This window comes from Columba livia, chromosome 3, assembly GCF_036013475.1.
Source record: "Columba livia isolate bColLiv1 breed racing homer chromosome 3, bColLiv1.pat.W.v2, whole genome shotgun sequence".
NCBI lineage: Eukaryota > Metazoa > Chordata > Aves > Columbiformes > Columbidae > Columba > Columba livia.
In genome coordinates, this window is record NC_088604.1 from 3,852,932 (window position 1) to 3,924,353 (window position 71,422).

Here is a 71,422-nt window from a genome sequence, read left to right on the forward strand (position 1 = left end):
CTCTGTACTCATTGGCAAAAGATGGCCAGCTCTGAGGGGGAACACAACCACTCTCTGTAGATGAGATTTTCAGCAGAAGTAGAACCTCAAATTGAAAGTAAGATTACAGCACCATAACCTACATGATTATAAAAGGGGAAGCTGTTCAGACTAGAATCTGATTGGAGATAAAACTCTCCCCAAGATTAAGCATATGCAATAAATATCTCCACCCCTGCTATTGGCCCAGAATGCTCTTAGCTGTGAATAGGCCAACCTAGAAAACTCAAGGACCCATATTTCCCCTCCCATTTGCAGACCACTTGTACACCCTGTGGCTCCAGGGGATGACTTTCAACTCACACCAGCTTGAACGAGAGCAATTCAGGACATCATTTGTAGCGGGACGGTATTTTTTAGAGCCCGCCGAGCCTTTGTGGGTAACGGTTCTTGTAAGGTAGACACCGTGCTAACATTAGCACTAAATGAACAGCGTGGTTATACTACCAGCCCTTAATTGCTATAAGTGTAGCAAACCAGTTCGATTTGTCATTCAGCTGTTGTCGACAGGAAACCACTAACAGCAGTCAACTGACGACACCAAGAAGAATTAGGCTTTCTCTTTCTACGTGCTCTAAGGATTAAAACTTATCAAGACGAGCTCATGTTCTTAAGTATGCAGCCTGCAAGGGATTTTTGAGCGCTAGTGGACAGCTAGGATCGAGCAGGATATGATTTAACCTGAACATAAGACTCACCAGGTAAGCACAAACAATTTTCCAGCAACTTTTCTTCATTCTTGCTGCCTGCACTCCATTGAGCGCATCCCCTTACAGCATTTAAAGATTTGTCCCATCTCTGGTTGTTGTCCGTGGACTGGTTGTAATTAAACCCTTAAAGATTGGAAGTAGGATATTCAATGGACCATACTACTGCTGTGGATTGGGGCAGGGTGCATCGCTTTCTTTCCTTCTGATAGTGTCTCAGTGCTGAAATCGGGGCACTCTCTGAGGTAGGACTGATGCTCTAAGTCAGATGCTGACCTGGCAGGTTGTCTCTTTGACACAGATCAACCTCTTTCTCTTAAAAAAACAACCAACCAAACAAAAGACCCATGATGAAAGCCCTTTAAATAGCAAAGGGTGAATGAGCTTCTTCCAGCTGAATTAATTGGGGATGAGAGAGCATTCAAGAGGAGGTAGAAGTTTGGATGCTCAGGCTCTGTTATTACCCTCAACTTATTACTTTGGTTTCCTGAGCCAAGAAAGGGAAAGGCAAGGAAAGCACATCCCAGATACCTGCTTTAAATTGGGGTGAATGAATAATGAAGAGACAAGCTGCAGCATCCCTGTCCTTGTCATCCCCCTCTGTGCTGAGTTTGAACCCATGGGTGCTGTATATGATGCAGAGAACGGTTGAGACTTCAGAAGGGTTCCCTTCTGCCAAGAGGCACACTTAGAGCTCAGGATCTTTGGTTTCTTTTGCCCCACAGATGGGTTGGATGGTGTCCTTGGAGGTAAAATGTTGCTTTCACCAGCACCTCCAGTCAAGCTGGTAAAACCGGTGGCAGGTTAATGGTGGTTGTAGACAAAGCTTCTGGAAAGAAGCTTTTGGAGATCTCCAATAGCATTATATGAAGGATGAACTTAGTGCTTCTCCCTCTGGTCACTTCCCATCCCCACACATGCAAAGTCTGCACTAAGTTAATAACCTTCCTTCTTGGTTAAAATTAGGCCAGGCTCAAATTTCCACAGCACTCTAATTTGGAGCCTGGGTATCTCAGAAGCCACTTTGTCTGCTGCGCGGCTTCTGGGAGGGAAGAGCAGTTGCAGTGTCATGGGGTATTTGCATCTCAGACCTTCTCAGGTGTTTGCTTGAGGCTTTGTGGCCAGTGGTGCCTGGCAAGCCAATGCTGTTCAAGGCACTTCAGTTACCCTACTTGTGAAATTGAGGCATTTCTTGCCTGCCTGCTGTGATATTTAATTGATTATGGATCTTTAAAAGCGTAAAATCAGGACAAGGTGTGTATACCCTCAGCAGCAAGTGTTCCTACTGCATGCAGAGCACTTGCACATGGTCCCTCCTCTGGTACGTGCTGGAGAAGAGAAAGCAGATGGAAATTTAGAAGAAAAAAAGGACAGCTACAGGGCAGCAAAAGCATCCTCATTAATATGCTCCTCTAATCATTCTGTCAAGGTTTAAGTAATTTTTATCAGAAGATACGAAGTCTATAGAGCTCATGATTTCTTGCCTACATTTTGTTTTTTTTTTCCTCCCAGACATCCTGCAGCATTATCATTATACTGATACACAAAAATCTGTGAAAAAATACTTCTGACCCATTCTTGTTTCGTTCTGCCCAAACAGGGCTATTGCTGCACCTTCAGGGTTACAGCTAAAAAGCTGAAGGCTGAATTTTCCGATGGAGGAGAAAAGACTCAAGATATATTAAGCCAAAATTTTGCAAAACTGCTACTTGTTTTTCTTTATCTGCTTTTCTAATGACTTTCTGCGTTCTGCTTAATCAATGTTGGGTGTTCCTTCCTACCCTGAGCTTGCAGCTGAGATGGTGTGCTCCCCAGCCCTTCTTAAATAAGCCCACGATATCCTGGGCTGAGCATCCCACTCCTGTGCTATCTGGGCTGTGTGCCTCTTTCAGACAAGACTACCAGCTCTTTTATTTCTGCTTTGTGACTTTCCTCGTGACTGACCTTTCAACCTTTAATTCTCCATGGCACCTTTATGGGCACATCAAAACCCAAAAATGTCTTGAGGCCATATTTAGGTGCAGACAAGGCTTTTTGTCATCTCAGTCTGGTGTGGAAACAGGTCACCATGGATTTCATGGGGGTCAGGGCACTGTGTTGAGCAGAGTAGAAGCACCTGGGCACAGTGTTACTTCATCATTATTTGTCTTCCTTCCTTCTTTCCTTCCCCTCATTCTTTCCGTTCTCTCTATGTTAAAAAGGAGTTTTCTTGCTGTTCTTCCACGGTTGACAAGACTCTGGAGGCAACCAAGCATTGACTCCACGTGGGTGAGCTCCCCTGTAGTCAATCGTTTCCTGTGGGCCCACAGGGTTCAATCATGGGCAAGAATTTTGCAAGATACCTGAGGCTACATCCTGCTGGAGCACTTGGCAGCCCCAAAGTTTCCATTCATGGCTTCCTTTTATGTGGTGCAAGTCAGCTTTCTCGTTAGGTCTGTACCACACTGCAAGATTAGAAGTAGCTGAGAGGATAAAAGAGGATGCAATTCCTCCTTGGCAGAGGTCTTGGCAACAGATTACAGCCTCAGAGTCCTGTTGCTTGTTGTGGGAGAAGTCTCTGTACTGCTGGACATGACTGCGAAATGCAAAAAGAAGTACATCACCGTACTTAACATGATACACAGGATCATGGTTATTGCTTAAAAATAAATGTTAAGGCGCAACACACGCAACGCAAATGTAAACCAGACCTCCAGTATTTCATGTTGGACAAGCCATTTGCTTCTCACAGGTCAGCTTGTCTTCCATATCAGGGTTAAATCCATGTTAATTCATTTCACTGGCCAGGCAAAAACAATCTCCCCCCCCCCGAAAAAACCCAAACAACAACACCAAAAATCAAACTACAGCAGCTTCTTCTGTTGAAACAAAAAATGGGTTTCTAATTATATTTTCCAAGAAAATGTTGCAACTGAGTGGGAGAACAATGTTTCTGTGGTTTTACAGAGCAATTTTGCCTTTGTTAGTGTTGGTGGGTTCTAATTTGGAAAACATTGTGGGGTTGCCTATTCAAACTTCCAAACCCAATTGTAAACGCCCAAAGGAGAAGGCAACAGCTGAGCAAAGGTGTGGAAAGTGTGATCAATGAGAAATTTTTGCAAGAAGTAATCTTGCTTCATTTTCTGGAACCCATGTGGAGAAGGAAGGAATAAACTTCTTGTCCACCATGGGCAGCACAAGCAGTTGTAGGTGTTTCAGCAAAGGAAATCAGTGCTGATCATTTGGAAATCGCTTTAAGGCTCTGGGAGTTGGAGGGCTGATGGGGAGCAGTGGGAATTTCCATCATTGAAAGCTTTGAAGTGCAAGTTAGGTAGTTTCTCAGATGTAACATAGGTCCACCACATTAATGACCTTTTATTAAATTACATTTCTGCCGTTCTTCAAAATATACGTGGCCTCTGAAGTGAAATGGCTTTTCAAAATCTCTCTCCTGTATTTCGCCCTTTTTATTTATTTATGTATTTATGAAATTATTCTCAAAATTTGACTGGATCTCACTGATGATTTCTGCTCCTTTGGAAACCATGAAATGTGTTATTGATCAAAAAGCAGCGTGCAGGACTCCTCTGGTCCTGTATGGCAAGTGCACAGGAAACAGTCAAAAAGTAGAAAACACATGGTTTACAAATGAATCCTTTGCTACCCTAATGAGGGGAGAAGAGTGAAAAATATTCAGTTGTCCGGGATGTCTGGTCTGCCTTAACAATGACCGAATATGCACCATTTGTGGTGGTTCAAGACTGGTTGAAAAAACTCCTTGTGCCATCTGTTTAAGTGTCCTTATGGCAAAAGAAGCAGTTGACCCAAGTCTCCAGGGTCTGAATTTACTGCATTATGGTGTATCCTTGTACACAGAGGGTCAGAGAGTTTTCTCAGATGCCCGTGCTTCCCCAGGTTATGGTGACCAGTGGTGAAGGACCACCAGGTCACACGAGATGTCTTCTTAAGAAGGTACCCCTCTTCTCCAAGAAACTGTGGAGTGGGAAAGAAAAATCTTGATAAAATGCTGTGCGTAGAGGACCTGCAGAACTTCTTTCAGACCAAATGGTTGCCTCCTTGACACCCAAGCCATGATGGCCCACGTTGATGCGAATAGCTATTAATGATGAATGGCTTGAAACCATGAGAATTTGGGGCAGAACATCTCAAAATATGCGTACGGGAGGATGATGCTTAAGAAGGGGGCTTTGAATAGAGGTTAAATTTGATGTACGGAAAAACCAAGGAGTCACCTGTGATACGTAATGGAAGGAGGGAGAACTAAGGTCGTAGTAAGCAAATGCAGAAATTGATATAAAAGTTTTAACTTGACTTTTATCTCAAGAGTTTTCCCTGTCAGACTCTTACATATTTGGCCTTCACCATTTTAGAAGCACAGGAAGAAGACCGCAGCTGCTTGAGACATTAATATAGCACACTTGTATGGGAAATAATTACTTTTTCCAGTGAAAAGTGCCAGTAGGCATTGTATCTTAGTGACAGAACCTTTCCAAGGGTGTCAATTTCCCATGGAATACTTTATTTTTTCCAGGAGATTATATTGGAAAAGTGAGAAAAAAACATTCTGTGTAAAAGTCTCTGGGTGGGCTGCCAATGAATAACAGCTCTACACAGAAAGGAATTGAGACGATGGGACTCTTTACAAGAGAGATCTTACCTAGGCTGGAAGAAATCCTGATTGTTGAAATGCAGTACTGCATGGGCACCAACTGCTGATATTAGTGACAGTATGGACCCTGACAAAGCAAGAAACCAGAGGAAATATTTCTTTTAGCCTGATGTAATAGAATTAGACCAGATCAAAGATGAGGCAACTTGAGAGTTGATCAACCCCATCACTCCTGTGCCATAAATAATGACTTTCTGCAACAGACCTGGCTGCAAGGTTTGACTTTGTTCTGCCACGTTTCTGTCTCCTTCAATCACCCATAGGGAAGTTTGAATATTCTTTTAATTCTGGAAGTCAAGCTCATCTTATAATTTTGAGTAAGAGAAAATTCTGGTGTTGTTTGTGGGTATTTGGTTGTGTTTGGTTGGTTGGTTTTTGTTTGTTTTTGCTTGTTTGGGGTTTTTGCTTGTTTCTTTAGTTGCATCAAAAGGAAAATTATATTGTGGTAGTGTCTTCTTTGCTGCATGTAGTCAAGATTAGGCATGGTGTGAGCAGTGCAGAGGAACCGGGGTTGGTAGCAGAGAAGAACCAGCACGATCATGTCCAGCATAGGCAGGGTCTTGGGAGCAAGGACCACACGCTCCTCCAGCAAGGTTTTGTGAGGGCCAGTCCTGCCTCGGTGCAGAAAGCTGTGCTAGATGCTTCACCAGTGGCTACTTTCTGCAAGCAGTTGTACTGATTCTGGATGGTGGAAATTCACACTTCTATGAGGTCACCAGAAAGGCGTCTTTTTTAAAAAAATGTTTGTATTTCTCCTCATTATTTCTCTTATTTATAAGTGAGAAGAAGAAAAAGAAAAAATAAAGTCACTTTCTCACTCCAAAAAGGCTTTTCCTAAGTGGGGCCAGACAAAATCTCTTTGTCATCCCAATTAGTAGAATATACTCCAGTTAATCCTCCTGTTACAATCAGCCAAAACCACTGCTGCATTGTCATGCCAGTCCCTCGAGAGAGCCCTACAGTGCCTACAGGATTCAGTAACAAATAATGATAGTGAAACATGGGGGAACCCATCACCACTGTGTGCTCAGGGTGGTCAGTAGCTGGGGCTACAAAAGGCAACTGTGTCTGAATGTCATCCCAAACACAGCAACAACTTTAGGATGGTAAAACAGGGGAAAAGAAACAGCAGAAACCAAACACATGGGCAGTGCAACCTGAGCAATTTAGCTAAACTTTTCTAAGCACAGTCCAGGAGCCAGAATGAGATGGAGAATACAAGGAGTTGGGATGCAGCCATCTAATTTTGAAGGGTGAGAGAATAATACCTGATACTGTCTATTTTACTACCAGAGATGCTGTCTCGGAGAGTTCAGAAAGTCTAAATGCTTCAAAATGGAAGATGGTGGGTTGGTCATAATGCATCAACATCTTCCAGAAGCAATGGTACATTGTGTTTAATAAGCTTTTAATCTGCCAGGGGAATGGAAACAGGAAGGTTCAGATGAAAAACTGAGCTACTCATTCTTAAAAGGGAAGGGAAAAACATGGACAGACCACGGGCAGACCATGAAAACAACATCTGGAGGGAATGAGCTGCCCAGCTTTCATGACAGAGGTATGGAGAAGCAGCCCTGGGGGATAGTTGGAAGAGGAGAGGTGCCTTCATCACTCTGCATGGTTTCAGATCAAAGCTGGAGTCTCCTCTGCATTAGGCCCTTAACAGAAACACTTTTGGTTTGGTGTGAACTGGATAAAATGCAGTAGAAGGGGGTGTTGTTGCAGAAGGTGGCCATGCAGTAGGCCATCGGTGTACGTGTCTGGCTGTGGGGTCATGACTGTGGTCTTTGGGTCATCTGGGGAGGGCTCCCACATTTTCTGATCCATCCCCACATCCCATGGAGTGGTAGGTCCTAGAAGTCTTTCTTAGGGGCTCGCCTAAGAGCCCGTGGGCATTTACCACATGCACTGGACCTCTGGTTGTACATAAACGTCTTACAGGGGGCTGTAAAGGCAGGAGAGACAAGCCAGCTTCAGGTTTGCACACTCATGTAGAGATCTGCAAAAATACTGGAGAACATCTAGGGACTGATGTATGAAAACAGATTGGAAACCACTGTCAGACAGACCCTTCTCGGCTGGGTGAGATTAGAGCCTGAGGTTTCAGGTCAGGGAAGAGGGGGCAGGTAGAGCCCATCTGGAGTGACCCAGGAGATGCGTATGAGAGACTTTCTCTGGTTTTAGTGCCACTTTTCACATGTTTTCTCAGTGATCTCCTGGCTTCTTTCAAAGAACAACCACAGGCCGTCATTTAATGATTTCTGAGTAAGAAAACTGCAAAACGGCACTCACTGCCTGGGCCTCTTGACTCTGTGTCTCATCTCCATGAGATGCCAGCCTGGAGGCAACAGAAGAGGCACAGGGATGGAGGGATGTACCCCAGATGACATGCAGGGGCACAATGAGGATATCTTAGATACCAAAAAAACTCCTTGGGATGCAGCAGGTAGACCACATCATACCTAACCCTTTTTAGTTTTACTTCTTGCTTCTGAGACACTTGAACCATGGTCATCACTGGAAGCATCTTTGCAGCAGCCTGGCTGCAGCTGCTGGGTTTCCCCACTGTCAGCATCAGGAACGTGTCTCAAATCAGAAGCAGATTTCTGTCTGGAGCCACCACGTTATTGCCTTGTTTCCCAGGTTGACTTGGCAGATGCTAGCTTACTTCTAAGCCTTTGCTGCACCTTGTGGTTGCTCCTCCTTCCTACCTCCACGGTGGTTGACAAGCAGCTTTCTAAAAAAGCAGCTTCCCTTTTCATAGGAATAGGAAGTGAAGCTTGTTTAGCGAAGAGTGGTCAGGTACCACAAATGCACTCTCCACCAAAGGATGAGCCCCTGACCTAAAGCTCAAGGTTCTCCAGTTAAACCTGAAGCTGTCCTCTCCTTCTCCAACCCCAACCTGATTGTCTCCATCTGTCTCCTGTCTCCCCTGCCCATAACTGGAGGAGGACTGAGCCAGCAAAATGCAAACCAGTAAGGGAGAAGTCTGACAAATCTACAAGGGCTTCCTCATTTCTGTATCTCCTTGATATGCAAACAGCAGGCCTGAATCTGCAGCACATCTGGCTGAGGGGTGATGGGATGGGTGCCTGTCTTGGTTGTGTTCACAGTCACCTTGTGCTGACCTTCTAGGCTAAGAGGCATGGTGCGATGCACGAGTACTTGCAGACTCCTGTTTATATCCCAGACAACCCTGCAACCCTCCACAGGGTTTTCTTCCTTTGTCAGGAGCACAGAGCAGTTGCAGAGTCAAGGCGGATTTTCACACCATGAATACCATGGGGCTTATCAGGGAGGGCACTTCACAGCCCCACGAGCAGTGCTGGGCATCAATGGAGCTGGGGAAGGGTCTGGACCACAAATACGATGGGGGCGGCTGAGGGACCTGGGGGTTCAGCTGGAGAAGAGTAGCTGAGGGGAGACCTTCTGATCTCTGAACTGCCTGAAAGGAGCTTGGAGCCAGGGGGGGTCAGGCTCTGCTCCCCAGGAACAAGTGCCAGGAGCAGAGGAAATGGCCTCAAGTTGCGCCAGGGGAGGTTGAGGTTGGATCTGGGGAACAATTTCTTCCCCAAATGGCTGTTGGGCATTGGAACAGGCTTCCCAGGGCAGTGGTAGAGTCACCATCCCTGGAGGGGTTTAAAAGATACATAGATGAGGTTCTCAGGGACATAGGTTAGTGGTGACAGTGTGAAGTTAACGACTGGACTCTATGTTCTTGAGGGTTTCTTCCATCCAAAATGATTCTATTATTCCATGATCCTGTCAGGCGTGTGCATCCTGGAGCAGCTGCTCCTAATCTCACACATGCTTGTGTCCTCAGCCAGCTTTGTCTTGCCCTTGTGTCTTGTGGCTGGTAGAGGTCCTCTGCCTTGACCTCAGCTTAGAGCAGCTCCACGAAGCCTTTTCTCCTGTAAACAACCTCACCAGCATGTGGGCGACCTTTAGGTTGTGCATCGCGCTTGGCGGATGTCGGCTTGTGTTTGTCCTTCTCAGTGAGAGCAGCTCAAGTGCAAACTACATGAGGTCATTCCAGCCTCAAGATCACTGAGACCAGGAGTCACTTACCTCCTGCTGCCCTGTACAATGCAAAAACAACGTCATGCAACTACCCACAGAGGTTTACACGGTGGTTTTTGGCGGCCTCATCTCTGCAACAGCTTAAGCAAATACACTGAAAACAATCTGGAGAAGTCAGCTCTTTATGTACGTACAGGAAGCCTCAGGAGTCTGTAGAAACAAATCCTGCTTCTTATACAACATTTATCTCCTAAGACAGAGGAATTTCAGTCTCCTTATTGAACATGCTGAGGCAGAATGAGAAAGTCGCTTCCTCAGAGTCACAGAGTCCGGGTCTCCATTCGTTAGACCACACTGCTACAGTTGAGTAGGTTCATAGAGGGTTGGGGCTTGCTAGAACAAGAATCATTTCATCTGCAGAAGGTCTTTTTTTAATCACAGAAAGGAAAGATCATTGCAAAGCCAGTTTGTTCAGCTGTTTTCTAAAATTTGGTGGTTTGCATAGTGGAAGCACAACCCATTCACAGTCACTGTAGCTGTTTTTAATGACAGCTGTTAATAGCCTGTGGGTTTTGCTGGGGTTTGTGTCTGGATTCTCTTTGGGTTTCTCGCCTTCCTCACTGCTGTGTTCATAGGCCAGGTTGTCTGGGAAATGCAACTCCCACCCCCCTCCAAGATGATCGTTTTTATATTCAAAATAGAGCAAGGAATCCTCAGGGGGAAGAAAAGAGTTAGTTCTGACACAAAGACCTGATTAAAAAAAGAAAGCCCATTAAAAGTGTTTGCAAAATCAGGCTGCTCCTGCAATCTGGGAGTGTAACATTCAAAGCAGTCAGTCCCATGGATTGTGTGGACGTGGTGGGAGCCAGAGGTTTCTAACAGAGAAATCCTGCAAGGGCCCTCAGCCCCATGGAGCATCTGTCATGGGTCGGACAAGTGGTTCGTCCATCTTCGGATCGTGTCTCCAGGAGCAGCTGCATAGGAAGCAGGCAAGTAGGGAACATCTCACCCCCATTCAAGTTCCCCTGAGGGTGGGGAGAAGCCCAGCAGGTTTTTCTCTATCCTCTTCTCCTCTCCCATCCCTTCTTCATGTGATAACCCCAGGCCCTGTTTCTCTTCCCCAAGATCTGTGGGGTAGAGAGATGATGGGGGCACTACCCAGCGGCTGCCAAGATCCAGTCCCAGGGGATGGTTTGCAGGGATGCTGTTCCCTTGGTTTACTGCAAAAGGAGAAGAGGACTAATAAGTCCCAACTATGCACACACTGGTACTCCCATCCTCCCTTTTCCCCCCAGGGCTTGGGGGTATATGAGTGGGGGAAATATGAGCTCTGCATCCAGTAGCTATTTTTGATGTGGCTTTCCAAGCAGCTGGAGGTGTTCAGGTGGGGAACCGGAGATGTATGTCTTTCCCTACAGCTCCATGCCTCATCTGAGGATGGTGGGAGTGAGCATCACTCCCTCTGAGACCCAACTCAAAGAGAGGGTCTCTGATAGCATCATGTGCCTCAGCACCAGCTTCATTGCTCCTCTTGGGACATGGCTAACAGGTCCTACAAAATGCTGTCCTCTTGCTAGGAAAAGGCAGCCTCTGAGATGCAGGGACTCCAGGAATGGGCCTTGTCCAGGGCAGAAATGTGGGTGGCCACACGTAGAGGTGTGTATCCATCTCCCCATGTTCCCAGGGCTGTGAAGGCCAGAATATCTCCACATCCCTAAAGACCACCATGATGCACCTTCAGAACACTGTGAAACAGAGCATCATGGATCCTGGCCAAGTGAACATGGCCTGTGCCCAGTTCCAGAGGACTTAGATGTCAGATAGGACTGGTCTGCAGAGGGAATTGCTCGCTGCTGTGCTCAAGCTCGCCCATAGCCCATCCACAATTCTGGCCCACACTCACGTTGGGCAGCAGATTTGAGTCGAAATTTGAGTTGAAATCTGGGTTGAAATTCTGGTTGAAATTCCAACCACTGCAGAACTTGCCATCGAGCAATACAGTTTCATTATAAGACCTCTCACACCTAGAAGAACCCCAGAGATGCTACAGACACCTAAAGAGATATGCATGCTTCTCCTGGCCCCATTCTCCTCCTTCCCCTCTCCAGTGCACCCCACCTCCTTGTGCTGCAGGACCTCGGGTCCTGCAGAGCCATCCTCAGCAGATGTCCCACAGGGCTGGTGCAGTGTCTGGGATGAGCTCATGAAGGAAGCGTGTTTAAGGGAGGTGGGATATGCAGTCTGCCCTCCTGCTTGTTCCCCATGATGGGAGCCTGAGCCCTGGCTATGATTCCTGGCCCACAGCCTCTTGCAGTTGAGCTGAGCACCTGCCAGGTGCCAGAGGATCTGTTGGAGAGAGTCCAGAGAAGGCCAAAAAAATGATCAGAGGGATGGAACAGCTCTGCTATGAGGGCAGGCTGAGAGAGTTGGGGTTGTTCAGCCTGGAGAAAAGAAGGGTCTGGGAACAACTTATCATGACTTTTCAGTACTTAAAATGGCCCATAAGAAAGATGGGGACAGACTTTTGAGCAGGGCCTGTTGTGATAGGACAAGGGGTGAAGGTTTTAAGCTAAAGGAGAGGAGATTCAAGCTGGACATGAGGAAGAAATTGTTGCCCCTGAGGGTGGTGAGAGCCTGGCCCAGGTTGGGTAGAGAGGTGGTGGATGAACCATCCCTGGAGACATCCCAGGCCAGGCTGGACGGGGCTCTGAGCAACCTGAGCTGGTGAAGATGTCCCTGCTCATGGCAGGGGTGGCACTGGGGGAGCTTTGATGGTCCCTTCACACCCAAACTGTTCCATGATTCTATGATTCTATGATTCTATGATTCTATGATTCTATGATTCTATGATAAGAGTGTGATACCCTATGTAAGCAGCTATTTTTCCTCCAGACAGAAACTTTTATTATTTCCCCCCACCACCCTCACCATCAGCCTTCTCCCTCAGGCTGTCTCAGCTCTTCAGAATGGCCTGAAACAGCCAGATTTTCTGTTTAGTTTGTTTGCATGGACCAGGTTCATCTGCAAAGCGTGACCTAAGAAAGACAGCAAATTCAGGGCAGGTTTAAATTGCAATGGAAATGATAAACTGGCTAGATTTTAATTGCAGTGAGTAAGAGATCCCCAAATAAGCCAGTGGGCTCCAGTCTCATTCCTGCAATGCATACCCCTTGCCAAGGAGTAAATCACAGCGCTCCTGGATTTGTCCTCTAGCTGCCCTGAGCTGGCAGGGGAAAACTGTTGTCAAGACCGATTTGGTCACACTGGCTGTGCTCGAAACTGGGGCCTGCAGCAACACAGCACCAACATCAGCAGGAGAGCCTGGCTGCTCCTGGGGGTTTCCCTTCGTGGTCCCTCAAAGGCCTTTTACATTCACTGGAGTATTTGAAAGAGGTCTTGATGGAAGCACAAATGCAGCCCGGCTTCTTTATCCAGCAAGGACCAGGAACAGATCATAGAATCATAGAATCATTTTCGCTGTAAAAGACCCTCAAGATCATTGAGTCCAACTATTAACCTCACACTGTCACTAACCCATATCCCCGAGAACCTCATCTATGCATCTTTTCAACCCCTCCAGGGATGGTGACTCCAGCACTGCCCTGGGCAGCCTGTTCCAATGCCTGACAACCCTTTCCAGGAAGAAATTGTTCCCCAGATCCAATCCAAACCTCCCTTGGCCCAACTTGGGGTTGTTTCCTCTCAGCCCATCGCTTGTTACTTGGAAAAAGAGATCAATGCCCACCTCGATCCAAGCTCCTTTCAGGCAGTTCAGAGATCAGAAGGTCTCCTCTCAGCTCCTGTTCTCCAGCTGAACCCCCCAGGACCCTCAGTCGCTCCCATCGCACTTGTGCTCCAGCCCCTTCGCCAGCTCCATTCCCTTCTCACAACTCGCTGCAGCACCTCAAGGGCTTTCTTGGTGTGAGATGTCCAAATGTTCCAACACAAGGCTCTGCTCCAGCGGTGCTTTTGCTGCCATTTGGATGAAGTCTTTGTGTTGGAGAGAGGATGTGACTAAATGTCCTAGCACTCCCCCATCTTCAAAGAGGATTGGAGAACATACCCAACAGAAGCAACCCAATAAGGTTAACCTGGAACTTCAGGAGGATCAAGGTCCAATAGAGATGGACACAAGCCTTTGCTAACCACAGGGTTTGGAGACCTGCCTCACACTTGTGTTTGGCCTATTTTGAGTGCCCAGGGTGGGCTAAAACAAAGAGGACAGTGTCAAATCAGTCCTGCTTGTCGTACTTCTCTTGCTGCAGTAGATCAGAAGGTAGGATGGAGGTACCCAGGCTAAAACAGGTTCTGGAAGCATGGGCTTTTTGCCCATCTCATCTTGACGGTAAGCAGTCCTGCACCATGGGCGCACCATCTACTGCGGTTGGCTGGTTTCCGCTACCGGAGCAAGAGAGCTCAAAAGTTGTTTGTGATGTGAATGCAGAAATGTCTTCTGCAACAGAGATGTGGATGACGCAGAGAAACGTCCTTGGGATTGCATGGGTGGGCGTGGGGAAAAAAAAAACAAGACAGAATATAGCAGAAAAGCAGAAGTCTTGGCTCATTATTTGCCTCACCCCCATGAAACTGTGCCATGGAAAATAGGTTAAGATGCGAGAAAGCCAATAGTGTTTCACTGTGAGGGCCGCTCCAAAAAAACCCCCAAGCACAGTGAAACCTCAAAATTAGCCCCCTTTCCGTTCATATTCTAGGGTGGGTCCAACAAAGTTTTTTCATAGTTCACCAAGATTAAATATTTCACTTAATTTTAAAGTTTCAGAATGTCTTTTTAAAGAAAACACACTTTAAAAAGAAATAACATTGAAAACCGTAAAAAAAAAATGCTTTGAAAATGCAGAGATAGAAAAGTATAAAGGGTTTTAAATTCTTAATTTCTCTTTGTGTGTCCTCCTTCTACCATAAAGAATTGCACAAATCAATTCATTTTGGATACAATAATTGATTTATGCCAGATTTGCATTTTTGCATCAGAAAGGAGCAAAAACGTTTGGTAGAGAAAAGATTTCCCCAAGTTCTATACACATCCCAGATGCAGTAAATTCTCTTTTTTCCTCAATAGTAACAGCTCTTCATTACATTTCCTGACCTGGCACCCTTGGATTGCTTTGCAAGACAAAAAAATAGAGAATTACTGAAGATCTTGCTGAGATCAGATACTTAAATGGGAATCAAGATTTGCTGCTGAAGGGTGTTCTAGAGTGTTCTGTTCTTCTGTGACTACTTTCTACTATTGTTGGGGTTTGGTCAAGTTCTTTTTACCTTTATTTTATGTTTTTTTTTTAATGTTTAGAAGTTTTTTTGCTAGGAGGTGGTCAGAAAACAAGTGTGCTGTACTATAAACAGCACTGACCATGTAGAAGGTCTGTCTCAGAGGCAGAAGGTGGAGGTTATGGCCACTGTCCTCTAGAAGGACACAGTGGCCAAAGTCTTGCTGAATACCCCTTCCTGCAAATGGGAGGGCAGAGAGACCTCCTGTGAGGATACACACAGCACTGGGTCTCCAGCTAACATCAGGGGGACTTCCATAGCCAAAAGTTGATGCTCAGTAGGACCAGGCTGTGTGAGGAGGAGCTGCAGCGGTGTAGAAAGTCCTCATGAAAAGGGGGAAAGAACAGAGCAAGAAGCATCATGGCTTTTATTTGGTGAGGAGTGAAGCAAATGTCTGGTTGGTATATTGTACCCTCACTTGGCACTGTAAAGTTAATGGTTGGACTTGATGATCTTGAGGGTCTTTTCGTACCAAAATCATTCTATGATTCTATGATTCTGTGATTCCATCTTCAGAAGATCTCCCCTTGACCTATTGGTGCTGTAGCATCTGTATCTGCATCCAGCTGTCCCTAGCCAAAATGTGACCTCAACTGCCCTCTGAAGGTTACTAAAATTACCTTCTGTTCTCCTACAACAGAGGACACACAGCAGGTTTTGAATATCCTATACAAGCACCCAGTGGGCCTGTGACCTGCCTGTCTGTCCCACACATGTTCAGAGCTGGATGCTACATGGAGCTCAGCCATTCTGGTGTCTGTTGATTCCTTCAGCAAACGCTTGCTTGACTCTCCCAGGAACACTTCAATGTCAATTATTTTAACTCAAAACTTATCAGCAGCTAAGCTGGACTATTTTTTGCTATAAATGTCGAGCACACGGTAAAACTTTGCATTGCGTTTTCTATTTTGTTTAATTTTGATTTCTGGTTGCTTTAAAAAGAGCTTGTTTTATGAATCTTCTTTTTGAACTTGCATAAAGTTGAGGAAATTAGTTTCCCCGCTCTCGGTTATTAAAAATATACAAACATTTTTAGATGTGAAAAACTGTAAATTCACAAATGGAAATTTTCATGCTTTTCTGAGTTATGTTTTCTCCCCACTGCTCTTTTCCACCAGGGGAAGAAAAAAGAATATAAATCTGGGAGAAGTATCAGTTACTTTTCTCAAAATATTTTAGTGAAGCTAATTTCACAAAAGCAATCAGAAGCAGAAATACCATGAAACAATATACATGCAACTCAGCCACATTAAAAAAAAATAAAAATAAAAATAACTTTTTAAAAAATGAGAACTCCATCGACTGTGGGCTGGGAGCTCACCGGCAGCTCTCCACATCTGACAAAATTTTCTACAATGCTGTATTGGGATATTTTTTAGCAACAGCCGACATGAAGGGTGGTCATGTTGGCTGCTGAAGGCTGCAGAGATGACCTGGGAAGCATGAAGGGTGGATGTGGTGGTGACCATGAATACCTAGGGCTGTGCTGATGTCTTTATGTGTGGGTGGGAGTGAGTGACCTTTGTGGCAGACTTTTCGCTGGTTCCATTTCCCACCCGTGCTGGGACATGCTGTTCAGTTCTCTGTGCTGCTTTGCGCCGACATGTCTTCAACACACGTGTGTGGGGAGAAAGCTCAGGTGTGCAAATGTCCGGAAATTTGTTGCTGGTCTCAGCATGGTGCATAAAGTGTTGCAATGTCCCCCTGGACACAGGAGCACTGTGGAGAAATGCACAGGTTAGGGCATGGTCCACACTCCTCTCAAACCCTGTAAGAGCAGTTGGGATGGCCACAAAGCCTCTGATGGGACTTGCTGAGGTTGACCTTCCTCCACACCCTTTCCTACTCCCCCCCATCATTGCTGTCACTGAGAGCAACTCAAAACCCCAAAACGTGCATCCACCATCCTGCAGGAGGTCCATCAATCCTCTTGTAAGATCATCCTGGTGACATGACTGGTCATCAGAGCATATTGCTGAGCTGTGGTATATCTCATATCCCGTAACTCTGACCAAAAGATGGCAATTGCCACGTTTGTATCTCTCATTTGGGAGTAGAGTATATCAAAGATCTCAAGACTCTCCAGTGAGATAGTAACAAAGACCATAGATAGATGTCCAACACATAGGTAGACTTTGTGCCTTTCATGGTTGGTAATGAGTGGTATCTAAAACTGCTCTATCATCCATCCTCGACTTAAAATGATACTTTGAACTTCCCTGGGTGAAAAGGCTACTCCAGCTCTTCTCACTTACCATCCTGACAAATAACACCACTCAGAATCAGAAATCATGGCACAATGGTATTTTCCACCAATTTGCAAGTAGAAGAGCAGGAAAGGCTAACTTAAGATAACAAATTGCGTGCCATTACATGACAACCAGATCTCCTAAGTAAAGCAAACCCTGGTTGCAACCTGGAGGGAAGGCTGCCAAATTAAAATGAACTTGCCACAGGATATGCAGTGGCTGATTCAGTGGGTGAAACTTCTCCGTCAACTGTGTTGTCAGTTCTGAGACCTGGGTACAAATGGATGGGCTCAGAGAAGGTTGGATAGTGAAAAGAATTTAATTGCGGGGAAAAATGCGTGTTGGACTATCCTGAAATATTTCACCAATTCCTTCCATTTTGCTCAGTTTATCAGTGAAAACAGAAATGAGGCAGAAGGGAAAAGATATTTTAAAAAAAAAAAAGAATACCTTAAAATATTGAGGTGGCTCTGTTAAAAGCCTCATTTCAGAGTTCCAGTTTTTAATATATTAGATATGTACTAGAAAGCAAAAAAAAAAGTTGTTTTTAGTGGATTTTTTTTTACTGCAAGTCTGGTTTGCTGGAAACATTTTAAACACATCTGTTGTAATCTGACTATCACAACACAGTGCCAGACTGACATTTGTGGGAACTGACTAAGCACATTAGTCCCTGGACCACCAGTCCCCAGTCCTCCACGTTCATCGCAGACATTGAGGTATTTTGACAAGAAAAGTGGTCAACTTGTCTTTTCTCATCTACAATTTGGGGTTTATTTTTGGTTATTTGTTTGTTTTTTACCTGTAGCTCGCAGCTTTCAGTGCTTTTGGTGTTGGGTCAGACTTTGATGCTGGATGGTGTAGCAACAGCAACAGTATTTCAGTAATGCTGGCTTCAACCGCTCCCTAAATTTTCAGGGGGCTGAGAAGGCTGAATTTGCCATGGTTTGGCCATTTTGGCTACCCAAATCCAGCATTGTTCTAGAATTATTAACCAAAGCTGAAACTACATTTCTGAGCAGATAGTTAAACAAGCCCTCAAGTGCAAGTGTGGAAACCCTAGTGCGGACCAGAGATCAGTCCATGGAAAGGGTTTGATTCATTTGTGTCCAGTGATCTGAGGTGTCTAGGAGATCTGAGACAAGCACATGGGATTGGGAAGCAAAATTCAAAATGTATGGGAGACCTATACCTTGTGAAGGCACATCAAGAGGTGCTGGGACATTGCACATGGACAAATGAGTCAAGCCCCAGGCCAATGTTTTACAGGTTGGATGGATACAAGCTATGCCACATTTGACTCCTTAAGCTTCTTGTGGTCCTCCAAAGTGTGGCATGAGGTCTCATGCCTTTGTGGACAAGCTGAGTGTGTGTCTGTGCTCCTTGAGCATGAGGAATGGAATGAGTAGGGCTTGCTCTTGGTCCAGGGACTATGTGACCCTCCTGAATCCCTGGTAGACCTGAAGATCTCAGCACAGGAATATTCACCATGATCTCCAGCATCCCCTCTTCCCTCCTTTCATCAGTTCGTGCATGCAGCATCACTCAGCACTGGAGCAAGTTTACTCAATGCCAACTAGGGTTTGCTGCATTGGAGAGGGGATGTATCCAAAGCAGTTATTTGTGCTATTTTTTTTCTGGTGACTTATGGTGCCTGTCTGAGCTTCATCTGCAAAGTCTCAAACACCAGATTTGTGTGGGAACAGAAACTATGCAGTTCACAAGGCCCAAGGTTGCAGGAGGACTGTAGACAGAATGATTTTAGACTTTTCTCTCCATTGTCCCATTGTCCTGCATTCTCATCTTCTCTAACTTGTTCCTCATTATTAGAAGATTGTTTTTACCCTCAGTTTCTGCCCCTTTCCCCAAGAGCAGTCTCACTAAACAAGTAATTTCTGGTCCTCCTTCCAGGATGGGGTTGCTCGGGAGCAAAAATCAGCTGACGTCCAATGAGAAACACCCCTCTGGAAGCAACCCAAAACACAAGAGTAAACCTCTTCTCACCTCACCCAAGGTAAGCCTGCAGTTTTGTGTCCTTTTGGGATCCTCTACAACCAGATTAGTGTCCCAAGCGATGCAGGCAATATCTGTGTGTGCCAACAGGAGACTGAGTGCTTCTATTTCCTAAAATCTGGTCATCAATTGGGAAATGTCAAAGGGTAGAAAACAAATATTTATGCCTGGCTTTCCCTCAGAAGCTTCTTTTTATGGGGTGAACTGTTATATCAGACTTTTCTTGCTCTAGGCTTTTTCTCTGCCAAAAAGGATGTCATTTGATCTTTGGGGGTATCTCATGGACATGAAAATTATCAGAGGGCTAGAGTACCTCTGCTATGAAGACAGGCTGAGAGAGCTGGGTTGTTCAGCCTGGAGAAAAGAAGGGTCTGGGGAGTCCTTATTGTGGCCTTTCAGTACTTAAAGGAAAGATGGGAACAGACTTTTGAGCAGGGCCTGTTGCAATAGGACAAGCAGTGATGGTTTTAAACTAAAGGAGGGGAGATTCAAGCTGGACATGAGGAAGAAATGGTTCGTGCTGAGGGTGGTGAGAGCCTGTCCCAGGTTGGGCAGAGAGGTGGTGGATGAACCATCCCTGGAGACATCCCAGGCCAGGCTGGATGGGGCTCTGAGCAACCTGAGCTGGTGAAGCTCATGGCAGGGGTGGCACTGGGGGAGCTTTGAAGGTCCCTTCCAACCCGAACTATTCTATGATAATTGTCTGAGTGGGCTAGGGATGGTGGTGCTCTGAAAGGCTATGGCGTGCTGAGCCTACCATGATTATTTGCATGTGCTCGTCTGGAGAACAGGGCAAGAGACAGTGAGAGAAGGTGCAGAGGCCACTGCCCCGTGTGCCCTGCATCACTTGGTCACAAGAGCTCCAAGCTGATCCCCGTATCTCTTAGACAGGGCTGCTGCCCTCAGCAGTCTGCAACCCAAGCTGATGCTGCTGACTTGGTAACAGCACAAAGATTGGTCAGATTCAGGCTAAGATTCAAAGCTGCAAACCGCAGTGGAAACTTTACCATCGGGGAAGACAACAGGTTCACGAAAGAGGGTCTACAGCTAATGTGGTGCGGTGAGAATCAGGAACCCTGAGCATCTGCTGCTCCCTTTGGATTCATATGGCCCCTCCCTACATGGACACAGATCAGGAAGACATTGGAACAGGATTTAGGAGACCCCAAATGACAGACTCCTTGTTTAAACCTGGGAAATCGCTCTGTCTGTTGCTGTGCAGAGATCGTGAAGTCATTTTCTCATTTCTTGCCCTTGTCAGCACTGCATCCAGCAGCCATCACAAGAGAAACTCTAGGTGGAACTCTCAGATGAAAACTATCTCAGGTCTTGGGTGATGAGAGGGTGGAGGAATTGCCTGTAATTGTTTTTGATGACAGGTGGAGATATTTTTCACTCCTTTAGTTTAATTTCTGAGTTCTCCCATGGTTATGGAGTCCAAATTTGTGACAGAAGACATCAGATTGACCAAGAGGATGTTTTATTCCTAAATTTCCTTCTCTCCAGCTCACTGGAGAGCAGCTGCTATCAGTGTAAATACAGTATCACCAATCACCTTCTGACACTCACTTTTTCTTTTGCCATGGGCACTAAGCTCTGACATGTCAGACGAAGTCCATGTTTCTTTCAATTAAATTAGAAAGGACAGTGGGTGAGCAGCTCTCCCACCCCACACTGTTACCAAGTAGGAATCAAAGAGTGGTGTGAGCTGAAAACAGTAGATGTTTTTAGTTCAGCATCTGTAGTTCACTCCTTTTGTATGTGTATAAAAATACCTGGCAGTGGTCAAACACCCACTACAGTCACTAGGTACTGTGTCACCAAATTACAGAATGGTTGGGGTTGGAAGGGACCTGTGGAGATCATCTGGTCGAACCCGCCTGCTAATGCAGGGTCACCAGAGCAGATCGCACAGGTTGGTCCAGGCGGGTTTGAATGTCTCAGAGGAAGAGACTCCACACCCGCTCTGGGCAGCCTGGGCCAGGCTCTGGCATCTTAAAGTAAAGACGTTTCTCATTGGACTGATAACAGGATTGGCATTTGGAGTTGGGTAGGGGCCAACAGAGTCCACCTGGCCATTGCTGCAGTATTAAGCTCTTAGCCCACAAAAAAGGTGGTTGATCTGACTCCAGCTGCTGGTTAGGAGTGGTTTGTGGTTGGTTGGCCACTTTCATGGCCTGGGCCAAACCAAACTAGAGACCATGTCAACATTTTAAAAGTGTGCCTACATGAGTCGCAGTACCATGCTGATTTTTAATTTGCTAATATAGTCATGGCCTCTGTTTATTGGGCAAAGGATATTTCATGAGCCTTGGGACAATTATGCAAAGAGTATCCTGGGTTTTCTGCCTCAAATAATATTGCAGTTGTAATTTCTCAATGGAGCCATTCATTTCTCATCCCCCATTGATCTGAAATCTGGCACCAGCAAACAAGAGTTAGATAGACCAGGGTCTAAATGAGTGGGTAGCAGATTTGTGCTTTTATTCAGAGGGAAGCCAAGGATTATTCAAGCCGACAGCCACGACAGTTATGAACACATCACGGCAAAATGTTCTAAAACTATCACGACACATATGGAGCCAGATGCAGGGACTACTGACTAACTACAGTGGGGTCTGGACCAAATTCTTACTCATTTGTGGAGCTGAGAGCAGGTCTTCCTGCAAACACAGCGAAGTAATAAATTACTTTTTTTTTTTTATTTCTATTTCTATCAAAGGGCAGAGAATTTATCAACATCCCTCATCTAAACCAAGCCTCTGTACAAGGTAAGATTCTTAGCTGAATTGCTGTTTTCTTCACCTTCCCTTGGGGTTTTGCAAGGTGGTGGTCCCTCAGCAGCAAGTCTTGAGAACAAGTCGTCATGTTGCAGGCGTGCGGTTTCTGTATCTTTAGCATTGCCAGGAGGGGAGTTTATCAGTGTGTTTTGGAAGATTCAGTTTACATCACTAACTGTTTGTAGCTGCCAGTTCCCCCTGCTTATCAAAGAAATTAAAAGGGAAAAGGACTCCTTTTTCACTGGTTGAGCAAAGTGAAATCTGAGACATCAACTGTGTGAGATTTCTCAGTCTGCAGCGTGACAACTTGTGGATGCTGCATCCAGCCGGCTGAAAATTTCAGAGAAAATAGCAGGAATCAGAGAGCCCAGACAGACTACAAAGAGCATGAGAAGAAAGGAAAGAGCATAAAATAAGGATGCACAGGGCCCCTGCGTGGAGACTGTTTGTTGGCTTCATCCACCTCTGCAATTATCTGCAGGTCACAGATGGTGTTTGGTAGATGATTTTATCAGAAAGCCCTCGGCTACCTCTGCCCAGACTCCAAGTGCAATTTCTATATATTTATGTCAAAGAAGTTTCGCAGATTAAGGAGAGAGAGAGGGAGAATTAGAAGAGGGAAAAAATAGGTGAAGCTTGGAAGAAAGCAGTTAGTAACACACAAAGGTTCCTCACATGGGTGAAAGTGTAGGATTAGGGCAGACAGGACATGAGGAAAGGAAAAAGTGGGGTGACAAATAAATGGGATGGATGAAACAGCAGACCTAGGTCTTATGGATGATGAGGGAGGGTCTCTGCTGTGGGGCAAACAGAGGAATTCCTGCAATGTCAAGATGTTCTTCAAAGTCGATGTCATGGAAATCGGGTTTGTGGGAGGTGTAGCTATCCAACCATGTGAATGAGGGTGCATTTCTGTTGAAGCACCGTTTTTCCAGAAGCCATATTTTCTTCTGCAAAATTGTTTTCATGGCACATTTCCAAGTTGCTGTGCTTTCCTACCTCCACAACCGAGCAGACAGTGCCAGTTTTTCACAGGTTTTTATCAACATTCTCACTCTGGTGGGAAGCACAACAGAAATTATCTTCAGGGAGGCAGCTTTTACTTCTGCTTCATGCCAGAAGACAGAAGTGGGAAGATGCTAAAAAACGAGTTAAGTAGCATGTTGACCATTTTCAGCTCTCAAAAATATTTTGGTTTGTCAGATTCAGTTCCAGTTTGGGGGGAATATTCACACTGGCAGTCTGGGGAACTTCTTATTTTTCTGTACCAGTGCCTGAGTTTCCAGAAATGATGTTATGTCTGACTCTGTCCTGTGTATCGAAATGGGCTGATAGGAACCATGCAAGATCTTTGAGATATCTGGGAGATTCTTATGAAAGAAGGCAATTCAAGTGAATTGACAGAGGAAGCACAAAACCCAGACAATTCAATCATATGAAAAAACCAAATACCTGAATTATATCCTGTGGGAGCACTTCAAGCTCAATCAGGCAAAATTATTGACTACGGAAGTATACGGCATGTATTGTAAAATCAAAACCTTTTTCTTACTTTTTTTTTTTTTCTTTTTTTTTTCATTCCTTGCCATTTTTATTTCTAATCTTGGTGTTGTGCAACTTGTTCCACAGTTTCAAGCTTTCTCACTGCTGCCTCATAAATTATTTAGTTATATATTTATTGTTAACAAACCCCTCATTCCTCCTGACTACTTAGCTTAGTTGAAGTCAATACAAGGAGTCTATACATCTGGATTTGACTGTGGTGTTGGCAGCATTGCCAAGCAGTTTTGCACCTGGGGTGGGTTCTTCCATCGTGTGAGTCTCTCTCTCATTTTATCATGGTTCTCCAAGCACTCCTGGTGTCTTTAAGGCTGAGTCTATATCTCTATAGGGTCAAAACTTACCTTCAGTTCTGCACCTCTAAAGCTCCTGGCACAGCAAAGTATCTTCTGATTGAGGAACAGCAACTTCATACAGCTCTTTTCACTTGCTTTTGGCTAACCATAGTATGATTTTCAGGGGTCGGAGTTAAGCACGCTCTGGAAATTGAGGTTTTTTGAGGCATCTCAAGATTGGCATCAAAGCCCTTAGTTGTTTTTATTGTTGTTCCCTGAATACGGATTTGAGTTTGAAAGAAATGCTGTCGGAAACATGGTTTTGAGCTTAACTGGGAAAAGAAGGGGTTGTTTCTACTGAAAACACTGACCTTTCAGTGAGAAATTAAAACTTCTCATCAAAAATGGGCATTGCAAATTAAAAGTAAGAGCGGGGAGGAAGATCAGAGGGAATTGCCTGAAGTATTTAGATTTCCCAAAAACAAAGTCATGAGTTTGGGTCCAACATGATTTTATGAGGAAAGCAGAAGTTATCCACGAAAACATTCACTCTGTCAAAACATAAGGTGGAAAGGTATTTGGCAGAAAGCACTCTTGCCGTTCAAGACTGGATGTCCTAGGAGATATCTCCCACATTGTCAAATCTGGGCACGCTGGCCAGCTGGGAGATGCAGCAGTCCCGGCCCACAGTATTCTGTATCTCCACCGGTGGTATCTAATGATGTTCCTCTCGGTGACAGCAGCAACAAGGCTGGTGCACCACCAGACACCTTGTGTTTTGAAGGCATGCTTTTCTAGCACAGGTTTACCTTGGTAAACCATCCCATGCTGTGCTGAAACGGAATGCTGGACCCATTTTCAGCAGAAGTAACTCACAGTTCAGTGCACCCAACTGGCAAACACATGTTCTTCACCCCAAGATCATCCTAACATGGCTCTAGACCAATTCATGGTCCTCTGGGACACTTTAGCACAGTCTCAGCGTGGCTTCATAGCAGTGGGATGGTTGCAAAGACCTTCATGATGGGGCAGCAATGGGGAGGCTGGTTGAATTATTTCCATTAAGCCATCAAACTGGCACTCAGCCTATGCAAACCCAGCTGGTATCTGACTTCCCTGACAGCAGCTCTGAGCCAAGATGTATTTGGCTCGTAATCAAAGTGTCGGGGCTGCCGGCACTATCTGCAAAGCAGTCACTCCTAGCAGCCTCGACGGCTTCTCTGCCGTAGAGGCACTCATGACCTAACTCGATCAAATGGGCCAAGAAAGTTTTATCGACGCTGTTTCTCAGTGGGGTGACAGACTTGGAGACGGGAAGAGTCACTTTCATCATGAGATGTCAAGTCTCGCTGGCTTGAGCAGAGAGAGATTTTCTTCTGGCTCCCTTAAGTGTGTGGTGTTTCTCCACATGTGTGTTGAGAAGGGGATAAGAGGTGATCATAATATTTTTTTCAGCATATAAAACCTTTTTGTCCTTGCTATATTTGCTCCTTTTTATTTCTCCCCCTTGTCCTTTTTGCTTTCGGTTTCATTTATTTGTACCTATATCAGTTGCTTTGAGATCAGAACTATGTTTTTCATTTTATTTTCTAGAACACACAGCCACTCTGTGCTCAAAAATGTTTACACTTTTACTTCTGTTTTTCAAAGCTATAGTGCGACCACTGCGTTGTCTTGCTTCTAAGAGGAGCAGAACAGTGCATGTGGATGAAAACATTTGCTGTGGACACCTTTCAGTAGGCACATGCCCCAAAACCTTTTATGTCAGAGAAGCTGCGTGATAACAACCTCCTCAAGTAGGCAGCAAGAGTTTTGGGTGCAAACGCTTTGAGATCCCTCAGGGGGAAGCCACTAACCATGTAAGCTATTTTCAGACCTTAAAGCCTTCTCCCTTGTGACAGATCAACCTTTACCCCATACGTAGGAGAACGTGAGGCTCTGCTGAAACCTCTCCTGGATTTCCAAGTTCCTCCTTGCAAGCCTGGAGGGAACTGCTCAGAGCTTTGGTTTACAAAGCTGCATTTACCCCACACTGACCCTTTCTCCTGCCTCCTCTCCAAATAATCGCCAGCAGAGCAGCGATCGGTCCTTGCACAGACACAAAACTCAAGTACCCCAGGGACATGTTATCTTGCGATGACAAAGGGCCAGTCTGGCTCTCTTGCTGGTGGCTTTATTTGAAAAGGTCACACAGAGACCGTGGCTTGACCGTCTGTCTTGAAAAATGCTATTTATAGACCATCCATCGCTCTCAACGCATTAATTAGGCTACGCAAACTAAAACCTTTCCACAGCAAATGGTCGTCTTTATCTTTTTTCTTTTTCTTTTTCCTTTCTCTTTTGCTTTTTTCTTTTTCCTTTTTCTTTTTTCTTTTTCTTTTTCTTTTTCTTTTTCTTTTTCTTTTTCTTTTTCTTTTTCTTTTTCTTTTTCTTTTTCTTTTTCTTTTTCTTTTTCTTTTTCTTTTTCTTTTTCTTTTTCTTTTTCTTTTTCTTTTTCTTCTTTTTCTTTTCCTTTTTTCTTTTTCTTTTTCTTTTTTATTTTTCTTTATTATTTTTCTTTTTCCTTTTCTTTTTCCTTTTCTTTTTCTTTTTCTTTTTCTTTTTCTTTTTCTTTTTCTTTTTCTTTTTCTTTTTCTTTTTCTTTTTCTTTTTCTTTTTCTTTTTCTTTTTCTTTTTCTTTTTCCTTTTCTTTTTCTTTTTCTTTTTCTTTTTCTTTTTCTTTTTCTTTTTCTTTTTCTTTTTTTTCCTTTTCCTTTTCCTTTTCCTTTTATTCTTTTTCCTTTTTTTTCTTTTTCCTTTTTCCTTTTTCCTTTTTCCTTTTTTACTTTTTCTTTGCTTTTTCTTTTTCCTTTTTTTTACCTTTACCTTTACTTTTATCTTTTTTCTTTTCCCGTATTATTTCCTTTTTTTTCTCTTTTTCACTTGTTGCTTTTTTTGCTTTTTATCTCATTTCTTTTTTTCCATTTTTCTTATTTTTTCTTTTTCCTCTTTATTCTTTTTTTTCCCCTTTTTTATCTCTTTTTCCTTTTTCTCCTTTTCTTTTTTCTTCATTTTCCCCCCTCTTTTTCTTTTTCTCTCTTCTTCTTTTCATTTATTCTATTTTTCTTTATTCACCATTGCACTTTGGTTTGATTTTTACGTCAGTGTGTGTGTGCTGATACTCCTTATAAAATTCGATCTGTGCCAAAATAGCTGCTTGTTTCTGCTTCAGTAGCTGTGAGCCCGCAGATCACATGTGAACGGTCGCACAGTCTCTTGGACAGCAGCACCAGCACAACCCAGGCACGCAAAGGCAGCGATTCAGCTCCAGCCCGCAGAGATCTGCAACCTCGCAGCACATGTACCAGGTGGCAGTTTGCCACGCACAGCACAGCCTGTGTGCACCAGAGACTGAAAGTTCATTTTGCTGTCCCGAGGTTTAGGCTCGATCAACATAGCTGGAGTAAAAGCAATGTGTTAGGGTTGGGGATGAGGATGAAAATCTGCTCAGAGGCTCAGTTCAGGTGGGTTGTAAGAGTGGAAAGCAGGTCCAGGGAGGTTCTGCCCCTCTGCTCCTCTCTGGTGAGACCCCCCTGCAGTGCTGGTCCAGCTCTGGGTCCTCAGCACAGGACACACATGGAGCTGTTGGAGAGGGGCCAGAGGAGCCCCAGAAATGATCCGAGGCTGGAACAGCTCTGCTGGGAGGACAGGCTGAGAGAGTTGGGTGTTCAGCTGGAGAAGAGAAGGCTCTGGGGACACCTTAATGTGGCCTTTCCATATTTAAAAGAGGCCAAAAAGAGAGATGGATGGGGACAGACTTTTGAGCAGGACCTGTTGCAATAGAACAAGGGATGATGGTTTTAAACTAAAGGAGGGGAGATTCAGGTCAGACATGAGGAAGAAATTGTTCAAACTGAGGGTGGTGAGAGCCTGTCCCAGGTTGGCCAGAGAGGTGGTGGATGAACCATCCCTGGAGACATCCCAGGCCAGGCTGGACAGGGCTCTGAGCAACCTGAGCTGGTGAAGATGTCCCTGCTCATGGCAGGGATGGCACTGGACGAGCTTAGAAAGTCCCTTCCAACCTGAACTATTCTATAATTCTATGAAAATGGGAGACCCGGAGTACCAGTTTTGTGGTCTGAAGTATCTGAAGTGCATCAGGGCCAGAGGGAGGGAAGGGGATCCTGGAGTGTACACCACCCCCATGGGAATTTCAGCTGAGTGGAGCAGCCTGGTGCTATAGGAATACTGGGTAGAAAGCAGCAGCATGACTTAAGTGTGGCAGCCCATCTGCAAGGAATAGTGTGCGAAAGGGATGTCAAGGTACAGTCTGAATTGAGAGCATCCAAAGGGAGAGTTAAATCCTGGAAATGGGCTTGAATAACAGAAACTGAGACAGCTTCATACCTTTTTCTACCAATAAAGCCTCATCTTTTTTGAGTCAAAACCCAGAGCCACCTTGGGAAATGTTGCTACAGCAGTATTCATTTACTGCTGTGTAAAACTCAGGTCAAACACTGACAGGTTATTTATGACCCTTCTTATTCCACATAAACCCTCTTTTCTTGCTGACACATGGGCTTTTGTGGATAGGGGGGTCTGGAGTGCTTTAAAAACACATCCACAGGAAACACCGCGGTGAATCAGCTTTAGTCCCCGAGCAGAGGTTGTGGTTGGCAGAAAAGCTGGGTTGGTGGAAATCTTGGCTTTTGAAGGATGTGGGGGTTGACATCCCCTCTGTGCAGGGGGGTGAAATGTCCCACCATAAACCCAGGTGTGCACCACCCCCTCGGCAGGGAACCAGCTGGATTCAATGGTGCTGTTTCTTCTTTCAGATAACTTAATTGTGATTGCACTGTACGATTTTCCTGCCTCAAGTGACCGTGACCTGCAGCTGGTCAAGGGGGAGAAGCTCCAAGTCCTCTCCAAGTAAGTGACCCACTGCCAGAGGGACGTTCGAAGATGAGCATGGTGAGGCTGGGGAAGGAGGGGACCTGGGGTTAGACACCAATTCATAGCTCACCAGAGCCAAGCCTGTGTCTTAAATTTGATCCAGAGTGTGATTCCGGGTACTGTCTTCTCTCTGCAAACTGGAGAAGGTGACGCTTCCATGCTTTCCTTGGGTTACAGATACTTTGGGATTGGGTAGTGTCCCTGACTGGATACTAAGGGGACCTTCTTCACTGTCAGTGTGCGTGGATGCAGAAGTAGCATAAATAACAACAATAACCTAACTCCTGTTTTGTATTTTGTGCTGATGGTGCTTTTGCAAAGGATGTGGGTTGGGTGTAGTCAGAGGAAAGGACAGAATCGAGCCAGAGAGGCTTGTGGTTTCATTTCACCTTCTTCTCAAGCTCACAAGAGAAGAGGCAGCAGGTAGTCCATCTGCCCAGTCCATAACAGGGCAGAGGTAGGTTTAGGTCCCCTGGTCATTTACCCTTGTAGGGTTTCTTCATCCTTGACCTCTCTGTGAGGTGGCCTCCAGAGGTGACATTTCTCACCCAGATGCCATGAAACCCATGGGGCAGGGGAGACTGGTGGCTTTTGGTTACAGCTGGTGGCTGAGTGGGTGGTGGTAGAGCAAAGCAGTGAGGTGTCTGGCAGAGGAAGGAAGGAGCAGAAAGGAGGAGCTTGGATGACCCTGTGCAAAAGATAAAATAAACCCACAGTGACCCAGATTTCCCCCCTCTCACCTGGGGCACGTAGCAAAGGTTTGGGTCTGTGGTCACTTTGTGCTTCCTCTGCATTCATGAAAAGAGACTGTCACCTCCAGAAGTCCGTGAGAGACAAACAGCCTTCAACCTGGTAGTCCTGTAGAGTGGATTAAGGAGTCCTGGCCTATTTGCAGTGCTCAAAACCCCCAAAACCATGTTGTCCCCACAACCGTATCTTGTGAAAACTCCTCTGGGCACTCACCCTTTTCTTCTCTACTTTCTTCACAGCGAGGGTGACTGGTGGTTGGCAAAATCCCTCAGCAGCGGGAGGAAAGGCTACATCCCTAGTAACTTCGTCGCACAAGTAGACAGTTTGGAAGAGGAAAAGTAAGTGTGAAAACTTATGAATGGTGGACACTGATGCAGGGCTTTCCTTTCCCAAAGAGTTCAGTCTCTCAATAAACTACAGGGACAGCTTTACTTGACAGGAGGAAGATGTTGGTGTTGGGCCTGATGGCAAGAGGTCTTTCATCATCCCCAACAACGCTGCCTAAATGTTCAGGAGAATCTTGGGGATGCAGATCAAGGAGGGTGAGGTTGCTATGGAGAAAGTAGGAAAGACTCCTGTCCCATTGATTGCACCCACCAGGGAAAATAAGGATTTAGGGGAAAGAACATAAGTTTATGTTTACACTGGTAAATTAGCAGTGTCAGGGATCATCCTCTGGCCCCACTGGGCCAGTCCACCCACACAAATTGTGTTGAACTTTCTCAGCTCCAAATGAGTGTCCATATGCAAACTGGGACTGGGGATTACTGGGGAAGGGTGAGCTGATCCAGGTGTCAGGTGTGCCAGGGACCACACCAACAGTTGAATGGGGCAGACAACTGAATACCAGCACCCAGACCCACAGACTGGTGCTGTTTGTTTCATTAGCTCAGATGCAGCCTCTGTGTTTGGCTCCCTGCAAAGAGGATGGTAAGAAAGACTTGAGCCAAAAGGGTTTATTACGCTTGTAATAAAAACAGCAAAAGAAATTGTTTCCATGACTTATTCTCCTCTATGGCATTTAGATAGAAATGATTAGGTCCGCTTGCAGTCTTCTCTTGGAGGGACACAACCATCACTGAATCCAGCAAATATTTAACAGAGCACAGGAGTGTAGTTGACACATAAATGTTCTTTGTATTCAAAGAGTACAATGAAACAGGAATGGGCATTTTATACTCAGGCTATAGCCCATGTATCTGCTTTATCTGCAGCCTGCGTGGGCACTGCTCAGGGTTTACTCACTTGCCAGGTGAGCTGTGGCTCTCTGCATGACTTGGAGGTTGAGCTTTCATTTCTCTTGTGTATGGGGTGCTGTGCACACCATCTGCTCTCTACTTTGGCTGAATTGCTAGACTGTGAAACAAGCCCAAAGTGACCTAAATCTGGTGTTAATCTACTGAGAACTGTCTATTACTGGTGCTTTCCAGCAGATAAAAAACTATTTGCTGCTAAAAGCAACCCTCACTTTCAGAGTGTAACAATAACAATAAAAAAATAACTAACTGGAAAGAATTTGGATATTTTTAGAGCTTTTCCTTTCTAGACAACAATTTTGCCTTTTCTTTTCTCCCAGGTGGTATTTCAAAACTCTGAGCAGAAAAGATGCTGAACGGCTGCTGTTGTCTTCTGGTAACAAAGTTGGCTCTTTCCTTGTCCGAGAGAGTGAAACCAGCAAAGGTGAGATCCTCAGAGCATGGATAACTACTTATTATTGCCACAGCTTGGAAAACCTTTCAGACCTGAGCTGCAGAGTTAGCTGTGACAGCATTTCTTGGATCTGGCTGGGCAAAATAGTGCTTACCAGGCTCAGCGGGGATGTAGAAGTGAGCTGGGCATTTAAAGGGCAAAGATTGTGTTGCTTGTCTTCGTAGTTCAGGCTGTGGTAAGGGTGGCTCTTGTCACCATAGTTCATGGCAGAGATGTAGGACCACAGATAAGCAAAAAAGACTTTCCAAAACAATGTGTAAGGCATTTTTCTTCCTTTTCTCCCCAAGGAAATGTTACTATATTTTTGGCAAATTGAAATTCTTTTAGGCACTCTTGAAGAAACATTTATTCTGCTTGCAACAGCCACTTGCAGAATTTTGGAAAAAGTCTTTTGGTGAAACATTTTCCTGGAGGAAACAGATTTTTCCTGATAGTCTGTAGCAGGGGGAATTAATGCAAACCAAGACTTTTGGAAGGGGACTGACTGGAGCAGGAAAAGTGAACTTCATCCACTTTCCTTCCCTATGAACATGGCTAGCTTCTGAAGACATGATCCAATGAGGATGGAAAGGGCAGAGCATTGTGGTCGCTTTTTTTTTGAACAGTGGATGTAGCTATTAACCATAATACTTAACTGTGTAGTTGCAGTCTGGAATCCAGTTTAGGTTGTCCTGTGGGAATTTCATATTGTTTCTTTCCTACTTTTGTCTCCTTGCATCCTCTGGGCCAGTGAGTGTGCTTACAACATGGAGAAAATTATGGTGGACCCATGGTTCCTTTCTGAACCAGCTCCTTGCAGTAGTTCAGGAAAGTACCTCAGTCTTGTTGTGATTTTGTTTCTTTCCTGTGAAATGGATGTAGGAGTATTTCCTTGCCACACAGGAAAAGGTGATTTGTGCCTTCATAAAAGATCAGTAGAGACTTGGAGCATCCATCTGAAGTAACATGGGAGCTTCTTTTCCTTGATTTGCTTCCCAAATACTTCTACAGGGCCCTAGCCAAACAGTAAGCATGGGAACAGATAGACTGGGTCCTCCATCTTACAACTAGTTCTTGCTTATGGTTGCATCTCTTCTTTCTTTCTTGTTTTTGTTTTCCCCCATTCACATGGGAGGTCTTCAAGGCAGTGTCTGGCCCTTCCTCTGTGATTCCACCATTACCAGTAAATTAAATAGTGCCAGAGCCTGTATGCAACAGCTGGGTCATCCACATGGTCTCTGTGAAGGTTTTGCCCTGGTGTCAATAGTCAATTTTGAGTGCAGCTACTCTGTTTCAGAGGCTGAGATAGTTTCATGATGTGGATGTGACCTTAGGGCTAGACACCAGGCTCCAACATGGTGCAGTTTATTCACAGATGCAGTCTGAGCCCTGGTTATGTTACAGATCAGGCAATTTCAGCCACCTCCAACAACAGAATCTAGCAATGCAAGTAGAGCCAAACGGGAGTGTTGGTCTTGAACTGGTGTGTTATCTAATACGCTAAGTGGGGCAACCAGATGTTCTTCTTCCTGTAGCTCTCTCCCTCAACCATCAGGCAGGGATGATGTATTAGCATTATAGCAGCCTATTTGGACTCTTTTTAGGACAAGAGGAAATCACTGCAAGTTGCACCAGGGGAGGTTTATAAATTCCTTCCAGGAAAGGGCTGTCGGGCATTGGAACAGGCTGCCCAGGGCAGTGGTGGAGTCACCATCCCTGAAGGGGTTGAACAGATGTGGAGATCAGGTTCTCAAGGACGTGGGGTAGTTACAGTGTGAAGTTAGAACTCGACTTGATGATCTTGAGGGTCTCTTCCAACCAAAACGATGCTATGATTTTATGATCCTATTACTTCCCTCCCTGCCCACACCTGGGCTCACCTCCACATGTCCCTGCTGAGCTGATACCAAGTAGGAGGGCTGCTTTGCATGCAGATTTGTGGTTTTCAGAATGTTTAGGGAACATTACCAGGTCAGGAAACATTGAAGAAACTTCTCCATTTACAAGTAACTTGTTCTGCTTGCATATTGGTTTCCCCTCTGCCTTCGTGGTGCCTTTGAAATTATCAGGCTTAGACTAGTCACCACATGCTACTCTTTCATTTATCCCCTTCCAACTTCTCCCCTTTGTTTGCTGGGATATTTGAGTAGTTGGGATGACTGTGAATTGCACCCAGAAAGGGAAGGGAACATCTTTCTTATGAAGAAAGGCTGAGAGAACTGGGTCTGTTCAGCCTGGAGAAGAGAAGCTGAGAGGGATCTGATCAATGACGAGAAATATTTCACGGGTGGGTGTCAGAGGATGGACCAGACTCTGTTCAGTGGTGCCCAATGACAGGATGAGGGGCAACGGGCACAGACTGAAACACAGGAGGCTCCATCTGAATATGAGCAGAAAATTCTTGACTTTGAGGTGCCAGAGCCTGGCCCAGGCTGCCCAGAGCGGGTGTGGAGTCTCCTCCTCTGAGACATTTAAACCCGCCCGGACCCACCTGTGTGATCTGCTCTGGTGACCCTGCGTGAGCAGCTGGGCTGGACTGGATGATCTCCAGAGGTCCCTAACCATTCTGTGAACACAAATGCTGTGCAGAAGCCCAGCAGACACTTGTGTGTTGTATCTGAAGATCTGGAAAGGACTGAGGCCCTCTGTCCACACATGATCCTAGTCTTTGTGGCAACTCCAGATGCCACACATGGATGGGATCAGACCTTTCCCTACACTTGCTCTGAAGAATTACTCTCTACTTCTGTTAGACAGGAGCAGCACACACAGGGTGAAATAATTCCTTGCAATTCTCTGAAATGTGAGCGGCTTTAGGTTCCACAGGGCTTGTACAGAGGTGGTGGAGCCCTGAGATTCAAGGAGAAGGAACCAGGCTAGATCATTAAAGCCTCATCTCTGCTGTCTAGAAGCAGACTGAGCTGGAGGTGTGTGATGTTCTTCATAAGCAGATGTGACATGTTCACAGAATCACAGAATCCCAGAATGTCAGGGGTTGGAAGGGACCTGGAAAGCTCATCCAGTGCAATCCCCCCATGGAGCAGGAACACCCAGATGAGGTTACACAGGAAGGTGTCCAGGCGGGTTGGAATGTCTGCAGAGAAGGAGACTCCACAACCTCCCTGGGCAGCCTGGGCCAGGCTCTGCCACCCTCACCGTGAAGAAGTTCCTTCTCAAATTTAAATGGAACCTTCTGTTTTCCAGTTTATGTTCCATGTTCCACTCCATGAAAGCCCCATGTTAGTCCCAAATGGTCAGAAATCAGATTCTGCTCTGAAATTAGTGTCTTACTTGTGCTTTTTCTGATATTTAGCATTCTCTCTTAAAATATGGCTGTTATTCCTTTGAACACTTCATCCTTTGAATCATCCCATGGAACCAGCTTCTACCTGAATACCCTGAGCTTTAGACCACCTAAATGGCCATGGTGACACCATTACACTGTCTTAATCTTAGTTTCCTCATCGAAAGAGAAGGCGAAAACAGAAAGCCCTGCATCTTCAAATATGCTGTGAAGCTGCAGTCACTAAAGTACAACATCCTGTGACCCACCACAAGATGTTCAGAGCAATGGAATGCCATGGAATTAGCCCCGCGCTTCAAACCCCACAGGTTCTTCCTATTTTCCTACTCCATTATGTATATTTTCGTTCACTTTGCACATCTTCAGCAACATTTGAACTTCAGGGCCAAGTACTGAGTCAAGCTAAGAGCTGTAGCCCCCTTAGCTGGTGCACAGAAGAGTGGTTGTCTCATAGTGGGTTGTCCAAGCCAGAGTGATACAAATTCTGCACCCTGACTAAGAGCAGCATCTATTCATGGCCAATCCTAAGCTGTGTCTCATTTTGCTCATGGTTAAAGATGCTAAAGATCTGAAAACCTGGGGCTTCACTTTGAGCCAACATTTTGCAGAGGCCATGAAAAGCACATTCAACACCCTGGGAAGATGCGTCCTTGTCAAGACAGTGTGGGAAGAAGACCAGCAGTGAAATCATCAGCAGAGACCTATCCTTGCCGAAGCTGCTGAAAATAAAATCTTCCTCCAAAAATATAATGACTCTGAAATATGTGGGAATGTACTCACAGAGCTGTGCTGAGTCACGAACTCCTGGGACACAGCAAGACTCCTATGTCCATGATCCTGGCAGGAGGAACCTTGCAAGAGCTCAGTTGCCGTATCCAGCTGAGCTCCTGGGTTTCCCATCAGGAAGGAGTTAAAAGACTGATGAGACCTACAGAAACAGGAGATCACAGAATCATAGAATCATTTTGGTTGGAAGAGACACTCAGGACTATTGAGTCCAACCATTGACCCAACACTGGCACTAAACCATATCTCTAAGAACCTCATCTATGCATCTGTTCAACCCTTCCAGGGATGGTGACTCCACCACTGCCCTGAACAGCCTGTTCCAATGTCTGACAACCCTTTCCAGGAAGAAATTTTTCCCAATGTCCAGTCTAAACCTCCTCTGGTGCAACTTGAGGCCATTTCCTTTCATCTTATTGCTTGTTACTTGGGAGAAGAGACCAACAACCTCCCTGCTACAACCTCCTTTCAGACAGTTGCAGAGAGCAAAAAGGTCTCCCCTCAGCCTCCCGTTCTCCAGGCTGAACCCATCAGGACCCTCCACCACTCCCCTTCACACTTGTGCTCCAGACCCTTCTTCAGCTTTGTTGCCCTTCTCTGAACTATCTGAGATGCTGCATGTGGTAGGACTCAGCCTGAGATGCAGGCATCAAAATGTAGATATCACACATGGCAGTTTCCTGAGCTCCTACTGTAGCCAGTGGGACTTGATTTGGTTGCAAAACCCTGAACATCTTAGTGTCATCTCCAGGTGCTCCACCAGGAGTTGTGGTTTTGCACCATGCCTGCCAAGCCAATGCAGATGTCTCATGTTACATCAAGTAGTACCAGACACCCATGTTTAGGTGACCGAATCAGTACCAGGTATGATGTAAAGATGAATCCCACCCTTTACATCTTCTGTTGCTCTTTCCCATACAAAAATTGCCACTCTGAACAGAAAGGACCTGAAAGACCTTGTAGGATGGTTTGGGGATCCCAGACACAGAACAGGAGGGCTTGACACCCGGAACTTCTCAGGGCAAGATTTGGTTGTGCTCACACACCAGCTTGAGCTGGTGCCAAGTGCAGGTGTGGACCTCTGTGTGTCAGCCCCAGTCTGTGCCGGGATGTGATGCAAGAGTGTAGGACCGGTGAATGTTCCTTGTGGCTAAGGAGCAAGAACCCCTTTCAACTATCATTTTTACAACGAGGGTGGCAAAATACTCAAGAGCTCCTTTTGGCTTCATTTTTACGATGAAAGTGGTAAGACACTGTCCCAGGTTGGGCAGAGAGGTGGTGGATGAACCATCCCTGGAGACATCCCAGGCCAGGCTGGATGGGGCTCTGAGCAACCTGAGCTGGTGAAGATGTTCCTGCTCGTGGCAGGGGTGGCACTGGATGAGCTCAGAAAGTCCCTTCCAACCTGAACTATTCTATAATTCTGTCATGGCTGTCATTGGGGAAGTAGGAGTCCTGCCATCTGTCTGGCTCCACTTAACATTTTTCATTTGCTGCTGTCACTGGGAGAAGAGAGAACTGAAGTTTTCAGCCTTAACGCTTTGCTGTGACATGACAGTTCCCAAGGGAACAGTAACCATTCAAAGTTAATGACAGGGACAGCTCTACCACACTCACTCCAGCAACCTAAACCCTGACCTGGAGTGAAATACAGTCATTAGCTCTAATGATGGGATAGGTATTAATGCTGGTAGTAGGCAGCTGATAGATTGGCCTGCAGGGTGCCTGGAGTCCCTGTCACCGCTCTGTGCTGCTTATCACTGGTTTGAAAGATGCAGAAGCGTTTAAAGGGTCATTGGGGTCTGGAAAGGAGATTGTGCAGAAAAGCAGGCATTATGGGTGCAACCATGCTCACAGACAGATCAGGTCTCCTCTGCTGACTTTCAGCCCGCAGGCACCCACTTGCACACATGTTGGTCATTAATTCCTGTGCTCCCTTCTGCAAGGCTGTTTGTTTTTAGTGCAGCTGGGTTCACACCACGTTTGGCTCCTTCCTCTAGCAGGCCTTGAACTGTAACATACCCTAAGCCACGTCCCAGGCGTGCAAAGCCCCATCTTGGACTTGTGCCATGTACGCTCCACTATGATGGGCTACAGCCTGGCCTGCATGTTATTTCAATGACTTCGAAATTAAAATACTATCATCATCCTCAACAACAATAGTAGAAGGTGCTAATAAAAACCATAACAACAATAACAACGATAATAATGACAACAATATTAAAGGCTGAGAGAGTTCAGGTGTTCAGCTGGAGAAGAGAAGCCCTGGGGAGAACTTAATGCAGCCTTTCCAGACTTGAAAGGGGCCAATAAGAAAGATGGGGACAGACTTTTGAGCAGGGCCTGTTGTGACAAGACAAGAAATGGTGGTTTTAAACTAAAGGAGGGAGATTCAGGCCAGACATGTGGAAGAATTTTTTTATTATGAGGGTGGTGAGAGCCTGTCCCAGGTTGGTCAAAGAGGTGGTGGATGAACCATCCCTGGAGACATCCCAGGCCAGGCTGGACGGGGCTCTGAGCAACCTGAGCTGGTGAAGATGTCCCTGCTCATGGCAGGGGTGGCACTGGGGGAGCTTTGAAGGTCCCTTCCAACCCAAACTATTCTGTGATTCTATATCATTATTGTATATAATATGTTGCTATTATTGTTATTATTATTATTTGCAATTTAGGCTGTTTCTCAGATATTCAGCTAGAGGACTGGTAGAGCTTCAAGGGCTCCTCAGTCTGTCTTCTGCCTGATGCTCATGGTGAGGGGAAGGGTTTCAGAAGAGCATCTTCTGTTGAGAGGATGTTACCCTTGACACCAAGGCTCTGTGCTTCCAGTCTTGAGATTCCCTGCCTTTCCATTAAAACCAGCAGGTCTTCCATGAGCATTATGCCACTATATCTCATAGTCTGGTCTCTGCAGAAAGGAAGTCCCCTCAAAATGACTGCTAGCACCTTGAAAAATTTTAGACTCTCCAAAATTTTGCTTGTAAAGATTTATAATTACTGCAACAGAGCAAATATCCACAGGGGCATGGTTTTTTTGTTACTCTTTCAAAAACACAAGTGGTTTCCAGCTGCTGGTGCTGCATCGGAGAAAAACCAGCCAGTGAGTGTTATATGTCAGTGAACTTTCCCCTTACATGCAGGATGAGGGTTTCAGAGTGACTGTGAAAGGCCCCAATTCTGCTTATGAGCCTACATGACAAAAGATGTACTTTTTAACATATATAACTTCACATTTTCAAACATTAAAAAAGGCAGCCTATGAATCTGGGTGATGTTTTAGACTTTTTACAGCCCAGCAGGCTTGTAACAATTTACTCCGGAAATATGATCCGGATAGAAGGGAAAAAAACCCCACACTGCTAAGCTGTATTGAAATTCACACTGACATAGGCTGGAAGTTACTGCTCTGCAGCAACATCTAGCGATTTTTTTGTGCACAGCAAAAAACAACCTCATGGTTTAGATTATAAAGCCATTATAAGGAGAGAACAGCAGGTTGGAGTGGCAGATCGATGAGTAGCTCCCGTGAGGTCAAAAGGCACCTGAACCCAGATGCGAATCCAGATGTGGTTTAGCCAGAGTCATGTCTATGGCTGAACATAACAATTCTGAAACCCCCTTCTGTAGCTCCTTCTATATCTCCCAGCTGAACAACTCACCTTGACACAAGGGTTTTAGGGGACAACAGGGACATGGGGACCTTGGATAATGCTGAAAAGAGACACACAGAATCATGTAATGGTTTGAGCTGGAAGATGCCTGATATCTCAACCTTACCTCTCCCACTAACTGAAATTCTGGTTGTGCTGGCAAGGTGGTCTAGCTCCTTGTCAGTTATGTGTTTGTACAAACTGGTGAGAGAGCTCAGATGAGAGTTGTGGAGCTGTGGGAAGACCAACATGACCTAAGGAGTGTCTGATTGCTCTGGTTGGAAACATGCTATTGATTGCCATATTTCTTCCTTGGGGCTGTTGCCCATGGAATAGGCTGGTCTTAACCAAACCTAAACAAGCCCAGTTAAGCTCTGATGAACATTTATCCTCTCCACCTCCCTTGGAGAGAGACAGATTTAGGTTATGGTTGGACTCGATGATCTTGAGGGTGTCTTCCAACCAAAATGATTCTGTGAGTCAATGATTGTAAGCCTGTGACTTTGCAGTGTGGGGGGACTTGCCCTGAGAAGACATGAACAAGGATTGAGAGAGATGTCTGTCAGCCATGGAAAGAGGAGGTAGCTGGTCCCTGGTACGTTGCTGCTTGATCTCACAGTTCCTTCTTCTGCTTGTTCTCCAGGTGCCTATTCCTTATCCGTCAGGGACAGCGACTCTGCACATGGGGACATCATCAAACACTACAGGATCCGCTCCTTAGATGGTGGGGGATATTATATCTCCCCCAGGATGACTTTCTCCAGCCTGCCAGATCTAATCCATCATTACAGCCGTAAATTGCTTGTCTTTCCTCTTGGGTTTGTCTTCTAGCAGAAGGTGGGCATGTGGGCAGAGGGAGGATGGGCTTACAAGCCACCACCACCACTCCATCTGCTCCAATGGGCCAGATGTGCTTCCCCAAGCAGAATTTGGTCACCAGTGTCCTATCTTTCATCCTACAGCATTGTGAAAGTGAGCTCTGCCCACAGTCCTATAATCAGTGAATTTCTCCCATCAGGAAAGAAAAGAGATGAATGCTGAAGGGTTATGCAGGAGGGATGCTTGGGAAGCAGGGTTTGGACTTGCTGTGCAGGATAATTTGCTCCTTATGTCTCCCTTTGAGCTTTTTCCTTTAATTTGGTCGATTCTGGGTGCTTTCATCCCTGTGGCTGAAACATTTGTGTGTTTGTGGAGGTTTCCCATGGTCCGACTTTTTCCTGGCATGAGTATATGGAGGAGGAGGTCAGTGTTGTGACCTCCTGAAAGTTCAGTCCATTCCATTGAACTCTCCTGTATTTTGTCCTCATACAGAGAAAGGGGATGGCCTGTGCCAGCGGCTCACAGCTCCCTGCAAATCCTTGGTTCCCCAGAGACCCTGGGCACAGGACGAATGGGAGATCCCACGGGAGTCTCTGAAGCTCGTGAAGAAACTTGGCAGTGGGCAGTTTGGGGAAGTGTGGATGGGTAAGTATAATTCTCCCATTTCAGGGAATAACTCTATAAACAGAGGAGACGAAAACTCCTCTTTCCGCAAGACAAAATTAGTCTGGGCGTTAGTATCCTAAAGTATGAACACGTATTTCATAGAAGCATAGAATCATAGAATATCCTGAGTTGGAAGGGACCCACAAGGATCATCAAGTCCAACTCCTGTCCCTGCATAGGATAACACCACAGCTCACGCCATGTGTGAGGGTGTTGTATTTATGGGTACACACGCAGCAGTAGATGCCATATTCTTGAGAAGGACCAGGCAGGTTGTGTTTGCACAGATCAGCAGATGACCATGGGTTTCACAGGTTAGATACATGCGATGTGTGTTGAACTATATACTTATCTCCTGAGACATGCTCTCATTCTTCCTGGGAATCCTGGGCATGCTTGTAGGATTACACACAGCAAGGTAGCTGGGTGACACTATCCCACTTTTTCTGCTTCCTTGTTCCACTTTCTAACCCAGATTTGAATCCCTTATGACTTTCTGCCCACTGCAAATCAGTGGGAGAGGAAGTGGGGTGAGCTCAGCTTCCTTTGTGTCCTCTTTGTGGTTGTCTGTTGCCTTGGCAATTGAGACTGTGGACAGGACCAGACCGAGTCGACATCCTGACTGCAGTGTCCTGGTTTTCTTGATGGTATTTGGGTTATTTGAGAACCCAGCTGGTGGGAAGTCTCAGGGATTTCATCCAGGAGTCTTGCCAGACTGTGAGGATGGGCTCATCGAATGGATGTCCACCATCCAGAGCAGGGATGATCCCTGATGAAATAACATGGGTTGACAGTTGTGTCACATCTCTCCCTTCTCCTCTCATACCTGCTGCTTGCTCAGAGCCCACTGGTATTGAGATTTAACCTTCATTTCTTGCAGGGAAATTGAAAGTTGTTACTGACATTTTCTGTTCCCTGATCCACAAGCTCTTCTGTTCCTTATTGCACAACCTGACGGAGTGTGTAAAGTAGCCAGAATTGCTCAATGCATCATTATCCCTCTGCAGGGTACTACAAGAACAACATCAAGGTGGCTGTGAAGACCATGAAGGAGGGCAGCATGGATCCTGATGCCTTCTTGGCAGAGGCAAACTTGATGAAGAGGCTCCAGCATAACAAACTGGTCCGGCTATATGCAGTAGTCACAAAGCAGCCCATCTACATTGTGACAGAGTACATGGCCAATGGTGAGGAGCCTTGTGGAGATTTTTGGTTAGGTTTCTGCAAAATCAGGTCAACGAGCTTGCTGGTACTCTCATCATAAGGGGAGTGGGGAGGAGACCATTGTACCGAATCTGTAAGAAGAAACGCTGAGTAATGCACAAGTTTGTTTCTAGTACGAGAAAGGACTTTGTGAGCCATGAAATCCTGCCTCTTGTGGCCTCATATTTCAGAAGCCACTTCACAAGATGGTGATGTTCCATTTGAAGAGTATTTTAAGTTCTCATCTCCACTGTTGCTACTGGAAGTTTGTTTCAGATTTTTACTCCTCTCATGGTGAAAATGTCCTTACTTTTGCCCCTCTTGCCTATAAGGCATTGAGTAAAGAATGGCCAGAAGTTTGTGAAAGGTCTGTGCAAAATAGAGTAGGGAAAAGGGCTACATTTGGGAACTTTCCTAATGGAAGATGCTCCTGACATAGAAGCATAGAATCGGACATCCACCGTGGTTCCTCAGATTTTCTCTTGGATGTAGGCAGATTTGTTGTATGTATTCAGAGAAGCAGCAGGGAAAGCAAATGCACAGGTTTATTTGGAAGAGTCACAGCAGTTCTCTTTTGCAGGGTGTTTGCTCGATTACTTGAAGACAGAAGAAGGAAGCCAACTGAATCTCCCCAAACTCATTGATATGTCGGCTCAGGTTAGTGAACAGCCTCTGCGAAATGGACTCAAGACCAGGGTTTGTTATTGAATCTGAAATTCTTGCAAGTCTGAAGTCTGTCAGAGTGCTGATTTCATAGAGAAAACCAGCACCTCCTGGTGTGGTCTCTCAGGGTTTCTCTCTCAGCCTTCTAGTGTTGATGTGTATGTCAGCTCAGCAATGCCCTGTTGTCCCTAGGATAGCCTCTGGGGATCTTAGCTAAAGAACTGGGTTTTTTGGGGGGGGGATTGTTTTGTTTTTCTGGCTTGCTGAGGAGGAAATAAGTTGTGTTTGGTGGTTTTGTTGTTGTTGTTTTTCCAAAAGGAAGAAAAACCTCAATGGAGACTTTCAATGTAGAGACCTTTTGGCTTTAAGCAGTTCTTCCCTCCTGATATTATGCATAAAGGATGTTCTGGTGCTTAAATCTGGCAATACTGCTCCTTATCACAGAATCACAGTCACAGAGTGGTTGAGGTTGACGGAACCTCTGGAGATCATCCAGTCCAACCCAGCTGCTCACGCAGGGTCACCAGAGCAGATCACACAGGTGGGTCCAGGCGGGTTTGAATGTCTCAGAGAAGGAGACTCCACACCCGCTCTGGGCAGCCTGGGCCAGGCTCTGGCACCTCCCAGCAAACAAGTTTCTGCTCATGTTCAGATGGAACCTCCTGTGTTTCAGCCTGTGCCCATTGCCCCTCATCATTGGGCACCACTGAACAGAGTCTGGTCCCATCCTTTTGACATCCTTGAGTTATTTATCAGCATAAATAAGATCCCTCTCAGCCTTTTCCAGGCTGAACAGACCCAGCTCTTTCAGTCTTTCTTCGTAAGAAAGATGCTCCAGACCCAGACCCAGATAACAGACTTTTGTCTTTGTAGGTTTGTTTCCCTTTGAGCTTCAGGCTGTAAATGTTGTGGCTGCACCATAATATTTGAGTCCAGAATTGCATCTAAACTCAAACAGGTCAATGATCTTGTCTGTCCCAGGCACGATGGTGATACAGGTCTGACAAGACACTGGCTGCAGCAGCCCCTGGGAGAAACCTGTCCCAGGGCAACCTTGTGTACCCAAACCTCCTCTCCAAGTTCAGGGTTGAAATTTTGAATGTAATCATTCAGCGTGGACTGAGTTGTCCAGAAGGCTGTCCACCACAATGCTCAAATAGTCCCCACAGTGGACACTATCACTGGGCCCTCCACACAGTTTGCAGCATCCTGCACTGTGCATCACTTCCAGGACTTCATTCAGGAGAGACATAAAGAAGAAATTTTTGATACTGATGGTGGTGAGACCCTGTCCCAGGTTGCCCAGGGAGGTGGTGATTGCCCCATCCCTGGAGACATCCCAGGCCAGGCTTGACGGGGCTCTGAGCAACCTGAGCTGGTGAAGATGTCCCTACTCATGGCAGGGGTGGGACTAGATGAGTTTTGGAGGTCCCTTCCAACCCAAACTGTTCTGTGATTCTATCACTTTGCCCTTCCCTCAAGACATGGGTGTCAATCAGGACAGCTTCCATCGCTCCCCTCCCACCCCAGCACCACCTACCCAGGGAGGGGATTCAAATACTAACTTGGTAGCTCTGGGAGGAGGAGGAAAAGGGCTGTGTCTCTCGAACTATTTTGCAATCTGTTCATCTGCAGTGTTGGGATGACATCACGGCCCAACAGGCACCCAACCCTCTCGAGCACAATTTTGGATCCAATTGCATCCGTTGGAGTTAAAATTAGCACACTCTGGGCTGATGTTCTCAATCCTGTGGTCAGTCTCGAAAGTACATGCTTGAGAGCACGCTGGGCTGGGACGGGCCCGTCGCTGGGTAATATCTCATTAACATCAGGACAGGAAATTACATCAATTCTTCCATTTTCCACTGCAGCAAACAGCACTTGCACTGAAGGGGTGTTGACACAGGTTAGAAATGAAGCATTGGAAAGTATGTGTTGGTATCCTGTTCAAAACCACATGTAAGTTGAGACACTGATGTGAATCTGCATGGAGTGGAAAATTGCTCTGCCCTCACCCGCAGGCATGTGAAAGCTTTAATAGGTCCTAACCATTAATAGCAGGGGTTTCGTGCATCCACTCACCCTCCTGATAAACCCTCCTAAACCAAATCTGGGACTCGACTGATAGAACAATTTTGTAGCCTCTTTTTTTCTGTATCTCCCAGCACCCAGCAATAAAAATTTGCTGCCATCATTTATAGTCTCCTCACACACCAGACACCTCCCCGGGGCTGCTCCCTGCACCGAAGATCTGAACTATGGAGGATGATGTTGGGAGCAAGAAACTCACAAATATAAGTTTCGAGGTGGCTGAAGAAGTTCAGCACTTACACAGTCCTATTTTTATGGGTAGGTGGGGTCTTCTGCCCTAGTGCATCCTGTAGGTATCAGAGGGGACCATGTTGTGTACTGTGTCCAAGCCTGGATCCAGCGCAGGAAAAGAAAACACCAACCTCAGCAAAGGAATCTCCCAAGAGGTCTCCCCAAGGCAGACCAGTGAGGGAGAACAGAGGGGGTTGTTGAATATCATCTAGTTGTTCTCCTAGATCTGGGCTTTGCTACCATGACTGAGAGATGGAGAAGCTCTTTGAGGGTTTTTCCTTTTTAAAATTCACCTATTTAATCTGGAGTGTTTGTGATTAAATTCCCAACTAGAGGGGAAAGTCTTGTGGCAGAAACTGGAAATCCAGTGATGTGGCTTTGGGTTTGCTTCAAATTTCTGCATCTCGCTGCAGACGTGGCTTGAGGGTGTGACTTCTGAGCAAAACAGAGAGTGAGGTTTCTGTTCTGCTTGATTTGACTGCTTCAAGCTCTTGGTGGCTGGGTGCATGCTGGTAGAGCTGCACATAGCCTGGAGAACAGGAGGCTGAGGGGAGACCTTCTTGTTCTTTACAACTGTCTGAAAAGGGGTTGTAGCATGGAGGGTGTCGGTCTCTTCTTCCAAGTAACAAGCAACAGGATGAGAGGAAACAGCCTCAAGTTGCACCAGGGGAGGTTTAGGTTGGATATTAGGAAAAAATTATTCAGGGAAAGGGTTGTCAGGCATTGGAACAGCCTGCCCAGGGCAGTGGTGGAGTCACCATCCCTGGAGGGGTTTAAAAGATGTGTAGATGAGGTTCTTAGGGATGTGGGTTAGTGACAGTGTGAGATTGACATTTGGGCTTGATGACCTTGAGGGTCTCTTCCAACCAAAACGATTCTCTGCTTTTATGATTCTATATGCACTTGTACATGGGCAATACCTATTTATGTATGTGTGTACCTGTCTACATGTTTATCTATCTGTCTCTTGATCTATCTGTCCGTGCATCCATCTATGGACCATGTATGCATGTCCATGTACATGGAGGCATGTGAGCAACCTTATACACACACTGTGTTTTTGTAAAGGTGGGTGAGATGAAGGCAGGATAGCTTGTTGTCATGGGGAGCCGACTGACGCAGATGGACTCTTCCTCCTCTCCCAGGTGGCAGAGGGAATGGCCTACATCGAGAGAATGAACTCCATCCACCGCGACTTGAGAGCCGCCAACATCCTCGTCTCAGAGACCCTTTGCTGCAAAATTGCTGATTTTGGCCTGGCCAGGATCATCGAGAATGAATACTTGGCGCAAGAAGGTGGGTGTTGTTCCCAGGGTTGACTCACCAACACATGGCCTTTGTCTCCAATCCTCCTGTCACACAGACGTGCCAAGATATGAGACATCCAAGATCTGTGCTGGGACACGGGACACCATCACTGATGGTGTGAGACCAGAGGTCCCATGGCTGCCATTGTCAGCACCCTGGCAGCGGGCAGAGCCAGTAAAAGAGGCAAAAACAGGGTCCCAAGAGTGGGGGACAATAAAGAGCAAGTGAGGTTTGCAGAGGGAAATGGGGAAAAAAACGTATTTTGGCACAATTTGGGGGAGTCCTGCTGAATCTCCGGTTGTGTTACCAGAGAAATTTGGCCTCTGCTGATGGTACCTGCTGCCTGTGCTGGTGTGTTCACACTGAGTCAGTCTGGAGGGAAGGAAATAGCAGCGTAAGTTGGTCACTGCAGCCTGTGGGGATGCAGGTGGGAGCTGGAGCCACAAATCTGGACCTGTAGGCATTTTCCAGATGTCTTGGGCAAACCGAGCCCAGAGGAGGTCGGGTCCCTTCCATCACAGAGGGACAACTTGCAAAACTTGGGAGAAGGTGTGCAGCTTGGCAGGTATTTCTCATAGGAACAGAGTGCCTTGAGCATCCAAAACAAAAACAGAAACGAACAGACAAAAAAGGAAAGGAAGAGGAAAGGAAAGGAAAGGAAAGGAAAGGAAAGGAAAGGAAAGGAAAGGAAAGGAAAGGAAAGGAAAGGAAAGGAAAGGAAAGGAAAGGAAAGGAAAGGAAAGGAAAGGAAAGGAAAGGAAAGGAAAGGAAAGGAAAATAATAAAATAAATAAATTGAAATAAATAAATTAAAAATAAAAATAATTTAAAATAAATTGAAATAATAAAATAAAATAAAATAAAAATAAAATAAAATAAAATAAAATAAAATAAAATAAAATAAAATAAAATAAAATAAAATAAAATAAAATAAAATAGTCATACAACCCCCAATATCCTTCATGTTAATTTTAAATCTCCTTATGACTCCACCTGCAAAACTAAGACTCTTCCTTAGGCTGAGTCTCTGAACTGGTGCAGGAAACCTTGTCCAGAAGATGTGACAACTGGTTTGGTGGTGCAGAGGTCCACCTACAGCCATTGGACCACAGGGTTAAGTCCAATTCCTCCATTGGCAGCTGCTTCTCTGTACTTTGAGGTCAGGTATGAGATTGTGTCATTCAGATTGTGAAGAGTCTTTATAGAACACCAGGGAAACAAATGGAAAGGACTGAAATAAAACAACTAAATCTGGCAAAAGTGGCTCTTATCAAAAGATTTTCAAATTTTGGAAATCACTCCTTTCTCGAGAGTTGGGTTAAAGCTAAAATTCCCCATAGAGAATATTCTGGGGAAAGAAAAATGAATAGATTTTTTTTCTCTTATAAGACATGGAAATTTTCTTTCATTTTGCTGTTCCCAAAATACTTTATGATACATATTATGCCCATTTCAACATGTAAAACTATTTCACAGTACTAAAAGCTCACAAATGCAATTTGTGGAATGTCATGAATGGGTACGGTGATAATGCTGCAATTTTTGAGGCATTTTTTAGCATTAAGAGAAGTTTTGATGAAATTAATACAGTTCTGTTAAAATACCCAAAGGAGCTACATTTCCAGTGGAAACGAGTTCCTATCAGCATTTTTCCAGACAGATTTAATGTGAAATAACAACTGCCCCACCATCTACTTTGAACAATTTCCACTTCACAGATTGCATTTCCGAGCCTCCTCAGTCTACCTGTCAGAGTGTGATGTGCAAGAACAAAGGCACTAATTTCACACATCCCGTTTGGTCTTTCAGTCCTGAAATAAAAATGTGGCTTCCTCTGCAGCCTTTAACACATTCAATTCCTACTTATCAAGGTATTTGGAGACATTTTTTTTTGCATTAGCTAAACTGAAATTTCAATCTTATGGTCATTGCTGTCCATAGTGTGCAAAAAAAGAACTTGGTGGACAAAAGAAAATGGGACTTCTTTTATTTTTAAATACACATGTAGCTTTAAGAACTGGATAATTTCTATTTGCTTCATCATTTATGTACTTTTGCTCAAAACAGCCACCTTGCAGTGAGTGATTTTGTACAGAATTAAATCCTACTGTTGTTGTCATCTTATAAAGCCACTCAAGGAATTGGCTTTGAGTAGCACAGAGACATAGTTTGGGCCACAGCGCTGGTCCACGTTACCATTCCTGGCTCCATTCCTGAGACCCCAGTGCTAAACACACAAGTGATGCAAAGGTGTTCTAAGATTGCAGATTCCTCCAACTTCTTCAGTAAAATAGTTCACCTATGTTTTTTTAATCTGCATATTATCAGTGACCTCATGCACCTTTTTTTTTCACTGTTTCACCTCTGTGGATCCGTATCTATAGGTGTTTATAAGCATATAATGTTTACATGTATGATGTTTATAAACATATGAAAGAAGACTTTAAGACAAAATAGCCTTGATTGCACTGGGGAAAAGAACCAAGAAAGGCAGAGATGCAAGGCAGAAATGACCTTTTAATAAATGCAGAAGATAGGCAGCAGTTACTAGAGAACTGGGGACATTTAGCCTGGAGAACAGGAGCTGAGGGGAGACCTTCTTGCCCTCTGCAACTGCCTGAAAGGAGGTTGGAGCTAGGGGGAGTCAGGCTCTGCTCCCAAGGAACAAGTGATGAGATGAAACTGCCTCAAGTTGCGCCGGGAAGGCTGAGATTTGATCTTGGGAACAATTTATTTCTGGAAAGGGCTGTCAGGAATTGGAACAGGCTGCCCAGGGCAGTGGTGGAGTCCCCGTGCCTGGAAGAGTTGAACAGATGCAGAGGTGAGGTTCTCGGGGACATGGGTCAGTGCCAGGCGTGGGGTAATGGTTCAACTCAATGATCTTGAGGGTCTTTGCCAACCAAAATGATTCTAGGAAATTCTGTGAAAGTGTCTTCCTCTGGTCTTATCTCCATAACTCCATGGCACCATCAAGAAGCCCCATGAGAGCCTCCTGATGCAGGCAACAGCCTGCAGGACCCAGGGCTAAGTTTTGAGGGGCTGCTTTTCCATGCCTGCAAGAGCAGAGGGAGATGCTGTACCTCCATGTGCTATTTCTCTTTTCTTTCTCCTCACAGGTGCCAAATTCCCGATCAAATGGACAGCACCAGAGGCCATTAATTTTGGAGTTTTCACCATCAAATCTGATGTGTGGTCTTTCGGGATCCTCCTGACAGAAATCATAACCTACGGCAGGATCCCTTACCCAGGTACGCTGTGAACACGGGATGAGTGAGCATCAGTTTCAAAGCGTTTAGCGCTGCTTTACACTTGGAGACACGTACCCAAGCACATACATGTGTGCCCAGACATACACCCGTGTCTCTTCATGCTGCATTTCCTTTTCTGGGCTCTCATAAATGTCATTTGTAGTTGTGAAAGCCAAAACCTACAGAGGGGAGTCAGGGAGGGGGCAGAGGGATGGAGGGGGGAGTGCAGCCTTGAAGAAAGGATGGTGCGCAGATATGGCCCAGCATAGCAGTTCCTCACACTCCTCCAGCCCCGACTGGATGTGACCTAATGTGACCACTGATCTTCTCCACCAGGGTGCTGAATAACTCCTGTTGGGTTGTGTTTTCCTCCAGGAATGACCAACCCAGAGGTGATTCGCAACCTGGAGCGGGGTTACCGCATGCCCTGCCCTGACATGTGCCCCGGTGAACTCTACAACATCATTCTGAAATGCTGGCGAAACAAGCCAGAGGAGCGCCCGACCTTCGAGTACCTGCAGTCAGTCCTTGAGGACTTTTACACTGCCACGGAGAAGCAGTATGAGCCAGAGCCTCAGCAGTAAACCACGGTCCTGCCAGCACCTGGGGACAGACCTGGAGGAAAGCCACCATCTCACACAGCCTGGAGATGGCTCATTTCAGGCCTTTCCCTTTCTCCTGTGTGCCACCACGATGCGTTTGGAGATGGGGAATGAGCAGGGAGATGAGGGAAGTGGACGCTGCCAGCTCTGTGGTTATCATGGAGATTAACGAGGTGGCTGAGAGCTGGCACAGCTCCTTCCTCATCCACCTTGGAGGTCTGTACTCATTTCATGGACATTGTCTCTACCACGAAGGACAGTGGACTCCTTCATGACTCACACAGATAAAGTAAAGCCCCTCAGCCCTGCAACTGCATCCCCAAGAAGTGGGGCCCATGGCTGGGGTGATGGTTGGGGTGCGGGTGAACAATCTCCCCCCTCTTCTGAAGCCATTGCTGGCAATACTACAACCCCCTTCATGCTACAGGCAGGGATGGGACTGTGTCCTTTCTGCACCTTCTTGAGCTGCACCAACCCCCCAAGTTCTGGAGCAATCTCTCCAAGTGGTGTCACCCCTCTGCCCGAAGCCAATAATAAAGAATGGTATAAGACCACTGTGCATTTCTTCATTTGGGTTTCAGGGTGAGAATAGGTCCTTGGACTTCTCGTTCCCACCCCCAGCCCATGGAGGAGAAGGAGGAGAGGACATGGAGCTCCCCGGCAGCTAGGGGTGACGCTGGGGTGATACCCGGAGGGATGCCCGGGAGGTACCCGAATAACCGCCGGCACAGAAGAGATGGAGCCCGGAGTGAGGAGAGATGTTCGTGATGTGGCCACGAGGTGTCCCTCCTTCCCCGAAAATATGGGTGGCTCCTGTCAAAAATAAACAAACCCCAAAATTACAAAAAATACCCTCCTTGCTTTGCTGAGCCCTTCACTGCCCAAACTCCTAATGCAGTGACCGTGCATCATGCCAGCCCCGCAGCAGGTCCACATCCAGCACCAGGAGGGTTCAAATGCCCTTTCCATGCTCTCGAATACATCTGGGACCCCCTTCTCTAAGGTTAATGGCCATGTCAGGCTGCAGGGTGGTCTCCAATCAGTAGTCAGTTGGGTTGTGGGGGGTGGACGATGAAGAAATAAGGCAGAGATGACACACTGAAAGGGTGTGAGGACCAGGTTGGGACCCAGGTGGATCCCCCTTCAAGTTATAGAGCTGAGCAGCAACTCCTTGGGGTGCTTGGTCTGCTCTTTTCTACACCATGAACCAGAACTTAAGTGGTGAACCAGATTTTGAGTCTTGCTCTAGGGAGAGCTTCTCATAGTGTAATGTCAACAGGATGATATGCAAAAGAATCACAGAATCCCAGAATATCAGGTGTTGGAAGGGACCTCAAAAGCTCATCCAGTGCAATCCCCCCACCGGAGCAGGAACACCCAGATGAGGTTACACAGGAAGGTGTCCAGGTGGGTTGGAATGTCTGCAGAGAAGGAGACTCCACAACCCCCCTGGGCAGCCTGGGCCAGGCTCTGGCACCCTCACTGAGAAGAAGTTTCTTCTCAGATTTAAGTGGAACCTCTTGTGTTCCAGTATGAACCCATTACCCCTTGTCTTACCATTGGCTGTCACTGAGAGGAGCCTGGCTCCATCCTTCTGACACTCACCCTTTATATATTTATAACATTAATAAAGTCTCAGTCTCCTCCAAGCTCAAGAGCCCCAGCTCCCTCAGCCTTTCCTCACACGGGAGATGCTCCACTCCCTTCAGCATCTTTGTTGCCCTGCGCTGGACTCTCTCCAGCAGTTCCCTGTCCTTCTGGAACTGAGGGGCCACAACTGGACACAATATTCCAGGTGTGGTCTCCCCAGGGCAGAGTAGAGGGGCAGGAGAACCTCTCTGACCTACTGACCACCCCCTTCTAACCCACCCCAGGTACCATTGGCCTTCCTGACCACAAGGGCCCAGTGCTGGCTCATGGTCATCCTGTTGTCCACCAGGACCCCAGGTCCCTTTCCCATACACTGCTCTCTAATAGGTCATTCCCCAACTTATACTGGAACCTGGGGTTGTTCCTGCCCACTTGCCCTTGTCATATTTCATTAAATTTTTCCCCAGGAAAGAAACAGCAAATATGACCCCTGTATTCCAGAAAAAATACCTGACCATCACCAACACTTGACACAGTTACCTGTGGAGAGCCTAGAAGGAAAAAGGAGTGAGAAGGTTCATAACAAATCTGTAGGGACAACAGTACTACCAGCTGCTACATTCACTCCAAGGCCTTGATCTTCAGTGCCATAACCTGTCCAACATCTGTGATGAAAAAAATCCCCCAATACAATGCCAACATCACTTCCCAAGTGTTCCAGACAGGACAATGTTGCTTGTGTCAAGGTGAGTGAGACTTTGCCTTACTTCAAGTGCTGTTTATCCCTCCATTGCAGACCCACAGCTGGGAGAAAGAACATGGTGGGACTGGTTTAGTATTCACAGGAGGCCATAGTCTTTGGAGATGGCTGTTTTTTACAGCTTGGAATTGTCATTCCCTGCACCCTCAGGAGTGAAGGAGGCTTTAATAGCAGAAAATAGGTGTCTCAGGCACAGGAGGAGGGGAATGGGGCGAGACGATCCAGCCTCAGAAATCCTAGGTCTAGTGGAGACACCCTAGGGTGTCCAGGACGTTTTCACAGGGCTGGTGGATAGAGGTCTCTGGGAGACCTGCACCCCTCTAGGACTGCAGCTGGAGCTGGATGGGAAACCTGGGGTTGTTCAGGAGGTGGGATTTCACCCCCACAAAATGTCCAAAGCAGAAGGTGAATCAATCTCTGGTGTTTCAGAGCTCTTTTGTTATCCCACCTACGACACATCTGATCTGCAACTGCTTTCCACAGCGGATCCATGGGCAGCTTCACTCCTTGTGGAAGATGACGAAGTTTCCTTCCAAACATTTCTGTGAGAAGTCATCTTCCAGTTCATCATGAAGAACTGGAGAGTAGCCATGTGGCCAGGGTTCCTACATGGTTAGACATAAAGACACATAGATGATGTTCTTAGGGACTTGGTTTAGCAGCAGTGTTAGGTGAACGGTTGGATTAAACGATTTTGAGGGTCTCTTCCAACCAAAATTATTCTATGATTCTAGATCAAACCATCAGAAACCTCATCCAACCACCTCCATTTTAACAACATGGTTCCTGGGCCTCCTGAACCCAGTGCTAGTAGGTTCTAGTGCTAATTTAAGATGGAACAAGCTTGGTCCACTTGTTTCATGGTTCCAAGGGACAAGATGTATGTGCTATAACTATACAAAGCCAGTTTTGAACAAGAAGCATTGATTAGTTGTTTATTCAATGATTTCACTGGAGATGAAGAAACAGCCTTTCCCCTTGCTTGAACTCCATCTTGATCTTTCACATGTACCAGGAACTCCATGCAGAAGTAAGAAATTTCTATTAATGAGATGACACACTGCAAATAAATACAGATGAATGATATATGATGCCTTGGCTGCAAGTATTTTATTGAACAGAAAACTGGGAATTATTTGTGTTGGAATAAAACAGGAAGAAGAGTTACAGGGTTTTTTCTAAGCACTTGTGCATGGCTTTATCAACCAAGGCCAAAGAGTCAAGCAGTGTAGCTCAATTTAGAAAGGAAATGGATATTTTTATGGCAAATAGGAGCATGTGGCCAAGACCAGGGTGAACTTAACAGACTGTGAGTTTTGTTTCTTTTGCAATGGAAACTTTAGAATTTTATTCATGCTGCACAAATATTTGTTGAATTTTGTTCCCTGTCCTGCCTGTGATAAATGGATAGGACAGACACTCACCTGGCTGCATAGTCATACGTTCTTCCACCACAAAGCCATTGCAGATGACACTGGCAACTCCTCTCTTGCTTAAGGGAGTGGGACTGGAGGCTGTGCCACCACCTTGAGTCTTTCCAGGGGATGGAGGGAGACCATGAGTCCCATGAACAGCCATGGTTCTATGCAATAGCCACCAAAACCAATGGGAAATGGACCCACAGCTCCATCATAGCAGAGGTCATTCAGTTAGGGAGAAAAGGACCTGTACTCCAGTCTTCATCCTGGACATGTATATCTCCATTAACTGGAGAGAGTTCAGAGAAGGGTGACAAGGCTGGTGAGGGGTCTGGAGCACAAGTGTGATGGGGAACGGTTGAGGGACCTGGGAGGTTCAGCCTAGAGAACAGGAGGCTGAGGGGAGACCTTCTTGCTCTCTACAACTATCTGAAAGGAGGTTGTAACATGGAGGTTGTTGGTCTATCCTCTCAAGTAACCAGTGATAGGACAAGAGGAAATGGCCTCAAGTTATGCCAGGGGAGTTTTAGGTTGGATATTACGAACAATTTCTTCCTGGAAAGGGCTGTTGGTCAATGGAACAGGCTGCCCAGAGCAGTGGTAGAGTCACCATCCCTGGAGGGGTTTAAAAGATGTATAAATGAGGTTCTTAGGGACATGGTTTAGTGCCAGTGTTGGGTTAATGGTTGGACTCTATGAGCTTAAGGGTCTCTTCCAACCAAAATGATTCTATGATTCTATCAGGTACTTCAGTCAAAATGCCAGGTGAGAAGTGGGGTGCCATCTCCTGTGACCTCCAGCCCAGGAGACAACTGTATTCCAGGAGGCCAAGACATCTCCAATGGTGCCAGAAAGCTCTGCAGGAGGTCCCTCACCCCCATGTCTACCTGGCAGCCTAAGAGGTGTCTTGTCACCATGGGTGAGCTCCAGTCAGAGACTCACAGGTGAGTCTTGGAGCAGGAAAAAGGTGGTAAAAGTGGTCCCAGTTCTCACACTCAGCTTGTGATTCTTGAGTGATCTGCAGCAAGGACTCTATCACTCACACAAATAGCTCAGTTGTGAGAACCCTGTGAAGCTATATGAGAAGAGCATGTTTATTTTGTGCAGGCATGGGGCTGTGCAAGGTGTTTTCACAGAATCACAGAATGCCAGGGATTGGAAGGGACCTGGAAAGCTCATCCCGTGCAATCCCCCTGCCGGAGCAGGAACACCCAGATGAGGTTACACAGGAAGGTGTCCAGGCGGGTTGGAATGTCTGCAGAGAAGGAGACTCCACAACCTCCCTGGGCAGCCTGGGCCAGGCTCTGCCACCCTCACTGAGAAGAAGTTTCTTCTCAGATTTAAGTGGAACCTCTTGTGTTCCAGTATGAACCCATTACCCCTTGTCTTACCATTGTTTTTACAAGACAAGAGGCAATTTCTGCTGGAAATAGAGTACAAACTCTGAATGGCCAAGACATTGGTTAACAGGATTACCTAATGATATGTATCTTGCACAACAACAAAGACAGTCCTTTGATTTCTTCCCCAGGTACCAGATGGTCTTTCCAAAGACCACTGGAATGGTCTTTGCAATTCTCATATGGAAAAACTCAGACCACCATTATTAGTCTTGGCTACTGCTTTCCCATGCAGCCTTGGTCCTGTTACTTCACCCCCACCTTCTGTCTGAACTTTCATCTCTGCAAGTAGTGTCTGGTGTTCTGTTGGTGTTGGGTTCATCTGCATTAACACCCTGTTTGCAAGTGGTTTGAAGTGCTGGAGAGGAGGTTTCTGTGGTATTTCTCAGTTCTTCACCTACAGATGTGGAAATACACCCCTGGCTTCAGTGTAAAACCTTCTGCAGGCAATAACTGTGCACTGTGACATCGTAGCAGAGCAGAAAGTGCATCTGGAAACTTGGAGCCAGATTCAGGGGGTGAGACAGGCATGGAAAAATCAGCAGGTGCTCAGAGGAGAGAGGTGGGAGCAAGAAAAAGAGAGAAGGAAAACCAGTGAGAGTTCAGGAGGGTGGTGAGCAGCAACGCTGACGTGGCTTCTCTGATGTCTCATAAGGTGTGAACTACAGCTGAGTTCATCACCAGCCATTCATCACTATGTGGATTTTCTCATGTCTGATAAAAGATCAAGCACAGCATACACCACAGGCTTTCCTGAGTGTCTTTAGGAAGTTGGGTTAAAATCAGAGCAGGACAAGAATTATAGAATGTCCTGAGTTGGAAGGACCCACAAGGATCATGGAGTCCTACTCCTGTCCCTGCACAGGACAACCCCACAGTTCACACCATGTGTCTGAGAACATTGTCCAGTCTCTTCTTGAACACTGTCAGGCTTGGGGCTGTGACACCTCCCTGGGGAGCCTGTTCCAGTGTCCAGCACCTCTGGGTGAAGAACCTTTTCCTAATGTCCAACTGAGATGAAAGAAGAGAGCAGCGAGAAGGAAAAGGAGGGAGTGCAAGGCCCTATCTAGAGGATAAAGACCTAGGGTTTCTCAAGTAAGGCTCTTCTACCCTCTTCTGTCTCCTCATGCTGTATTAGCACCCCAATCTGCCTGACTCTGGTTCACACTGCAACCCTGTATGTGCAGGACTCACCAGGGCAAGGGTAAAGAAGAAAAGTCCACTACATTTCCAGATCTCTGGCTAATGGGGGAGCTGGTACCCTTTTTGGGAAGGAGGTTGCCCAGCAGGCAGAGGCTTGCGTCTGCTTTAACAGGCTGCAGATGGACTCTGGAGCTGTGAGGCGATGGGTTTGGCTGACGGGTGTAAAGCAGAAACAGAGCAGAGATGTATTGAAGTCACATCCTGGGAAATTTGTTTTTTTCAGTGCCATCCCAAGCCAGGTTTGGTCCTGAGCAGAACAGCATTGGCAGGAAAAGTATCACCAACAGTGCACACTGGCACGTGCCAGGAGCTCAGGACCTCCCGCAGGGTGATAAAGAGCCTGTCAACCTGAGGATCTAGGTGTCCCTACCTGCTTCATGCATGACATGGTGCCTGGAGCTTGCCACACTGACACCAAAAAGTGAGGAAGGGATTCCAGGGAAGGGAGGTGGTGAGGAGACCTCACCTTGCTCTGGTTTACCTCCACCCGCCCACAGCCGAGCAAATATCCCCTGGCAAATACTGCAGAGCAAACAAGGGCATCAGAGTCCTGCCAGGCTGAGCTCTGGTCTCCAAGCTTCTTCACCAAAGGGAACGATGACCACTTTTTTCACCAGGAGGGCCAGAAAGCTCACTAGCCTAGTGTTTACAGCCAGGGGAGACTTCATCTGGCTTGTTTCTCCAATAAGAAGTCTTGGTTCAGAGCACCCCCATGGGCTGGTGAAGCTCCAGGCTGGGTCTGAAAAGCGTGGGGCCCATTCCTGAGCACACCTTAACCAATGGAGAGGTTGGGAACATGCGTCACAGCCAGGATGTGTGGGTGGCAGAGAGCAGAGATGTGTTACTGATGTGACGCAGAGTGCCCAGCAAATCTGCCCAAGAAAAGGCCCCTTCATCCCCACCAGCATCTCAGCACAGCATCCCATCTCTGCCAGCAGCCAGACAAACCATAGAATCATAGAGTCATAGAATCACAGAATGGTTTGATTTGGAACGGACCTTCAAAGCTCATCCAGAGCCACCCCTGCCATGAGCAGGGACATCTTCACCAAGCTCAGGTTGCTCAGAGCCCCGTGAAGCCTGGCCTGGGGTGTCTCCAGGGATGGTTCATCCACCACCTCTCTGGCCAACCTGGGACCGGCTCTCGCCACCATCAGTGTCAAAAATTTCTTCTTTATGTCTTTCCTGAATGAAGTCCTGTAAGTGATGCACAGTGCAGGATGCTGCAAACTCTGTGGAGGGGTGTGAGGAGGGCGTGCAGGGTGGGTGAGCACTTCCAGGTGCCCGTGGAGAGGTGACATCCACATGTACTTACTCAGCCCCAGTGATAGTGTCCACTGTGGGGACTATTTGAGTATTGTGGTGGACAGCCTTCTGGACAACTCAGTCCATGCCAAACAATTACATTCAAAGTTTCAACCCTGAACTTGGAGAGGAGGTTTGGGTACACTAGGCTGCCTTGGGACAGGTTTCTCCCAGGGGTTGCTGCAGCCAGTGTCTTGTCAGATCTGTATCACTCTTTCCTTATCACCACGTGCCACCTGAAAATATCTGGACAAAACTGAGTATTTCACAGAGAAAACATGCTCACTCAAATTGAAGCTGTCAGGAAGACTCTTGGCATGGACAACAAAAGAAGTGTAGAAGAGATTCATACCAAAGAATCTAGGGGTTTGGTGGACTTCTTGGGGCAAAACCTGGACATTTGGAATACCAAATGCCCAGCCTAGTGGTTAGTGCCTTGGAGAACAGCTATTGGGATGAAACTTGTATGCTAGAATATCCTTTCTGAGGGAAGGTCCGTAGCATGAGCTCTGTCTTTATCAGATGCCACAGGAGCTGAAAGAGATGTTGTGAATGCCCCAAATGCAGAACAAGCTTCAGATTGGAGGAGGCAGCTTGTTAGACAACAGGGAATCCAACTGAAAGGGTCCCCTCACTGTCGATAACCAGCCAGCTAACCCACATTTTCCAAAACACCTCATGGATGGTCCTTATTTGGACTTATTTGGACTTACTAGGTCCCATTTGAACCATAAAAACATTTCCAAAATCTCTACAATATTGAAACAGTGGGAAAAAAATACTTCTCCAAATCGTCTCTCTGTACCTTGAACCACCGCATGCCCCTGTGGCCTATCTACAACAAGATCCCATACAAAGCTTTAGAGAGCAAGAGTTTTATTCCAGTCTCTGATTATGTCTTGCAGCTTTCATTCTGGATTTTCCTTCCCAAAGATGCCACTATTTCGAGGAAATTCTTCATAGTGAGGTGCAAAACGGAGGTCCCTGGAAGCAAGTCAAGGTGCTGAGTCCTTTTGGCAGTCAAGCCTGGACAACGTGGACCTCAGGATGAGGATTTTTTTCTTAGCTGTCATGTTGATACCCAACTCAGCTATTAACAATACACCTATCTTTTGGCCCCATGAGGGCCTGAAATATTATTACTTCTGGATTTAGACGTTGTGGTGGTCACCACTTCTGTATCAAGGGCCAGCAGGCAGCAACAGGAACGTGGACTGCAATTACCCACTGGTAGTGGAGTTTTTGAAGGATAAAACCAATAAATGTGATAAGGAGGGTCACATTCTGAGGAAAGTTCAATGTGTGTAGGTGGGAGGCTGCTCATGAGGACCCATTTGGCCAGAAATGGCAGCTATAGCCATATTGGTGTCTGGGAATGAAGATGACTAGTTTGGACCTATCTGCTCCACTGGCATTTGATGATCATATATCTGCATCCCTCTGTGTATGACATTAAGAGGTAATGCAGTCAGTTTTCTGAATTTCCCTAGAATTTGAGTGTCTGCCTGGTGATTCTGAGCAAACAGCAGAGGAACAACTCCAGATTAGGAATTTCAGTGTATTTCCAAGTGGAGAGTGGCATGTAGGAACCCAGCCCAGAGATGAGCTCACCTATTTTATTTGGGAAGAAACCCTTGCAAGAAAGATCTGGCCTGGCCTCCAGGTTCCCCTCTGAAAAGTGATGTGAGCAATAACAAACCTTCTTCCCACTGAACCCTACATGCATGGACTGATACTCTCCCCTGCCCCACAAGTTATGAGTCCCAGCCAGGGCCCCAGTTCACCCATAGAGATATATTAGGAAGGGTAAAGACTGGAGCTATATGGGGCAGTGATCATTGCTATAGGACACCCCCCTTGCAAAGAGGAAAGGCAGAACACAGAGAACCTCCAAGCCATAGAGATAAGTCTTGACTGGAGGTATTTAAAAGATGCATAGATGAGGTTCTTAGGGACATGGGTTAGTGACAGTGTGAGGTTAACAGCTGGACTCCAAGATCTTGAAGGTCTCTTCCAAGCAAAATGATTCTATGATTCTATGATTCTACGATTCTATGATTCTATGACTGCGGCATGTGCTCTTGCAAGCAGAGGGTTGTTCACCTGCCCTGAACAGGTAAATGTGAGAACCTTTACCCAGATCAAGTCTTCAGAACTGTCCTGTCCTGTCCTGTCCTGTCTAGGAGTTCAGAAATGAATATGATAACAAGCCCTTCTGCACTTAAGTTGGACACTGCTCTACAGCAAGGGTGTGCTCTGACCTTCCTTCTCTACCAGCAATTTGCCTTTGCCAGCTTCATCAAATGACCTTTGCCATTTTTAACCAAGGGCCTCAAGGTCCTGCTAGAGCCATTATGGGTCGTCTTGACTCTGCAGTACCTTAAATTTTTGAGCCCACTCATTACAGCTGTGGTGGAAAACAAAAAAAAGTACCTGGTCTGTCCTCTGACCCTGAGGCCAGCTAGCCTGGTATGGCCACTTTCACACTATTAAATTCTCTAAGCCTCCAGAATAGGGTGGACATATGTAAACTATATTTTGGGAATGGTCTCTGTTGTGTGCTGACTCTTGACTGATGCCAAGAGATTGTGTGGGTCTGTGCTGGTTGAACTGGGCCAAGATGATGCTAGGAGTATGTTAACAATTTAGTACTGCAGATTATCAAATTGCTGACTGTGTTGAATTTACTAGTACAGATATATCTACTAAGCCCAATTTTGCCTGAAATCACCAGCATTGGTTTTCATCCAATGGACAGAGCCACCTCGCTCCATGGGCCAGAACCACAGAGAAGCTAGATCAGCCCAGCTGAACAGACTGGAGAAAAGCACCTCTGCCATCTATGGGCTGGCAATTGTTTATCCCAGGTGTTTAGATGCTCATATAGGTTGGGGTCTAAATGGGCCAGGAGCCCCCTGTGTAGACTGTATCTCTAGATCTCCTCTCCTTGAGCTGTGCAGGATCGCCACACAGCTCACGTCACACCGTAGGTGGTCCTCCAGCCCCACCGCATGGTCGCTTCCCTCTGATAACTCCGAGGTCTTAAAGGTCAACCCAAGGGCAGCGGGTGGACATGTATCAACCAGCTTCGACATGCTGCACTCCAGGAGTAGCTGTGTTTAGACCCAGCGACTCTCTGATCTTCAATAACCTGGCAGCAGCTTGTAAACACTGCGCTTGACGTGATAGCATCCTCAGTGAGCAATTTACACCCTTCCCCCCAGTCCTTCTACCCTCTCTTCACTCCCACAGCATTGGGAGGCTGATGGAGAGGCATGCTTGGAGCTAAAATCGCTAAAATATGCTCACCTTGCGGCTGAGAGTCAGCTAAGGTGAGTTGGGGAAGACTGAAGGGCTGGGAGCACTTGTGTATGTGTCTTCCATGCACAGCTTTGAGTATGTGGTGCTAGAGAAGCATTCCTAGGTGCTTCTAAACCATTGCCTTAGTTTGTCTCTTATGTATCTGTCCTAAAAAGGGTAGGATGGTGGAAGATTGTAAAACCTGTATCTGTAACATCCTAGCCCCAAGATGTGACTTGCAAATCTAAGGCTATATGTTGGGATATAAAGCAACACCCACCAGGCTGGTGGTCTGAACATGCCTCCTGTTTCTCAGCCTCAGTTTCCTCAGATCTGAGTCCTGGGGACCAGCTGTATTTTACTCAGGGGGTTCCTCACAGCCTTCTCCCCCTTAGATGCTGTGAGAGTCAGTCCGAAGATGGAGCAGTATTTGCCTGAACATCGCCATCAAGAACTTAGAGAACTGAAGCTGAGACCGAAAGAACAGATGGACAACGAATTGGAGAGAGGCCCGAGGAGAAGCATTGTGTTGCACTGTTTCTCCGATTCAGGGGGGCTGCTACTAACAATGGCTGCTGTGTGGACTTCAACTGCTGCTTCAGCCAAACCAGCCCCAGCCTCCTGAAAGTGATTGTTATGAGGGTCTCTTCAACCCAGAAACAATAGCTGCCGTCCAGAAGATGTGTTCTCACCTGCAGCCTCAGTTACACGTGTCCCCCACCTGCTCCCCCAAACAATGGCCAACGACAAGGAGCATGCCCAGAAGCTCGCCAAGGGTCCTGAGGTCACCCAATGGACCAGAGAAAGACCCCTGAATGCTGGACATGTAAGTGTTGGCAAAAGAAAGCGTGAATCTTTCAAGCCTGCGCAGTATGAGCCTGGGTTGTGAGACTGGGCTAAAACAATGGGAGCAAGGGAGGGTGAAGAAGCATAAAAGGTGACTCCAGAATGGACATCTTTGAAGATTTTCCCGCCAGAGGATCCCGACCCACGATGGAGGATCGGCAGGACTCCACGGGACCGGAGACCAGAGGGAGCTTCTGGAACTGGACTGGTAATAAACGCAACCTCATTTCTCATCTTTACCTTTACTTTTCCTCGTTTCTTTCCCCTTTCTCTTTCTTTCTCTCTCTATCGTGTGCCGCTTTACAGGCAAATTAATAAAGTAACACTGCTTGATTGAATCATAACCCCTTGGCATTTTGGTCGCCTTAATTTTGCGCTTTGAGATCAAGGTAAAAGAACCATCACGAGTCCATCGACAAATGGACCGTGACAGATGCACAAAGATATCTGCAAGGCCAGGCTGGATGGGGCTCTGAGCAAACTGATCTGGGTGAAGATGTCCCTGCTCATCACAAGGGGTTAGACTAGAGCTTTGAAGCTCCCTTCCAATCCATACTATTCTATGATTCTGTATCAGGATGATTTGCCACAGAGAAAATGCCCAACTGCTGTCCTTTCTGAAGCAGGAGGAGATCATAAAGATGGATGGAAGGAAAGAGGACTGCCACATTGCTCTGTCTTATACTGAAACATGGAAAAAACCCCTTTGAACCGCCACCTCCCAGTTGTCCACCCTGCTGAATGTGGCACAGGTCTGGCTTGGCCTGGCTAGCACTGGCCCAGAGGAGTCCCAGCCATGGTTTGAAGGTTCTCACAGGCCGGGGACCGTTCCCAACAGCCATTTTGAATGTGACCATCTTTTCCTGAAGGGGATGAGAGCTTGAAAGGATGGATCCCATCCATGCTGGTCTTCAAGACCAGAGGGTGAATGTACTCCCTGTGTTCCCATTCACTTCCACCTGGGAAGAAACTGAAGTGTGAAGGCAGGAGAAATCAAAGGGCTCCCCAGGCAAAATCCCCCCCTTCCCTTCTCCCCTAGCAAAGCAGCGAGGTGAAGGCCATGGGACAGAGCCCAGCTGTGCCTGGTTATTTCCAACGCAGTTTCCCATGCAATCCTTGCTGACGGCCCCGCTCCCCCTCCTCCTCCTTCTCCTCCTCATCCTCCTCCTCCTCCTCCTTCTCCTCCTCTTGCTTCAAGCAGGGCTGCAAAACAAGCCGACCGTATCCCTGCTTGCTCCAGAGCTGTTCCTCAGACCTCAAGGTAACAGTCGGTGCACATCTGCGCCCTGGCCCCCCCGCACACCCATCTCCTCCCCACCGGAATGTTCTGTACCCGGGCACAGGAGCGTCACGGGGGGGGAGCTGCCTGCGTCAGGCTCTCCTGCCGCAGGGACCTTGACTTGTGTCTGGGAGCGGGAAGGACAGGCCAGGGCTGCGCTTGCAGACAAGTGTGCAATGATCATGGAATCATAGAACCATAGAATCATTTTCGTTGGAAGAAACCCTCACGATCATCAAGTCCAACCATTAACTCAAATTTGATACTAAACCATGTCCCTAAGAGCTCATTTATGCGTCCTTTAAACCCCTCCAGGGATGGTGACTCCAGCACTGCCCTGGGCAGCCTGTTCCAATGCCCAACAGCCCTTTGAGGAAGAAATTGTTCCCAAGGTCCAACCTCAACCTCCCCTGGCACAACTTGAGGCTGTTTCCTCTGCTCCTGGCGCTTGTTCCTGGGGAGCAGAGCCCGACCCCCCCGGCTCCAAGCTCCTTTCAGGCAGTTCAGAGATCAGAAGGTCTCCCCTCAGCTCCTGTTCTCCAGATGAACCCCCCAGGTCCCTCAGCCGCTCCCATCACACTTGTGCTCCAGCCCCTCACCAGCTCCGTTCCCTTCTCTCAACTCGCTCCAGCACCTCAAGGGCTTTCTTGGTGTGAGGTGCCCAAAACTGACCCCAGGATTTAAGGTGCAGCCTCAGCAGTGCCCAGTACAGGGGGAGTAGTGGGGTTTGGGTGTGGGATGCTCCAGTCCAGAGTCCCCTCTCCAAGCTCCCAGCTCCAAGGTGATGCTTCACTGGGGAGTGCAGCAATTGTTTTGAAGGAAGGTGCCAGATACGCTTAGCAGAAGAATGAGCAGCTCCCACGGGATATTCTTCTAGACCCCACCTCCACTCAGACATAAGGATTTATGTCCCTTTATGTATTTTTTCAGATCTTGCTGTTATAACATTGGATTTTCTTTCTATCCATATAAACATTCACTCTGTTTTAACATGGATTGTAAACCCACCATTATCTGGCCCCCCATGACATCTTGTGGAAAGGATTTCCCCTGGTCCACAGCCCCAGTTGCTTGTTAGTGACAATGGCCTGAAACTGAATGAGGACAAGGAAACATTAAGGTCCTGTGATGCTTGCAGACCAGGTGCGGAAGTGCACTTGAACCTGCACAAGCTATGCACAGGATTAATGCCTCAGCCTTTGCTGCAGTACAGCCAGCCCACCCTTCACCGGTACTGGCAGGGGGAAAAAAGAACATTTTTCCATCCTGAAGAGAAAGCCGGTTCTTAGACAGAGAAAAGCCTCTCCATCCCTGGTCATCCACTGACCACAGCCTAGAGGAGGTCATGTCACCTTCTTCTGCCTCTTCTCCTTTGGCCTTTTCTCTGGGATACAACATCAGCAAGGCCCTAAGGGGCAGTCACCTCCTTCCTCCTCCCTACAGACTCAGAGCTGCTGGGACCTCCACCATGCATGAGCAGAGCAGCCACTTTGACCCACGTCCTTGAGAAGAAAACTCGAGGCACCAGGAAGAACCGCAATATCTCGGAGATAAAGCAGGACCTTGGTGGATCACCAAGACACATCTGAGCACCTAAAAACACCTCACTGCCCTGTGGCTTTCCAGACAAACTTGTTTCCATCTAAGCCACATGCCCTATGGTCCTCAGCAGCAGTCTTCACATAGCTCCCACCTTACCAAGCCCCCTCAGAAGCACCCTGGACAAGGCTAGATTTTAGGGTTCCCTATATCCACCTACCAGATCCCCAGCACAAGCTCCAAACTCACCTAGAACCCCTAGGTACACTTTGATTAAGCAATCAGTCCTCTAAAGCTCTTCACACTCAGCAAGGCAAAAACAACAACATTTTGGGGTGAAATACAATGTCTGCTTTGCCCAGCAATGCTTCTATTTGCTCACACCTCCTCCTCTTGTTCCAGGGGATGTCTACATATCTGTCTGGCTTGTGAGCTGCCTTTTCTCAGCACAAGTCAAGAGCACAAGAGGTTGGCCGCCACGTTGCTGAACGGATATGGGTAGGCAAGAAAAGGTTTGGCAGGGAGAGCTGACATTAACTGTTCGGGCTATTTAAAAAGGGTGATTTAATCAGCCGAGGTATTTCTGCCCAGCTCCGTGCACGGTACATTTGGCAGTTTGCTGGAATCGGACCAAGGTCTTTTATCAAGGGGAGCGAGAAAGGGAAGGAAAGGGCAAAGCAGATGCTGGTGTAGATGAAAAATAAAATAAAAGGAGGGCTTCCAAGGCTCTTCCATAAAGAAAAGCAAGGAAGAGAAAACAGAGTTAAAAATAATATCATGGCATGTTCTGGGCAGAGATACCAGCGTCCTACAAAAAATATACAGGTTTATGTTTTGCCAAGAGGGAAATAAAAGGGAGGATGAGGGAGGATGCTGAGGCTGTTCTTTGATTTGAAAATGAAGCAAGGCCAAAGAGCAGAGCCGGTCACTGGGATTTTTCAGCAGAATGTGCATTTTATAGCAAAAGTAAGCTGGGCTTGAAACCTGCCAAGCACAGAAATTTGCTCCTAGGGAGAAGGGCCAGATCTGTTAACATTGGGTGGTGAGCTACCAAATGCTGCTCAAATAGTACTGCAAAAAAACTGTGACAATCCTTGGATGTGGGTAAAAGGAGGTAGCGTGAACTCTGCTTTTTGCTCTCAATGGTCGGTGATTCAGTCACTGTTGCTGTCAAAAACAGTCGTCACCATATAAGCATGAACAGCCAATGTCATCCAAGAATTAAGTACTAACTGTCTGTCATTTGAGAGGGAGTTAGGTAAATGCATTCCTTTAAGAAGCTAACCATAAAGGCTTGTCTGGGAAGACTTTTGCACCATTCTAACTTTATCTCTTCAAAACAGCTCTGGGTTTTGTCTGAGCTGGCTGAGATTTTTCATGACAATCATTAATTCACTAAAAAACACAAGTTTTGGCAGATCAAGTCTCTTTGTAAGTTCAGGTCAAATTTGGCAAGTTATTTCAGCCAAAAAAAAAAAAAAAAAGGAGAAAACTTTGAAGCATTTTTTCAGAGTTTCAAAACGAAATTTCTTGCCTTTTCTTTCTTGTGCAATAGTTCTGCCTCAAAATGAAACTGTGATCTCATTATTCACCTTCCTGGGAGATTAAGTTATAAAACAACACAAAATGAAAAAATTGTTATAATTTCTCTTTCACTGGCAGAGAATGATCTGGATTCTTTGGGGGGATGAGGAAGGGATTGGTCCCCTAAACCAGAAGCCCATTCCCTGCTCACCATTACACCAGAGAATCACAGAACCCCAGAATGTCAGGGGTTGGAAGGGACCTGGAAAGCTCATGCAGTGCAATCCCCCCATGGAGCAGGAACACCCAGATGAGGTTACACAGGAAGGTGTCCAGGCGGGTTGGAATGTCTGCAGAGAAGGAGACTCCACAACCTCCCTGGGCAGCCTGGGCCAGGCTCTGCCACCCTCACCATGAAGAAGTTTCTTCTCAGATTTAAGTGGAACCTCTTGTGTTTCAGTTTGTACCCATTACCCCTTGTCCTATCACCATCCAGGTTACCTGGATGGGGATGCCAGGACACTATGCTTGGAAGCAGCACTGCAAAACAACAAATATCAGGACAGGTAAAGCTGCATCCCCGTATCCTACTCCTATACAGACAACATAAAACTGTGCATTCCTCTTTCCATTGGTTATGTACCTCTTTTCCACAGGTAGTTCTTTGGAAGAGGGATGTCTCTTTCTGGTGCCTTTCCTAGACAGAATTTGTTCATTGTGGCTTTGTAAACAACGAGCAAGTGCATTCACAGACTGAATAGCCTTATTAGCAGAAACTGAACATCACAGAAGATTTGTGGGACAAATGAGCGGAACAGGCCTGCAAAGTCATTTCTGGTTTGGCCCAAAATAGGAAGTAAAGAATGTGGTTGCAGCACAATTAAAGGCAACCTTATAATATCCCTAGTGTAAAAGCAGTACTTCTTTCCCCAGTCAATTTAATTATAAAGCTCAGGGCACTGATAAAACATCAGCTTCCACTGTAAAATCTGAAGGTGGAAAGTGCTGAGCCACTGGTGTCTGCAGGAACTACTGGTTGTCTTTCAAGAAAACCTGCACACCCTGAGGTCCTAAATACCTCTGGAGGTGAGGAAAAGTGTAGTAGATGGGCTTCTACAGGGACTTCTGGTTTGTTTTCAGCCTAGGATGGCTCTACTGGAAACGCTGGCATCAGCTCTTTGGTGTATTAAGGTTGATTCTGATCCATTCTCAAGCATCTCTTGATGCTGAGACACAAAAGCTGCTACAACAACTTATGGTCTACAGGCATTTTGGGGTCATCCTGCAAAAGATGGTCAGACAGACAGGTTGGGTTGTATGCATAGGTTTTTGAGACCCAACTTCTTCAAATATCACTGTGTACCTTCTCTTCTTCCCGAATAAATGACACCAACAGGATGTAACTCTCAACATTAGATCCAAAGAATCCCGCAAAATGTTAAACTCCTGTGTTTAGACATCTGAATTCATCATGGAAATGGTTGTCAGGTGTTGGAACAGGCTGCCCAGGGCAGTGGTGAAGTCACCATCCCTGGAGGGGTTTAAAAGATGCAGAGGTAAGGTTTTTAGGGACATGGGTTAGTGCCAGTGTGAGGTTAACAGTTGGACTCGATCTTGAGGGTCTCTTCCAATCTAAATGATTCTATGATTCCATAGTCAATAGTCAGTGGAGCCTGGAGAGCAATTCAGCTGGATGCAGGTACCTGCTTTAGCACGAACAGAATCCCTCCAGGATCTTCTGACTGTCTGAAGGACATCTCCAGTGACTGTCATAGGACACAATAAATAGCCATCGTAAGCAATCGGGAGTTGAAAAACTGCTTTGCTGCCATATTTTTCAGTGCAAAAGCAATAAATGATTAAAGCTTATCCTTAGTCCAGAGCTGATCTGAACAAGGTGTTGAAATGTGTAGGAGGAGGGCCAGTTTCTTAAGATTTGGGAGGCTCCTTGTAGCACTGGGTTTTGCTTGAAGGAAGTGGAAAAACCCCATGGCTGCTGGAAGCTGCTGTGTTCATTGCAATGTTGGGGCACAGAGCAACTTGTGGCAATGCTGGGACTAAAATCCAAGCTTCCCATAGTGGACATTAACTCCTGAATCACAGACCACGCTGCTGTCTTTTGTCCTTGTGTTAAGAATAAAAGTAGAAATCACAACATGATATATCTCCCAGCTCGTTCCCCTACAAGCAAATCCTCACACCGCCTGACTTGCTTTAGCAGTTCCTAAACCCTGTGGTTTGAGAAGAAACTAGAACTACCTCATCACTTCCCCTGTTACAGTTTCAGCTAAGTCACAATTATGATATTTTTTGTAATTGGACCACACAGCTTCTGGGGCATTTTAAGGAAGCCAGCAGCTCCTAGGAGATCCTGAAAGCACCGTTTCTCCAACATGGTCTTCAGCATGACCTGCCAGGTCTTGCTGCCTTCACCATGCATGTGTCTATCAGAAAAAGAGCTTGTCCCATGACTCGGTGGCATTTTCTCTGATAAGAAAGCTGCTTTAGGGGGGCCATGTAGCAGTACATAGAAACGAGAAGGAAAGTGAAGACTCACATTCTATTGTCCTGAGAACAGATGTTACCCCTTTATTTTTCTTTTTATGTCAGTCCAAATTATCCCAATGACCTGGCACAGCACCAGAAATTTTGTCATGGGGCTAACTTCAGGTTTGGCAGCCTGGGGCACACACCTGGGGGACATCCCCAGGGCTAGGCAAATTTAAGCTGGCTTCACATCCACAGAGAGTAAAAACTGGACCTAGATCCTTAGTGTCTGGATGGGTGGGCTCACAAGCATCTGTAAAATGCTGCTAATATTGATCAAAAGAACATCTCAAAGTTCATCTCCACTTCCATTTCTCCAAATCATAGAATCATACAATCATAGAATAATTTTGGTTGGAAAAGAGCTTTAAGATCATTGAGTCCAACCATTAACCTCACACCACCAAGTCCAGCACTAAAGCATGTTCCTAAGAACCTCATCGCTGCATCTTTTAAACCCCTCCAGGGATGGCGACGTCACCACTGCCCTGGGCAGCCTGTTCCAATGCCTGGCAACCCTTTCTGGGAAGAAATTTTTCCTAATATCCATCTAAATCTCACCCGGTCCAACTTGAGGCCATTTCCTCTCATCCTATCACTGCTAACTGGGAGAAGAGATTGCTTAGGCCAGTAGACCCCTCCGGAATGGCAGCTCCAGGAAGCCACGGAGTAGTTTTTGTTCAAGTCACCAGTGCGATTCAGGTGGCACATCTGCAGTTCTTTCACCAATTAAATGCAAAGTCAGTTTGTCTCAGACATGCTAAGATATTTTGGGCTTGAGCAGAGGCAACCTGAGAGCACACAGACAAAGCCAGGCTTTGTGTCACCTTCCCATGTGCCATACCTCAAGTCCCGTAAGAAGCTATCAGATTAGCATGAAAACCATGAGGTTTTAAAAACATTGCTGAGTTTCAGGCATCTTTTCCTCTCCTAGAGAATTTCACTTTTCCTCCACAAAAGTGAGGACTAACAGCTTTTGAAACCAAAAGCATAGGCTCATCAGCTTGTGCTGCAATCAGGAGACTTCCCAGAACAACTGAACCAACAGTGGATTTGCAGCAACATCAGTGATGGACAACATCACTGCAGGGCAGATCCTGAGACTGCTGGGGAGGAGAAGTCCAAGCAATTTGGGATGTGACCGTGTCTCTATCAGGAGACAGACCCCAATCTCTTTTGTGGTGTCTCCACCTCTTGTTCCTTCCACCCAGAGAACTCTGTTTCTAGTTCTCCCAGGTGCTTTTGGAGTATTTCTTGGTTCAGATGGATTTGTTTCTAGGAAGGTTAAAGGGACAATTAGGTCCTGTTTTGTTCTTGAGGAATAACATTCATTGCAATCAACCCTTGGTCACAAGACACAGGAAGAGCAGTGAACGCTGGGGTAGATGAACAAAATAATGATGTTAAAAATGCAGAGGGATTGCCAGGAAACACTCAGAGGATATCTGAAATGCAGCAGGGGAAATGAGATGGAAACAAGGTCTAACTTAGGGATGAGCTATCCTCGCGCACACGCACACTCCCTTGCCTTGCCTCCTCTTCGGCCATTTTTAGATCCAGAACCTTTTTTTAGGTTCTCTGATATTCAGGACTGGTTTTGTATTTACTCTGGCCACCTACAGGAAAATAATCCTGCATGATCTACTGCCCAGCCAGAAACTAAAGGTGAATTAAATCTGCACAACAGAGACATACACAGCTTCACCCAGGAGTTGCTGTCATCTGGCATGCTCAAAAAGCTGGTAGCAGCCCCATTGCTCCACAGTCCATGTCCAGGGGCTCCCTCTGGCTGGGGGAAAGCTGACTTTCCCCTGGCAATTCAGGTCTTCTCCATGGACCAAATTTCCAAAGGCAGGGGTGCTGCAAAACACACAGTTGAGCACTCAACTACAATTTCCAAGATATTCTTGCATGTTAGGTTTTGCTTGTCCGTGTTTTATCACCTCACACGAGAAGTGCAAATCACAGAAGACCATAGGGAGGGGCAGCTTGTGTCTGTAAATCAGAAGTTCCAGTCTTCATCCCCACCATCTTACTGCATTGATGCAAATGCACAGACAGGGCAGTGCAAGAGAGCACCCTAAAGATGAAATTCATGGCCAGCCTTCCCTCTCCTCGGTTACCTTCACCATCTATGAGTCACTTTTGTTTTTTTTTTTAAATATAGTTAGCTAGCTTCAGCGAGAAGGCTGGATAGGAGATTGTGGCTCCTTCTTGGGAAACAGATGATTTCAGTCTCAATTTTCTGAGCCTGAGAGGGGCTATGAAATGGATTCTCCTCTCTCAAACACCCCAGACACAGGGCTCTCCTGCCTTCCCTGGTGTCGCAGAGAGGTTATCCACTCTGGGACAGTACTTGGGAATATGGTGGAGATGGGGACCTAAACCCCTCTCCCTAGGAAACCCCTCAGTAACCTTTAAAGAGGGAATTTGTCCATTTGCAAGCAAAATGTGAAAGCTTTACAGTTTTCACCCATTCCTTCTGATGATAACAAAACAATTGCTACTGCAAAAGAAGGCAAAAGGACACCCCAAAAAAGGCATTAAGAAGAATTCTGAGTTATGTATGCCCTTTTCCCTTCCAAAAACATTTCAAGTGAATAATTTCTGACTGTTGCCAGCTGCAGTGCCACTGGCAGAGTGAATGGAAGCAGCTGAGACCGGCCAACTCAGCACACGCAGGGCCAGGATTTGCAGCTGGAAGGAACCGCTGGGCATCGAGTCCCCTTCGCTTTGCTCTCAGATCGCCAGTCACTCATCATCAGGCCCTGAAAAGGGATGCAAGTCACTGCAAAGAGTCTCACTGATTTGGGGGGCAGGGGATGGGGCAAAATCAGTGTTTTCTCATAAATCCAGACAACATGTATATCACTGTAATTGATGTCAAACTTTCAGCCTGACATGCTTTATAAACCCTGAGCAGCTTTGATCTCCTTGTCTATGCCTATAAATGCAAGGATTACAAAAACATTCCAAAAAATGGCACCAAAAAATGTCTTTCACCAAGGTACTTTGCTCCAGCAGATAAGGCTAATAAGCAAAGAAACCTCAGGTATTAGGAAATGAGGCTTTTCAGGAACATACACCAAGGCAGAGAGAGGGGGGGCGAAGCGTCTGAAGGATGTTGATGCTTATGTTCCCCCTGTCATTATTCCACGATATTGTTTATATC

The 71,422-nt window shown here is 46.2% G+C and overlaps 1 protein-coding gene across 2 annotated transcripts; it reads left to right on the top strand.

The window, feature by feature from the left end:
- Positions 1-230: 230 nt before the first annotated feature.
- On the top strand, positions 231-50,412 carry BLK (BLK proto-oncogene, Src family tyrosine kinase). Of its 2 annotated transcripts, none has more exons than XM_021294174.2 (13): positions 231-740; positions 18,885-18,987; positions 21,709-21,757; positions 28,416-28,509; positions 29,523-29,621; positions 30,860-30,963; positions 39,353-39,502; positions 40,021-40,173; positions 41,202-41,381; positions 41,978-42,054; positions 45,528-45,678; positions 48,806-48,937; positions 49,313-50,406. In XM_021294174.2, exons 2-13 carry the CDS (start codon positions 18,886-18,888, stop codon positions 49,519-49,521), a joined length of 1,500 nt encoding a protein of 499 aa, XP_021149849.2. In that variant the 5' UTR covers positions 231-740; position 18,885; the 3' UTR covers positions 49,522-50,406. The 2 variants fall into 2 exon arrangements, with proteins under 2 accessions (XP_021149849.2, XP_064911698.1); XM_065055626.1 differs by lacking the exon at positions 231-740 and adding an exon at positions 9,004-10,424 and having other exon boundaries at positions 49,313-50,412.
- Positions 50,413-71,422: the final 21,010 nt, after the last annotated feature.

What these genes read in the sequence shown, in the direction of transcription:
- BLK (XM_065055626.1), top strand. Translation starts at nt 10,345, where the DNA reads ATGGAGCATCTGTCATGGGTCGGACAAGTGGTTCGTCCATCTTCGGAT. An exon ending in CTCTTCTCACCTCACCCAAG is followed by an intron (nt 18,988 to 21,708) that starts GTAAGCCTGCAG and finishes TTTCTATCAAAG; the next exon opens with GGCAGAGAATTTATCAACAT. An exon ending in GACAGTTTGGAAGAGGAAAA is followed by an intron (nt 29,622 to 30,859) that starts GTAAGTGTGAAA and finishes CTTTTCTCCCAG; the next exon opens with GTGGTATTTCAAAACTCTGA.